This window comes from Fringilla coelebs (genome assembly GCF_963513975.1).
Source record: "Fringilla coelebs genome assembly, chromosome: 2".
Lineage (NCBI taxonomy): Eukaryota > Metazoa > Chordata > Aves > Passeriformes > Fringillidae > Fringilla > Fringilla coelebs.
In genome coordinates this window covers 72,759,843-72,831,931 of record NC_140029.1, presented here as the reverse complement: position 1 = coordinate 72,831,931, position 72,089 = coordinate 72,759,843, and the positions used below count along the sequence as shown (strand labels likewise).

Below are 72,089 nucleotides of genomic sequence, written 5' to 3'. Positions count from 1 at the left end.
TTGGCCAGGTGATACCTTGGTCTCTATCTAGAAGCTTAAAAGTCCTGTACCGAAGTCTTTATGGTGAAGGCTGGACATTGACTTCAGGGATCTCCAAAGCTGCTTTGTATGACTGTTACTCATAGAATAGTTAGAACCTTTCGAGGTCATCCAGTCCACCTCCTTCCAATGAGCAGAAACATCTTCAACTAGATCAGGTTGCTCAGACCCTTGTTCGATCTTGACCATTTTCAAAATTTCTATCCATCCCTCCTCCACAAGAAAAAAAATTAAAAAAAAACCAAAACAAACAACAAATAGAGATTACTTTCAAGGAATGTGAATTACCTTTCTCCAGTGAAGAATCTTTTAAGCTGTTAGTTTATAAAAAGTCCAGTTGTTTTGTATGCTTTGGAGATGATGGAAATGGAACTAACTACTAGACAGTCAACATTCATCCACTAGTAGATCTGAAAAGAAATGTGAGCATTTAGTGGCTAGATAACTATTCAGCTCATAAATAAGAGTTCACAGCAGTCTTTACAGTTAGGAGCTACACTATAAATATAGCTTATCTTCAAATATTTTCAACTTGCTAAAGTTACTTGAAAGCTTATCATGATAGAGTCCATTTAAAAGGAAAAGAATTAAAATTTATCTAAGATATGTGTCCCCAAATACCTCTCATAGCATTCATTTATACTGACCTTTCTAACACACTGTCTTCCCACACTCTTTGTATCTAGCTGAAAAACATTGCTGGTGTATGTAACAAGTTCCCTCAAGCTTCAGAATTACTTTTTTTAAGTGAAGCTGAAAATCAGAGAAAAAAAGTTAAAAGCAAAATTCTTACTTAAAAAAATTAATTTGAAAATGGAAGATAACAGTAATGGAATTGGAAAGATTTTTAAATGTAGCTTTTAATTTGGCAGTGACCGTTTTGTGATAAATATTTGATTTATTAAAGAAATGGTACACAGACTGTTTAAACACTAATGCGAATACAAAAGGCAGATCAAAACTGATACTCTTTTGTGAAGGAATTTTCAAATTTTTAAAATTTGATAAGTTTATTTGCTATTACTTTTCATGTAAGGCTATAGGTCTCAGTTCTGTGACAAGTTTCATATATTATACCTAATTTTAAGCATTTTGAAAAATTCTGTGGTCTGAAACAAGACTACTTCGACTGAATAAAAATAACTGTATACATAAATCTCTGAATATTGGAGACTTTCTTGCTATTAGATGAGAACTGTAGTTCAACTGCTATTTTATCTTTTAATGATAAGATCCCATGGCACTTTTGCAACAATAATAGAGGTCCTCTGAAAACATTTTAAGTAATGGAATTACATTATGTGTTTTAACAGTTATATTTTCCTCATGTTTTCACCTGAATAAGTTATCCTTCATTTTTCTTCCCCTGCAAACATTCTTCTGAAGTGCTGCTAGCCCTGATTAAAAAGAGAGACCTATAGCTGAGATCCTATCATTTTGCCCTTTAACCTGTATTTTTATATACATACAAATATATGCACATTTATATGTGTATTTTGCCTATAATATATTAATCATAGGATTTCCCAAAATCTTATTACCAGTGCTTCCTATGTAAATATAGAATTGTGTTGCTGGGACATTGCTCTATTTCAGGGGGTGTTTCTTCTCTTTTATTTCATTCTCTGAAATCAGTGTGAGCATTGCAATCAATTTTAATTATACCAATATTTCACCCTGAGTTTTATAGGAAGAGTTGGCAGTAATAACTATTAGTTAAGATTGCCTAAGACTTTCTGCCGTATAGATTCTGTACTTTAAAAAGAGAGAGGGATAGAAATTGTACATAAGGGTACAATAAAACATGTCAAGATTAGCAAAGTTAATTTTATCTGTGTTACCTGAAAAACCAGAAGGATTTATTAGGGACTCTGACTTTATATTTTTAAATGCAATGTGACTGAGACTGATATAATTTAAAATAACTATTATTATGTAGTTCAAAAAATACTATAAAGATGGCAAGGCATTACTTCACAGTATTACCAAAGAAACAATTATAGAATTATCAGGATTGTAACCTGTAAAATATTTTAAAATATGTGTTTTCTGGAAATGTTGAAGTAGAAGCAGCATCGTATATTTATTTCTTGTTTCTTTTCCCAGACCGCAGTCTAAAGCAACTATTAATAACATGTTGCACTGCTACTGTGATTTATTAAAGAAAGTTACTTTAATTATCACATCCTTAATACTACTGAAGATGGTGAAGTATATATAATTATTTCTGTGAAAAAGAAAGGAATAATAAAACTCTAAATTACTGTTTTCTGTAATATATTCCATTATTTCAAATGGTGTTTTCTTCTTTTGCTTGCAATACTATTTATGAGCCGTGATTGCACCTATTTTTGTATTAGCACCTATTTTATATAAGCAGGGGGAAGATATGATTATTTTCCATGTATGTGTTTAGTTCAGTATTATCTAACTGAATAGAATGAGTGTGTGGTAGACACACAGCTTCACTATAGAAGAGTCTGCCATCCTTTCATAAGAAAGTTGGAAGTCCTAATATGAAGTTCATTGTAGTCAGCAGAATCTTTTTCCATAGGTGTCTGCATTTGGCACTTGCAGAGCTGAAAAAAACATCTTTACTATTTGTGTGAATATTGAGGGCAGTCTTGATATATTTGCTGGTGAAGGATCCTCAGTCTGTAGCTGCATCAAAGCTGCTGTTGGATCCACTCACAAAGGCACAGTAATAATGGCACTAATAAAAATCCCTGACAAAGCTATGGATAAGGTTGACAGTCCCCATTTGGCAGTAGTCAGGCAGGAGCTGTTTTGCTGAGTACAACCAGAGAGGATTTCCAAGCCATTACATAACCTTTTTCTAGAGAAGTGAAAGGTCTTGAGGGAACTTGAAGGAGTTGGTATTCTGGAATATCTGCATTGCATGTGTCCAAGAAGGCATAAGCTATACCAAGAGCAAAAAGTTGAGATACGCAGACTGTCTCATGTTCACAAGGCTTAGGGAATCTCTTGCTCACATGGCATTTATATTGCTTATGGGTCTCATGTTCCTGCTGCTTAGGTGTAGACCCTCTGTGGCTGGTCTGGAATGGAGAGATTTAGTTGAAGTAGTCCAGAGGATCCACAGCAAATCAGCCATAACCTAATTTATGAGGAACAGAAGAGACTGGTGGGACTAAAATATGCACAAGGAGGTTTGTGTAAAAGGGCAGAGGTGTGTAAGACATGGACAAGGTTCATCCCACTAAAAAGAAATGTCTACATATAGGTGTCTGTATCTGAATTTATCACCTCATGCTCTTGTTAATGGGGTAAGTGTTCATCTTTGGAATGAGTTGTCTCATCCCAAGATAATTGTTGAATCCCAAGCAAAGAATTACCTGTATCAGTCTTTCTGAATGTAAGGGGAACAGGGATTATTTTTGTGCAGCTGTAAATGTCTACACTTTAAACTGCTTTTCTTTACTGTGTTTGGTTGCTGCAGAGATTTTTGGAAAGGAACTCTTGCAGATCTGGATATCAAACTTGCTGGGCACATATGCTGTCAGAGTTGGCAACAAATGAGATAGTCAAAGTTTGATTATGGGGTGCCACCCTGATGACAGATGAAAGCAGGGATGTGTTACTTCAAGGTGTAACTGAGAATGTTGCATGGGAGAAGTTGTGATATCCTCATTCCCTCCCTGTGTACTAACTTGCTATTAGGCTTATGAACATCTGTATTTGGGAGCACTGGAATTTTTGTCTTTTTTGTGTCTTGACTTACATGAAAAATATATATATCCTCTGTCAGTTCAAACATTACTGCTATCATTTGCTGCAGAGAGAGTTTGGAGAGAGCTCACAAAGGCAGATTATCCAGTGTTCCAGAGGATGCCTGCCTACCTCCCTGTGGTAGTTGAAGGCATTTAGGAGTGCTCAGCATACCATGCTAGATTGCCCCTGAGTTGAGGTGGGGAGGGTTCTTTTAGAAGGGAGGAGGTGACTGATGATAGCAAGTTATTTATTGTTCTTCACAGCAGCAAGAGAAACTGCCATTTTCACTCAGAGGACCTTAGGGCAGTCAGGAGCCTCCCACTCCATAAGCCCTGAGAAGCTCCAGGAAGCTGACACCAGGGAAGCACTGAGGACCAGAAGAGTCTGTGGGTAACCTGCTGGAAACCAGGAACTATCCGTGGTGTGATACCCCAAATCTACCCATAACAGTGGTCTGTCAGTGCTGGTAACATCTCAGCATCCAAAGAGCCCACTGCTGTTATCAGACCTGGATGGATGAAGTGGAAGGCAAGTTTGAGGAATAAGTATTGCATTATTATACTGAATAAATGGTAGGCAGCTGTTTTTCTTGCAGATTAAGTAGGATCTAAATTACTTAACACCCATGGAATCTCTTTTTTCTTCTTCTTTTAGTGTACTCTCCTCCTCAATCTTTTTTTATATAATCTTTGTTTTATTTTAGTAATACTGGTAAATTTAGCAGCTAGGTTTACTTGCTGATTGCCAGAAACTCAAATGCCACTGGTACTTGAGATGGTACCAGAATCCCTGCAGGGAGAGCAACAGGGGACTCTGCTGCTCTGAAAGGTCAGGGTACCTTATCAAGACCTAGGTATTACAGCATCTGTGTAGGGTCACTAGAGGTTGATTACCTTCTTTTTTTGAACCATGGAACAGATTAGGCTGGAATGACTTGTCTAAAATCTTAAAACATGGCAGTGACAGAGCTGGAAATAATCCCCAGAGGCAGGTGCTATTTGTAACATATTTTCTGCAAATATGACTTTATTTTGACAGGTTTTGGTCCAAATTTTGCAAATTTCACAAAAAATAAGATAAAAATTTCTCGTTACCAAACTTTTGGCACCCACATTTGATTTTAAGTGCAAGGATGTCTGTCAGTCTGATGCTACTACTCACCACTTTCTTACATCCACCTTACATGTAGTTTTTAAATTTTCCTAGCTATAACTCTACTGATTCTAAATTGTTGTAACTTACATTCTGAAGAAATAGGACAGATTAAGGTCCAATAAAAGCAAGTAACAATAAGATGTAAGAAAAAATGTCTAAAGCATGGTGGGGACCACTACCATTAAATTTATGCCTTATTTAGTGCACCTCATTCTAATTCCTTTGAATATAGTGATACAAGTTGAAAATCCCATATATTCCCTAAGACTGAGACAATCACTAAGATTTCAAGGTGCTTGAAGGAACTAGCAAAACTATTCCAGACTTCAGTCCAGAACTTATCTTTTGTACTTCTACTTACACTTGATGGCCTAAGACTTAATCTGCCTTATTCATCATCTTCATTCCCTACCCTTAGAAACAGCTTAGCCAGAACAAATAGTGAATGTTCTACAGAAATGGGTTTAGACATTAAAGTCATCTGTCCTGGTTTTTCCTGTGCATCCTAGAGTTGCAGTACTGACACTATACAAAACACAACTCTGTTGTCTTAGAGGTAATAAATAATACTGTGTGTTAGGCTTGTGGGTACAAAGTGAGGGTTTATACTGTCCTCTAGCAAATCAGAAAATGCTAAAATTTTTACTCACAAAAGATGTCTTGTCTCATTTCTCCATACCTGATCTTATATCAGCAGTTATGAAAGTAAAAATTACTGCTGTGGTTTTACACAAAAAGAGAAATTCTGCAAGAGCAAATTTAATGGCATTTCAACCACTTTGTAGTCCTTAGAATCTGCCACAGTTTCCTCGCCACTCAAATGATTTTAAATTATAAGTAGTTTTGCAAAGCTGTTAGCATTATTTTCTCAGCTCACCCAAAGTTTTTGCAAGACTTATTATCTATGATGAATCACATCTTTTATTCATATAGTTATAAATGCATTAAAGCTGTCAGGTATAATTTGCTGCTTTTTCTTCTTTAAATTCAGCATGGTTTCTGAAAATAAGCTAATTTAATAAGTAGGGAATCTAAGTTATAATCAAATTTATTATGTTTACCAGACTTGAATTTCAGATGGGATAACATTAAAAATGTGCTTGTCGAGGAAAGAACAGAATTGCCGGTGGGCATTGAATTAGCAACCTGAAAAATATCTAAAAATGTTATGATCAAGAGTGTTAGGATGATGAGAGGAAGAGGAGTTCTGTTTATCTGTGGCTTTTACATGTTGCAAACTGGAATGAAGGTTAGAACCCCAGAACAAAGCTTCAATTTAGGGGAAAGAGTGTTTTCTTTTTAGATTTTCCAGTGACTTAGAGTGTGCCTTTATAACATAGCCCTGCAATTCTGCCTACAAATCTCTAAATTTCTGTTAGAAAGGACATGCTGTTCGTGTGCTTGTACAAGCACTTGCCACTGTACATGACGTACCAGATGTAATCCCATGAATTCTGCATCCGCCACATTTCTGCTGAATTCTGGATGAGATTTGTGCTTGGAAGGCTTCTGGATCAAGGTTACATGTCGGAAAGTGCTGAGTGAAAGGCCTGTTCAAAACCAATCCAACAGAAACAAAAAATGAGGTCTTTTCCTTTTCTTGTAACTCGTGTTAGTCTCCTCTGAGTCTTGGTCCCCCAGTCCTCTTAACCAAGTTTGTGGCACATACTGTGTTTTATTTATTGATATATGTTAAGACAGCCTCTTATTTTGGGATTATATTAGTTGCATTTGTATTGTGGAGATTTCTAATTCCCAAAGGTGCTGCCTTTTGTCTTTGTGTATGCAGTTTAAACTAAAGCAGAGTTTTTGTTTTTCCCAAGGACTTCTACAGACTTTTAGATATTTAAAGTCTGAAATTATGTTTCTTTATGGTTTGTCATCTGTGAAAGACTGCTGGCTAAAACCAGCAAAAGAGTTAAACAAGGATAAAAAAGAAGTGTTCCAGAGAACCAATATATCATGGAGTATTCCTCTCCTGGAGGTACATTGCCACTTAAAAATCACTGGGAATAATGGTCACACAAATACAGACAATTTTAAAAAATGACTGAAATTTTGCTTAATATTGAAAAGCTTAATTAAGGAAAAGCTTGAGGTTTCAGCATTTCTAGTGACCACTCTGTGCAAAAGAGGATTTTCTCTGTGTGGATGTGGTACACCATTGGCAGGACACACAGTAAGTCAGCTGTTCATCTGCCTCTGCTGTAGTTCTAACCCTCCACAGCTGAGAATGCTCATGTCACAAGTGAGAGGAGGAGAATATTAGCCCCTGGCTAATTCAGATGTCTGTACTATGATGCAGAGCCCTTGGTGCTGAAGGTAGTTTTGACCAAGAGGTTATGGCTGGTATGAAGATACAAGGTCTGCTCTAGACTTCCATATTCTTTTAGTCTCTGTTTTACAGACATAGTTCTTTGAGGAGTGTCATAGTTTGAATATGACAAATTTAGTAAAAAAAGTTGAAGAGGATCTTATTGTTACAGAAGAAGAACTAAATGAACTTTTAGTAGAAAGGTAGGAACATGATGAAATGTCAGAATACCCACTGCAAAGTCTCTGAGTATTATTCTTAAGAGCAAAATGCTAGAATTTTGTGCTAAATGCTCAGTGATTCAGAGCTTGAGGAAAAAGTACATGAGTAAGTATTTCTTGCCTTAGTCATCAAACAGCCACATTAAAGCATGACTAAGAAGAAAGGCAAGGCAGCAGTGAAATGTGGAGATGATGAGATAGCTCCATACTGAGAGCAGAACTGGAGATGAGATCAAAGATGATTGAATTAAGTTGATTGCACCTTGCTCAAAAAGTAAAGAAGCAGGGAAGGGTAAGAACCTTTCAATAATTATAAGCAATCAGAGGGAGAAAACAAACCCCAGAAGACAAGACGTAAAAACAGCTCACATGACACGGTAATCTCATAGCTTATGCTGTCAGCAAAAAGAGATTGGATGAGTTTCTGCAGACTCAACAGTACTCGCCATGCAGAGGCAGTCAGTACTATTGAAATGCTGAAACTGATGGGAACCAGCTAGGCTGTCGTGACTGGGAACAGACGTCCTCCAAAGAGCATGAGACAGCATTCTGCAGCGTGAGAAATCCTTGCCTGTCAGTCTAAACTGCTGGTTTGTTTGGTGGACTGGGACATGTATCTTTCATGAGATAGGAATTTTGCCTTTTTCTTCATTAGTGTCTGTAGATACCCAATTTGATTCTCAGTGAAGATGGAACAGTCTTTTTTTTTGTAAATGCAGCCTAATGGATATTAATTTTTAGCAGTTACATGTATTCTAAATATCAGCATTAGGAGGAGCAAGGGCGCCTGCATTTGTGAATATATGCAAGAAGGATGTTGGGAGCTTTTCCTCTCCAGCTCAGTGTGAATTAATTGTTTTTGTAATGTTTGGGCATAACTGACCTCTAGTTGAGCTGTTTATATTCCCACTTGGAGAAACTCTGCTTAAGTTCATGCAGTTCTATACCATCAAGCAATTGAAACTTGAGCCACTTGTGTGAATCTTGCCTCAGGAGGTTTGAGGTTGCTGCTGAATATTTTTAGCCTGTGGACAGAGGTAGGATTGGCATTAGCAGCATCTCAAGGGTGGCTGAAGTCTTGAGGGTCAAAGCAGCCACAGTTAGTCCCTGAACACACAATAGCTGTGAGCTGTATGCCTGTGCTGCCCACCTAAACAGTGTAGGGGAGGAGTCAGACCATTCTGTGTTTAATGGGACAAGGAATAAAGACTGTGATCTCCATTCTTAAATGCTGTTTAAAGATGTAAAAATGATCTAATTTTACCTTCTACTCAGGAATAGCTTATCTAAGGACTACTCTTGAAAGGAATTGCTGGGAAGGCCAGTTACAGGCAGAATTTAGTATTGAGCTTTGTCTCATAGTGTATATTGCATGCTCTCATGTTGCTTGTACCAGCTTTTCTTCTCAGTTTGCTTAAGAATCATGTGAATGAAAAGGTACCATGAATTAGAAAGTACTATGCTTATTGGCCTTCTTGGCAGCTCATGTCTGTTTTCCATAATGTGGTAGGATTTCCCAATGTGGTAGGATTTCCCAAATGCTCTAGAGCAAAGACCATAGCTGTATGAAACAAGAAATCTTTAGTGATGTCTGTGTATCCTATGAAATAGGAAACCTGTAGTGGTTAGTCTGGGTTGACATAATTTTCAGAAGGGCTGAGGAAGTATGAAGTGGTATAGAGTAAATTTTCATATGAAAAAGGCGCCACATATTAATGGAAGTGTGATCTCACTAAAAAAAGATGAGGCCAGGAATTTTAAACAATGGGAGCTTATCCTCAGGCACTGAAATCCTTATCCTTACTTAGGACATAAGTAATTAAATAGTTGAAGACATTGAGGAGTCACAACAACCTCATGCAACACTGTAGACTGGGGGCAGAGTGCCTGGAAAGCTGCCTGGTGGAAAAGGACCTGGGGGTGCTGGCAAACAGCAGCTGAACATGATCCAGGGTGTGCCAGGTGGCACAGAAGGGCAGTGACATCCTGGCCTGGATCAGGCAGGGTGTGGCCAGCAGGAGCAGGGCAGTGACCGTCCCCCTGTGCCCAGCACTGCTGAGGCCACAGCTCCAATGCTGTGCTCAGCTCTGGGCCCCTCACTGCAAGAGAGACATTGAGGGGCTGGAGCGTGTCCAGGGAAGGGCAACGGAGCTGGGCAAGGGGCTGGAGCACAAGGGCTGGGAGGGGCAGCTGGGGTTTTTTCACCTGGAGAAAATGAGGCTCAGGGGCAACCTTATCCCTCTCTACAACTGCCTGAAAGGAGGCTGTAGCCAGGTCTCTCCTCCCAGGTAACAAGTCAGAGGGTGAAAGAGAATGGCCTCGAGTTGTTCCAGAGTAGATTTAGACTGGATATTAGAAAAATTTCTTCTTGGAAAGGGTTGTCAATCATTGGAATAGGCTGCCCCAGGAAGTTGTGGAGTCACCATCCCTGGAGGTATTTCAAAGTTGTTGTATATGTGGCGCTTAGGGACATGGTTTAGTGGTGGCAGACAGTGCTGGGTTAATGGTTGGATTCAATGATCTTAGGGTTCTTTTCCAATCTAAACAATTCTATGATTCAATGAAAAGATCTTAATGAACCTAATTTTCTCCTAGTATTTCCTGCAGTTCACTTACTGAACATCTTCAGAGGTTTTGGATGTAATTGGCCAAAAAGAGACACCAGTGAACTGTTCTGAGAATCTTAGCCTTTCAGTCTTAATTTGGGCTCTAATTTTTGAATATTTGCTCTCATAAATGCATAATTTAAAGTTATTTCAGTAATGGAAGTTTTTTGATTCTCTGTTCTTGAAGAGAGACCCCACTTGTAAAACATCCTCATTAAAAGGCTGACTTTTTTCGAAGCATATTATCAGTATAGTTCTTTTTTAAATGTGACATTTGTGTGTGTTATGAACGAGTGTTTGAGATCACTTAAAAAATTGCTTAAAAGGCTTACAGATTTGCTTTTACCTTTCAGAAATGTTAAGAAATTAGCTTCATTCTCACTGTTCATAGACAACTCTAATGTCTCAACTTCTGAGTAGCATTGAAGTGAAGTTTCAAAGTGAATTTGAAGTGTTTCATACACTCTGCACTAGATAGACTTTGCTTAAACCCAAGAAAAATGGAAAATATTATAATAATAATAAGCCCCAACATTTTCTCCTGTCTGAATGCCGTGCAAAGGTGCTTTAAATGACTAGACAAAAAATTGTGAAAGCAGCATATGACCTAAATTATAAATAAAATATGAGGACTAGTGGACCAAAATCTGCATGCAGGAAAAATATAGTGACAATCAAATCTACAGAGAGGACTATTCAAGAATGCTTGCTAAGCCCTCAGTCCTCACACTTTTACAGTTGAGAGTCACGTATTTTGAGCCCCTGGACTGCAAACAGCCTTTCCAGAAATTTCACTGTGTGACTCTGCAAATGTTAAGCAGTTCTTGGATCTTTGACTCATCTCCCTGTTCTTGGTGTACCTGGATTTTGCTTTCATCTGTCCTTCTATGATGACTTCCACAGCTTCCTAATTATATAAGCTATGACTGAGAATGGCCCACAAATTCTGAGTGTTTGCAGTGATGAACTAGAAAAGGATTTTTTTACCTGAGGGAATAAAATACTCAAATTTGCTTGTTTTGCATTTGTATCAATTGTTAACGCTCCAGGAATAGAGTGGTGCCATGGTAGCTCACCTAAGGTGGGAGTGTGCTCCTTTTTTTTTTTTAAGAGCGGGGTTTGCAGTGTCATCACCATCACTCCTCCACTGGAAGACACAACCAGAGAACATCTAGTCTAGAGAAGGGAGCAAGCTTACAAGCTTGGTATATCAGAGCTCTCCTTAGCAGCCCCTAGCAGGGCAGCCCAACCAGGTTCCCACATACAGAGCTGGAACACTCAGATGATGACAAAAACTCAAGGTATGAATTTCAGAAAGTTCAAGCAAATTCCTTCTGCTTGTTCATATCAAGATTTATACAAATAGCATAACATGAAGCTTGGTAAGATAATTTTCCTTCAGTTTTGCCATGTGTTTCTTCACAAGCCTGTGCCCCATTAAAAAAAGCAGGATACTTAATACTAGATATCTGCCTGATGTCTCAACATTTGCATGCTTAGTTCTGTTGGCTGCAGTGCTACTGCAGTAACAGCAAGGTAGTCACAGCCAATTTGTTCGTATCTGCAGAAGTGAGTTCTCAATGCTTAGTTGTGCGATAAAGTCAGTCTCTGAGAATCCCTGACAGTAATTATCATTCTCCTCCTCAAACCTAGAGCAATATTTAAAGCAGAGGAAGCACAGGAACCTCCTGAACAGTTTATTTCCCCATTCCCTGTCAGTGATTTCACTGCAATGCCTAGAAAAAGCAAAGTAGTTCAGGCGGCACCTATTTCTGGCGTGAAATCCTAGTTGTGGATTCCCAGTGCTGATGTGTTTTTCAGATCTTGTGATGAATTTCTAAGCTCTCTTGGAATAACAGCTTCTGGCAGGGGACTAAAATTCCTATGGTGGATTTCAGGTTTGCAAACTTTGATGAAATCTAAACAACAGGGTGGGAAAGCTGTTTTTTATCAAGAGCAGCCATGAAGGGAGAGAAGCAAATTCTTGTTAGTAGAGAGCTTTTCATCTCCTTGGCAATTTTTTTTCTGAGAAAAGTAGGGTAGGATGTGGAAATCAGTATGAATTTTGAGGAGTAGGGGCAAAGGAATGAAGACTCTTTTCTGTTCTGCTCCTCCACAGGGAGGAGATATTCCAGCTATGGATAAAGATACAGCCTGATACTCAGAAGTGTTTTGGTGACCCTCATAAAAGCAGTGCCTTGACATCCAGAGAGAGGCAGAGAGAGTCCCATTGAGGGCTGTGTAGTAGCTTAGAACCACTGTTAGTTTCTTTATCCTTCTCTGGTAAGCCTGAATTCACTTATTTTAAACCTAGAAGAGGCAACTATTACTATTAACTCCCTGTGTAACAGCAAACATGGGTTGTAGCTGTTCATGGCAAAGATCCGGAGTAGAAAAACTCCTTATCTGAAATACCTTCGGTAAACATCAGAGACATTTCCAATTCTTCACCAGCAAATAGGACACTATATAAAATAATTTTGGTAGCTCACAACAGCATATGAAAAGATTACACTGATGGCACTTTGTACAGTGGGGTCTCTTCTCTTCCCTCTTCACCTTTTGCCCAGTTTCTTTCTAAACTTAGGCTGGGCAAACAGAAATGGCTTAAACAGAAGATGGCAGTCCTCTGTGGGCAATGGCTTAAGAATCTTGCAGCTCGGTTTCCCTCAGCTACTGACTTCTTCAGAGCTTCTCCCCCTTTCCTCCCTGTACAAGAGGGAAGGGTCTCCAGTCTTGCTGTCACTAATTTCAGGCACTAAGTTCGGGAGAAACAAGCAAGATTCTAATCAGAGATACTTTTGTCTTGTCCAACCAAAAGGAAGGCATTAGTATATATCCAGGAGAGTTATTAAAGCAAATTGTTATATTCTGTTCCTTCACATTACTGAATCAGAGTGTAGTTACATACTGTTGAGTTATTGGTGAAATAGCGATAGAATGAGTAAAAAAATCACCAGGCAAAACCATGCAAAATATGTTAGTTATCAACAAAGTAATTGGATAGCATTTAAGCAAATGAAGCAGACACAGGCATGCAAAGGATTATAATAGCTGTAGCAGAGAGTGGAGGTTTCCAGGTGATTGCATTCCAAGTGACCCAACTATATTTACTACAAGCAAACAGAAGACTTTCTCATCACTGCCCTACCTCAAGGACTCATGAGAGGGGATGGTGACCCCAGAGGTATCAGTGATTCCCCAAAAATGGCAAATTATAAGTGAGAGAAGGAAAGCTTTAGAGAGGAAGAAAGCAAATTCTGTTAGATGGCTAACAAGGTATATTTTATGAAAAGGATGACTTTTAGGCCTGTTGTGGTTCAGTGGTTACAGCAGTCAGAGTAAAAATGCAATATATAGTACTGAGAATAATTTTTAAATTGAGGAGAGAGAAAAAGTATAAAATTTATTTGCAAAATAGGAAAAGTGATAAAGTCAAGCTGAAGTCTACAGGAAGAAAGTCAGTCGCTGCCAGTTTTTTAAAGTTGAGCTGCCAGGTTTTTTTACATTTGTAAAGCAAGCATTCCTAGTGATAATGTACGAACTTCGGTTAGATGGAGATAGTATGCTTAGAATAATGTAGGAAAGGACTAAGTTTTTATTGATTTGGAACCAGGATGGAAGAAGATGATGGAGATGGCGATACTGAAACATTTCTTAAACCATTAGCAGAAAAGGAGAATTCTTAGTAAACACAGGCTATACAACTTAAAGAACTGAAATTACGGTGTCTCAAAACACTCCACATGAACGCAGATGTCCTCCCTTTCCCAAACTCGGCCTCCAGCATCACTTCCACCCCACTCAGCTGTGGGCTGATGCAGAGCTGCCTCCAGGTCTCTGAGTGGCCCGTGCCCAGCACTCCCTTGTCCGCAGTGACTGCTCCCTTCTTCAGCAGCAGCGGGCACACGACGCTTGCCCAGCAGCTGGGGTGCACGGCTCCGTGCTCCCCTTTGGCTCCGCATCCGTAGCTGTGGTCACAGCTACGGGGTCACGGTCAGCCACCAGACCGGCTGAAGGGATCCGGCAAAGACGAATGATGTCTCTGACTGCCCCATTACGGTCTTGTTCGTCAGCTCTTCGTGCTGGTGGCTGGGGCCGTGGCGCCGGGTCGCTCTCCCCGCAGCTGGCCGAGCGGTGCTGGCGGCGTGCTGGACAGGCGCTCTGCTCGGGGCGCTGCTCCCGCCGCGCTGCCCAGCCCGGCTCCCGCAGCACAGCCCGGCCCCAGGGCACGGCCCCGGCCCGTCCGCCCGCGCTGCCGGAGCCGAGTGCGGGGCTGTCCCTGCGGGAGCCGGGCTCCGACAGAGCGGGCCGAGGGCTCCGGCCTGGCACGGCAGCGCTGGCCGGGGGCACGGCGGGGCCGCCCCGCTGGCTTCGCCCGCTAGAGGGCAAGAGAGCCCCGCACAAGCGCGGCTGCCCCTGCCCCGCAGCCCCCGGCCCGCCGCGCCCGGCCCCCCCTGCCCCGGCGGGGTCAGCGGCGCGGCCCCGTGGAGAGCAGCCCCGGGTGGCCGCTGCAGGCCTGGGCTCGGGGACATTCGGCATGAAATGTCCTGGGTGGCCACGGTGCCGTGGAGGGAGAGGTAATCCCTTCCATCGGGAAAGCTCTCAAGGCCCTTGGCCGTTCGAGAAAGCGGGCATAGAGCCATCGTGGAGCTGGCACGGACCTAATCCGTCGGGGGATGGCACACCGGGCTGCTGCCGCGCCTGCCGCAGCGCACATGGAGCCGTAAGTGGGGCACGCACCCAGCTCCTGCCGAGCTGGGCAGGTGACGAGGGGCACCTTCTCCCTGCCCGGCAAGGTGGCGAGGACCTGGCTGCTGACTGCCTCTCCAGTCTAGCACTGGTAAGTAGCATCCAGCTGATGGTCAAGCTATGTGCCTTGGTTGGTGTACAAAGGTCGCCTTATCTTTCAGGCAGTGAAGTATCTACGGGAAGAATATCAGCCAAAGGAAGAGCCCCCGGGATGCCCTGCAGCCTGCTTGCAAACCCCACCGAGACTGCAGCTACAACTGAGCACCGACAGTACCGGAGCATGAAGGAGGCAGAAACCTCTGATGAGGCACTTGCTTGGGCAGGGAAGGTGCACAAAGCAAAGCACTGGCAATGGCAAAGAAGTTCTCACAATGAGCAGTTCTGTGAGCCTTGCCACGCAAATTGCTTGCCATGTGGAGGCTTCTGCGGTCACCTGCACGCATGGCAACCCTGATTTCCTCCCTTTTTCTCCTTTCAATCAGGGGTACTTTGGCTCTTGAGCTGGAGGGACTTGCAACACAGTGGACAATCAATTCATTACTAAAATAAGCAGATACAAACTATGTACAAATAAACACATCACAGACATTTCAAACATATTTGGCAGCTTTCATACTTACATCACCCTATCTACCTAAAAGTATCACCAACAAGGATGTGCATTCAAAAAGACTGTGTTGGCACCTGTGTCAATGCACTTGACTTTATCCTAATAACTCCCTCCCTAGGATGATCACAAAGATCATATTCTGCCAGTATTTGTTTATGTGATTCACTGATTCCTGTACACTGCAAAATACCATAGCACCATGAAATGTCCATGTCAGATATCCCACTGTTGCTGTGTATCACATGGTGACACTGACACTGGTGTTTTCTTGGAATTTTCCATCTAAACTGCACATTTTACACTACTCTAGTGTGAAATTTTGATGAATTGGTCTTTTCCTGCTTAATTCTGGAATTTTTTTGGTCATAAATACTGCTATTTCTCTAAAGTGAGAAGGCAGATACATTCCTCCAGTTTAAATTTTCTGGATTTGTAGACATTTCTTTTATTAATCCAATTAACCTGAATCATATGGCTTTTTGTTTTGTTTTCACAAATGTTTTCTTTACTTCTAGTCAATCTAATGTTTTATAATAATGACTTTCAATCATTTTTCATTGCTGAGATCACATCAGTTTTCTTTGGAGTGTTAATTTCTGTAGCTGTATTAATAGTTTAGTGCCCTCACCAGCCATTCTGGGGAAATGCTCAATTACATTTATGTGGCAGCAGGTGGGATCCCATGCAGTCCTATCTAGACCTCTGTCATGCAGAAGTCTACATCTAATATAGGCTCCCTCCATACACGAGGAAGAATTAAGCATCTTTAAAGCATGAGTCATGTCATCCTAAAGTAGATGCCTAGAATAGGTCAGATGATTTGTGCCCTAAAATTGCTCCTAATTCTCTGTGTTAAAGAACGAGTCATTTATATCTTGATGTTTCAATTCTAGCAGCCTCAAGTGAGATGAGATTAATTAATAGCCAGGTTTGTGTCATGCTTTGAAATACCCTAAAAATTCTTATTTGTCAAGAAAGCTGAAAATAATATTACTTTTTACATTATTCTCAATTTATATATAAAAAAGAAGCTTTTAAAAGTTTTCTGCCTCAAGACATTTTAGTAAAAATGGCAAATGTCATGTGTTTCATGGGAAAGTCATAACACCTCTTTTTTTAATAACTAAGTCTTTCAGTTCTCTGTCTGCAAGGCTGGAAAATAAATGAGTTAGATACATTAAAGGTCCAGAATAAGAACCTGCTCTTGGTGAAATTATACAGTATGGGAGGAGTTAAAAAAAAAACAAAAACCAAACTGCTTTGGCAGGCTGAATTATTTTTTATATGACACTCAAAAAATTACATGTGAAAAGATCTTTTAAAACTAAACTAGGTGGGAGAGTACAGGTGAAATAGTTTTCTTTTAAAAGTGTCATAATATCTAAAACCTGACAGAAGTGTCACATTAGTGTAGTACATGTGAGAAGATCGTGTGCCAGGAACTCCTCAAGAAATGCAGGATCCTTCTGACCAGTTCTGCTCTCAGGAGTTAAAATCCTGCATAAAGCTGATGAGTAAGCTCTTGATGACTCACTGTGGCAGATGCAGTCTTTAATTCCAGGAGGGTATAAAGGAAGTGGGTGTGAATCTTGAGTAGAGGGGAGCTAGGGATGTTCCTGCCTCAGTATCTTGGGGATAAAAGTGTAGGTTTTTAATACAGCCCCAGCCATAAGCTGTGCCAAACTTCTGTAAGGGGTAAGTTTGACATTACACATCACACATAGATTTTACGTGAGGCAAGGTTGGAATACCACCTACTCACAGATGGGTATAATTTTGGGGATGTCCTGCATAATTCATGTGTGGCTTTGATACTTATGAGTAATTCAGACATCAAAGCCTCAACTTAGATAACACTTTTATAACACTAAACTTCCTATAGCAAATAACCTGTAGGCTTTCATTTAAGTCCCTTAAAAAAAAAAAAAAAAAGTCATCTATTCCAATACTTTCTTCTTTACCTTAAGATATTTTTCAAAAGGTAAGCTGGTGTGAAGTACAAGATAGAAAATACTGAAACCTGAAGTAAAGGAAAAAAAAAATCCATATAATACTCTTCACTGGGACTAGAAATGTAAATTTAAAGCACTAGAAAGGAGCTGGGAATCTCTTTCCTGAGAGCACACCAGATACCAGGCCCTTATGGTCACTCAGCAATATTGCCCTCTGCTTTGTCAGTGGCACAAGCCTCCACTTGTCCACAGTGCAATTTTTTAACAAGCAATTTTATGTTCCCTTCCAAGTTAGCCATTATGCATGGAAAAATCTCCCCATTAATAACCGTAAAGTTCCTTTTTTGTTCTCCTTCAAATCTCCTTAAAACTTCCTTCTGACACCAAACACTTGTCACCGGCTGGGCCTGTTGCTTTTTATTCTCAAGGCTGTTTTTCCCTTATCCTTCCCCCATGGGTTTGTACTATACACCTGTTGTCTTTCATCATGGGTTAAGATCATAAGCTCTTTGGGCATAGACCATCTCTCTTATTACATGTGTCTACAGTATCCGACACAATGGAACTGTGAGCCCTGAATGGGGCCTCTGGGTACTGCCATGATCCACTTGATAAAGAATGATGATTTTTGACATGGTGAGTTCAGCAGTTTTTCCCAAGTCATTCTGCAGTTGTTCATGCTGATATAACCAGTGTGTGAGAGCAGTGTCCTTAAATCCTTAAAAAAAAAAAAAAAGGATAAATGCTTCGGAACTATTTGTTAGAGAGCAAGGACTTTACTGCTTTGGTGTTGGGGTTTTTTTTTCTGTTCCTGTGTATTGAAATGCATGGGCTGACATGCAGCAACTCTTTCTTTTTGTAGGTTTGTGCAGAACTAGAACGACGTGACCCTGCTCTGAAGCTTCTGCATCCTGTCCTTCATATTGCAATAAAGACTATTAGAATACAGTAAAAGGGGGGGGTGGCTCCTGCACCACTGGCGTGAGTCAGTTCCCTAAAGGTCTGTGTGGATTCAGGACACAGCTTTTCCCTGCTGCAGTTTCCCCGCTAGACGTGGAAACTAGTCTCTCTCCCTCCTCTTGTGTTTAGTCACATTGGCAAGCGGGGGGATGCAGGAAAGCTGCACCAGTCAGAGCTGGACTGCTGGCTCTTGTGGTGGGGAAGGCAAGGAGAGCCACCCCCTCTACTGCATGCCCATCGAACAGGAGGACATGCAGAGTCGATTATTTTTGATTAACCCCCTTGCAAAATTCTCCTTTTCTAGAGTTCTCTTTCCAGGCTCCACCAATGACCTTCCCGGACCCCTCTACCTCAGCGGTGCCCATCATCATTCACACCATGCAATCTCTTCCCCCAGCCCCCAAGATATTACATTTCTCCTGCTTTTCTCCCTGCCTCTCTCTCCCCCCACACCATTCCCAAATGAGCCTGTCTTTAGGTTTTGTGCTCAATTCAAGGGTTTGCCAGAGTGTCCTCTCCCTCGTGCAAGGCTCCGCATCGTGCCCAGTCCTTGAGCTCTGCTCAAGAACGCTTTTGCAAATGCAGGAGACCTTCTGGCCCTTTGCTGATTCACACAGCTCTTTTCGAAGGGCAAAACCACAATAACACCAATTCTGGGCATCGTAAGAAGAAACAGAAACCCTCTCTCCACTCGCCGAGTCTCTCCTGACAGTTTTAAATAACTTCATTTTGGGGGGTGGGGGAGGGGTTGGGGCAAAGAGAGCAAGTATTTCGCGCTGCACCCCTATCTCCCCCATACCACCTCCTACTCGGTTCTCCCTTCCCTCCACCGCGTTCTTACAAACTGGGGCCGAGCTAGGAGCCACGGGTGGCCCGCGGGGCGTCCCGGGCGGCGGCAGGGCCCCGGCGCTCCCCGCACCGGCAGCCGCATCCCCGAAACTACCCCCGGCAGCGCAGGGGCAGAGCGGGAGGGCTGCGGACTGGCGGGGCGGGGGGCCAGAGGGGAGAAGGCAAAAACTGCGGCGTGGGCAATACCGACCCCCACCACCCGCCCCAGCTCCCGAACTTCCCGCGCCCCGCATGTTTGCTCGCCGGAGCTGAGTTCGAACCCCGCTTGGGACAGCGGCAGCCCGGTTACCTGCGGCGGAGCGGGCCGGGGCCGGGCTGCGGAGCGGTGCGGGGCGGGCTCGCCTCCGCCTCCCCTGCGGCGGGGCCGGGCCCCGGGCCGAGCTCGGGCTGGGCGGGCAGGGCGCTGCCCGCCCCGCTCCCCCCGCCAATGTCAGCGGGGACTCGGGCTATGCGGGCATCTCCCGAGGAGCCCGCTTCCCGCAGCGGGCGGGCGCGGTATATTTAGCATCGCGTCGCTTTATTCCTCCCCCAAAGTTTCGCCCACTTATTTATTTATTTGCCGGCGAGCGCCGCGCTGCCGCAGAGCAGCAAGAGCCGCTCCGCGCCGTGCCGAGCGCTGGAAGCGGCTCGGTATTGCAGCAGGTAGAGCTGAGCGCTAGGACCTCGGAGAATCCTTCCAGCAGCAATCAGGACTACCTTAAACCCAGCCCAATGCCTCTTCCTGCGCCACTCTGCGTGCTGGATGGAGATCCACAGTCAAGAGCTGCAGCTCAGTGCTGGAGTACAACATTTCACAGGGAGCCCTGCAGAAGCAACACCTGTTTCGAGCCAGCCAAGAAAGACACAAGCACTTGTATGTTTCTGCTTTGCTTGTGGATCGTCAATAATCCTAAACCAGTGGACATCTGCTGAGCCTCCTGAGAATTCTGGATAATAGATTTGGACGTCAAAAGTTTTTTTTTTCCTTTTTCTTTTTTCCATTTTTTTTTGGATTTATCTCAGCCAACAACGTGAGATTTCCCCCCTCCCCCTTTGCAGGATTCATGCTGATGTATGCAGTCTGTTATAGAGTAAAAACAGCGCATGCCTTTCTGGAGTCAGAATCCATAAATCCTGACGTAGCCTGTGCATCTTAAAAAAAAAAAATCCCTATAACGCCTAGGTATTTAAGTTGCTATGGTCATTCTTATCTTAAACCAAATGGAGAAACTACGGATTTTTTTCTTTATTACAGTTGGATGGGCTGAAGACCGTATTGCTTGCTAAGAGCTGGGGATATATGCATTTATATAGATATACACATCTATATGTTTATAAATATGTCAGTGTGTGAGTATAAAGTGGTGGTTTCTTAGACTAACTGGTTTGACCTTGAACCTGTACCAGTCAAAACAGAATATTACTTTTATTTATGCATTTAATGGATTGAAGAAAGAACATTTTCTCTGTAACTGCGCTAGGGAGGGGAGAGGAGTGGAATATACCTAATCTTATATCTCCTGGGTTTGGCACCATCATTATTGTTTATTCTCATTCTCTAAAAGCAGAATCTTCTGATGGCTCCCTTAGGTGAAGTTGGGAACTATTTCGGTGTGCAGGATGCAGTACCCTTTGGGAATGTGCCCGTTTTGCCGGTGGATAGTCCGGTTTTGTTAAGTGACCACCTGGGTCAGTCTGAGGCAGGTGGGCTACCCAGGGGGCCTGCGGTCACGGACTTGGACCATTTAAAGGGGATCCTCAGGCGGAGGCAGCTATACTGCAGGACTGGATTTCATTTAGAAATCTTCCCCAATGGTACTATCCAGGGAACCAGGCAAGACCACAGCAGATTTGGTAGGTATTCTCCTTAACCCTTTAGTGGTCATGTGATGAAATAATGGGGCAGAACTGCGGGCGGGGGGACGGTGGGGGGTGCGAGGCGGGCGGGAAGGGGGGTTTGTGTTGATGGCTTCTCCGCCAAGGGGAAAAATGAATGTGTCCGGGGGTGCAGATGTATACGAGCGGCACCACCGCGGCGGAGCAGGAGCCCTTGCCGGGTGTTCGGTAGCGATGTTTGTGTAGCCCCAAGTTCTGCTTAAGAGCAGACGCGTACTGGGAGGTGGCGGTGGCGGTGGTGGAATTTTTGCTCGGGACGTTTCTGCCGAATGATTTGATTTCGCGAGTTTAAAGGGTTTTTAATCATTAACCACCACCGAATTTAAAATTCACCGAGTTTCCTGGAGGGAGTGGCTCTCGTCCTATACGCAAATTGACGAGGGCTTTTCTTTCGTTTTCTCTGCCGATTACCTGCCCTAGTAACTGCCCGAATTGCACACCCTGTCTGGTTCGCTGCTCGGCGAGGATTTAGCGGCAGCGCACGCCGACCCGCAGCCAGGCTCTCCGCCCGCCCGAGCCCGCACCCGCAGCCGTGCGGCAGTGCCGGTGACAGGCGCCCCGGGAAAGAGGGAGCGCAGGTGGGGTCCGGAGCCAGCCGGGAATCCTGCGCCAAAACCTGCCTTTCTCGAGCTGTGTGGCGTGTCACAGCGAATTTAAAAAGAGCATTCCCTGGGTTTCCTTTCCAGGGGACACTGTTTGTGACTCAGCAGCGAGGGCTGGAGGGCTGCTGGCCCCGGCCGCTCCGGAGAGCCTGTGCACGCACACACGCACACATGCACATGCACACGCGAGTCCAGTGGGCCTGGAGCATTTCGGCTGCCAGGGAGTCTGTTAAAGGCCCGGCAGATTGAATGTATGAAAGTGACTAAAACAGCCTGGCTGAGCTGATACTTTGGGGTTTTTTTTAAGGAGGGGTGCGGAAAATATGCCAGGTTAGCTCGCCACGCTCCCAGCTGTTGGAAGGAGTTAACTTGCGAGCGAACCAACCTGACAACACTTAAATTCGGTCGTAAAAACAAAGTCCTGCGTTGATTTTTTCCCTCTCTTTGTATTTTAATGCCAGATGTTGAACGATATCTAAGCTGCATTTTATTGCTTCGTGAAGCTATTTAGATAATGCCGGTGTTGTAGGAGATGATCTCCAAAGGGCTCATAAGGGAAGCGTAGAGGGAGGGACGGGGGAGGAGAGGACTGAGGCTCTCGCATGGTCGCAGGTTCATCCTCCATCCCCCTCCATCCACTGCTCCCTGACACTCTCACGCTGCTTACAGGCTCTTCCTCCCTCCCACGCCGCCCGCCCGCGGTCTCCGGGGCTGTGAGCGGGGTGGGGGCAGCGTCGCGGCTCTCCCGGGGGCGCAACATCCACGCTTCCTGGCGAGAAAAAGTGCGGAAAGTGTTTAAGGCGTAGTGAGGGGAATGGGGCGGGGGCGCGGGGGGTGGGGGTGTGTTGCAGCTAGGCGTTTTCCTTGGCACGGGCAGGCGCCGCGCGTAGCTGCCGAGCCGCCGCCGCAGGTTCCCCTTGCCCGCTGCGGTGCGGGCGCAGGGCGGCGGGCGCGGCGCTGCGCGGGGCCGGCGGGGCAGGCGCGGAACGGGGCCGCAGCAGGTGTAGGGCGCTGCGCGCACCGGCAGCCGGGGCGGCGGGGGGCCGGCCGCCCGCGGGGCCCCGCCGCCCCCGGAGGAGGACCGCCAGCTGTTCCCTTCGCAAGGCGGCGGTGACCACATTATTCGTGGCGTCTATTTTTAAAAATGGCTTTCCAGCCGCAGTTGTAAGAAGCTGACAATTCCGAGGGGCAGTTCTTCCACCCCTTGCAGCGCCTTGGCTTTAAATAGATATATTTTTTTTGTCCTTGTCGGTTTGATCTCCCTCTTCCCCTCACCGGGACGCGCCTCGGTGGTAACTCTTTTTCCCATGCAGCGCGCCTGTGATGTCCCTGCTCGCTTCGGGGTTGGGAATACCGGGCACAGCAAACCCGTGGGACGCCTAGGGGCTCCCGGCTTCTTTGCGGGAAGGTACTTTTGTACCGGTGCCGTGACATTGCCGTTGTGTTTGCCGGAAGGTCATAGAATAGCCGATGCTATTTGAATTTTGGTGCTTTTGAAGTCTTCTGATGATACTGGGGAGGTCTGCATCCCAACTCGGGAGCTGCCCTGAGGAGAGCGGGCTCACATGGTCTCCTGCGAGCGCGTGCGGGAAACCTGCGTGCGCGTGTGTGGATGCGGAGGTGCGCGTCAGAAGGAAGTTTTTCTCCAGGAATAAGGAGGACAAAGAGAAAGCCCCGGGGGCTGCGCGTAAACTCCTCTCTGGGCTCTGCCCTGTGGGAATCCCCCTCCCCGCACACACCTCTGGAGAGACATCAGATAAGAGTAATTCTTTTGTGATGCTATGTTGGATGTGTGCCTATTGCGTACAATGAACCGAGCCATATTGTGTGTCTATACTCGCCCGGTTCTGGGAGCCCTGGCATTTCGCAATTCCTGCAGCAAGATGTCCATCTCTAAAAGAAAAGCTCCCCGGGAGAACCCGGCTGGGTCCCCCCAGTAATGTGATCTCAGGTGATCAAAGCCTTATCTCTCCTGGGTCACAAAAGAAATTTTTTTTGATGCAGTCTCCTTTAGTGTAGGGCATTGGCTAGACAGTAGAGTCATTGTAAATTCAGGAACTCTTTAACAGCGGAGAGGCGTGTCTCTGTGCGTCAGCACAAGTACTGCATGCACAGCATTAAAAAAATAGGAGCATGCAGGAAAAGGAAAAAAAAAAAAGCTTGTCAGCAGGTGACCTCCGCTCCCCGGGACCTGCTGCTACAAGGAACCGCTGCGTTCATCATCTGCGGGAGCCGCGCAGCCGCCCGCCCTCCGCCTCCCGGGCCCGCCCTGCCTGCTCCGGCGCTGGGCTGGCGGGGCGGGCTCAGCGCCGGGAGGGCGCGGGGGCGGCTCCGGCCGGGGGTCCCTGCGGCTGCCCGCCCCTCTGCTGCTGGATGCGGGTGGGCGGGCCTGCCCCCCGCCCCGCGCTGTCTCTGGGGAGAGCCAGCCGACCGGGGCGGGGCGGGGGGAAGGTGATGCATGCGGGGAAGGCTCTGGCCCCCGGGACCGGCAATCGCGGGTCAGGTTTTAGGCGGAGGGAAAGGCGCCGAGCAGGCCCGACAGTTTCCTCCGCTATTGAGCGTTGCAGAGGGGAGGGGATGGGGGGGTGGGGGGGAGGGTGGCGGGCAAGGGCGCTGTGAGAGCCTGAAACTGAAGCAGGGCCCTGCTGCCTGGGGGTGCCGTGTCTGTCTGCGCTCCCGTCTTTTAATTGGCATCATGTGGGGGAGCGGGCGGGGTGGTGACAGCTGCGACAGGCGGGACGCATCCCGGCGGAGCGCTCAGCCCCGCGTGTCTCCGCGCAGCCCCGCACCGCAGCCTCGGCCGGCGGGCGGGAGGCCGAGAGGGAGGCGCCGGGGACAGGGGGGCGCAGGGGAAGCTCCTTCCCTCGCCCCATTACTGGGCTGACCTCCCGGCGGCTTCTGAGACACGAAGGATTCCGCTTCCCTCGCCCCGCTGCTCTCCGCGGCAGCTCGGGGAGAGGACAGTCGAGGGTCCCCCTGCGCTCCCCCTGCGCTCCCCTTCCCCTGGAAGGCGTACAAAGAGGTGGCTGGCGGAGATACTTGCTCACCGTCTTCGTTGTCATAGATAGTCTGTTGCAGTGCTAAGGGAAGGCTAAACTGCTCCACTCCATTGATACAAAGAAAGCCAACGTGTAGACAGAGACAAAAATGGGCAAAGGGCAAAACAGCAATAACATAAAACTGTGCGGTTACAGAGGTGTTCATTGCCTAAAAGCTCAGGAAAATGCTTCTGTAGGCCTGCTTTTCACCAGAGCTAAGACAGATGAAAATTAAAATTTCACTTTAGTGAACAACACACCTCCTCTCACCTGTGAGCGTGTCAGGAGAGCAGGACCAGCATTTATGTCAGGCTGGTGTCCTGCACCGTTCAGCATGGTCTGAGTCGGATCATGCAGAAGAAAGTGTGTGAAGGGCTGATGTGGGCATGTAGGAAATAAATAGCTTCCCTGAAACTTTCTTCCTATCCTTGTGAAGGGTCTTTGGGCATTTTCCTCAATAAGACCAGTTCAATGCAGTGAGAAGAAATTCAGCACCCCATGTAGTGAACTATTTCCTCTCTACTTCTCTTTCCACATTTCTTAGCTATAAATAGGGCCCTAGCTTTCAAAGTTTGGAGTTGTCCTGATTTTCATTTGACACAGCCTCATTTTGAAGAGGATTATCTATTTTAATATCTAGTTCAGGTCCTGAGTACTATCTGTATATTATAGACATTATACAGTGAAAATATGCACAGAACTGTGGGACAAATGCAATCCTTTAGCTGACAAGACTCCTGTAAGACTGGATGCTTGGCCCCAGATAATCTCTTGAAGGACTTAATATGGCACATAAAAATTGCTGTGAGTAGGCTTTTGAGTATTTCAAATGAAGAAGTCTCTATTCTGATCTCAAATATGTGCATGCTCTTTGCCAAGTACCTTAAATTAATTTTCTGCACTTATGATAGGACGTGACAGTGCCTTTTTTGTTCTTTTGATGCAGTAAGCAGCATGTATCCAAATATTTGAAATGATGACAGCAATTAAAGACTACATTTGGACTGATATGAAAAATGCCAGACTCACTAACTTAGCTATAGTAGTGTCTAATACACACTTACTCTAAGATTTAAACTCAGTTAAAATTGCTTGGTAACATGTATCAAGTAATATGATATTTTGGTAAAAGCTTTAGAGAAAAAGCCTTAGTAAGAAATCTGAAAGTATTGCATGTCCAGATATAATGGGAATTTTAAAATTGTTTCAATGGATCGATTGTATCTGAGACACTACATATGCCAGACAAAAGGCGTGCTGCCACTTTATATTACTTAAATAATTACATAGTGGCAAAATACTTCCTCCCAGTATCTTTTATTTGTGCATATGTAGAGAATAATTTAAAATGACCAGGCCTTAAAAAAAGGTTATCAAAACAATAATGCTGTAGTGTTTGTAGTGCTGAATAATATATAAGGTAATGATCAATACTCCCTTACAGGGAATACTTTTCATCTTTACATTAGCTTGGCTATAAATTTTCCCTATTGGCTTCAACTTGTGCTGTGTTAGATTTCTGCAATTCATGCCTGCTATTGATTAGTACAAAACTATTTTGTGGGAGATGCCAAATTAATTGTTAAAAAAAGCCATGAAAGTGCTTTTTTATTGGCCACATGAGGCTCAACACACACTATACTGTTATTTCATTATTTCACATGCATATGATTTCCAATAAACTTTAAAAAATAGTTATACAGTGTACTTAGACATGAAAATTCACATATTATATTGAAAATGCTACTCTGTGCAGGACACACCTTATTTTGTGACTCAGAAAGTAGCATAACACAGCAGCATGCTTCTCTATGTTGCTGGATAACTTCCTGTGAGATCATTACAGTCTTAGATGAGCACTCCCAAATAGGAAGAAATTTCCATTTTTTAACACAAGATTCCTAGGCTTGTGCCAGATTTCCCCAGCAGCATCCTCATTGAAGAGGTAAGCAATTTGCAGGGAAGGCTGCCAGAAAATCCCCAACCCCTCAGAACCAGATGAGCCAATACTTGATACAGATACTTGTACTGTGCACATGGGTGCTGAACCTTGGAGATTTGCAAAAGCAGTTCTTCTCTGCAAAGTATTCTTATTTCTGAGTGAACAAACATCTGTGTAAGCTTGCTGTTATTTGCATGGGAAAACTTAATAATGTACACACTATTACACTTAGGTGTAGGATGTTTTAATGTCTGAATTTTAGATGAGTAAATGATAACACACCAGAGAGAATGGTTACTATCTAAACAGAAATGCATGACACTGGACTATACTAAGGATTTTCATTTCTCAAGCCTCTGGAAGATCATACTGTGAGTAAATCTTTCCCTGTATTTCTTATTCATTGATGTCTAAAAGGAGATCTTTTGGTTCCATGTGTAACATTGCTTTATTTCACAATTCCAATTAAAACGTATTTTTTCAGAATTTATTTTGTAAGACAAGTTCATAGGTTCCTCATTCCTGCTAATTTTGTCAATCTAAAACATTTTTTTTCTCTGAGTGTATTATCTGTTGTGCGAATTAGAATAACTGAGCTTAAGATACGTGTTTAGGAATGATGAGAAAGATTGGGAGCAATCTCTTAATTTGATATGTTAATACTGTCTGCAATGCATCATTCTAACAAAGACCCAAAGTACTTGAAGTATTGTGTATTAATTTTGTCCTCATCCTCTTCCAAAGAACTCAGAAAATGGGAAAAAAGCCTTGAAAATAGCTGCTTGACACTCAGGGATAAGTCATATCTGAGGAAAAAAAATCTTTCAATCGAAACAATACATACATTGTTTGTTTTTTCCTTCATTTCATAGGTATACTGGAATTTATCAGTATAGCAGTGGGCTTGGTCAGCATCCGAGGAGTCGACAGTGGACTTTACCTTGGAATGAATGAGAAAGGAGAACTGTATGGCTCGGTGAGTTCCTGCTAGCCTTGGGCAGTTATGGTCCTTGCATTCTGTGGGGGAAACACTTGCTAGCTCCTACAAACTCCCATTGTGTGTGTGCTGTATGAGCACTCTTTCTGCTCTGAATATCTTGCAATCTAATTCAAAACAAGACCCTGTGGGTGACATAATGAATGTGGGAGAGGGAAAAGGTGACAAAATCAGGAATGAGTAATAATGCAGATGAATGGCAATTTAGATACAAACAATAGAGACTGATGGCCAGAGCTGGTCACTGAAGACTAAAGGATGTACTATAAGATTTGTAAATGTCTCCTGTCAGTGGAAACCTAAATCCAGACAAAGTGGATTCCTTTTGTGTGTAGGCAGAGAGCTTTCTAGGAATTGACAAAATAAGGTAGAGGGGGAGGGAACGGGTGGCATATGTGGATGAGAGAATGAGAAACAAGAGTATGACAGAAGTTATAAAAAGTATAGGAATGAAGGCAAGAGGCTTGGTGGTCTTGTCCTGAAAGTTTCGCTGGTGCTCCCTGAGGGATGGCAGCAGGAGTGAGTAACGGGTGTGAGGAGGAGTAAAACTTGGTATTTCAGATGTGGGAGTTTGCCAGCCTACCTGCAGTTGATGGGTGACTGTTCTTGGCAACATGGGCTGTCTTCCAGCAGAGCAGAGAGAGAGAGTGTGTGTGTGTGTGCATGTGTCTGTCTGACGTGGCTCTACCTGGGATCATTGGAGGCATCTGATGTGCAACTGGCTTCATACCCTGGGTGGATCGTGGGCAGGTTCATCTGAAATTTGGCAGATAATTCCCCAGATGGTAGAAGGCAAGCTCTTCTAGAAGTAAAATATCAACCTCCAAAGCTTACAAGGACAAGAGAAGCAGTTGTATTTGAGGAAAAGGGTGGTAGGATTGAAGTGAAAGCGAGTATCTGAAGCAAAGTGAAGCTGTGCATTCATGGGGTTCATTAGAAGCAGAGAAGAAGGCTAGAATGATCCGTTGATGGTGTAAATATTGAAGAGAAACACTCAAAAAGAAGTTAAAGGGATAGAGAAGGGATTGGAATGTAATCGAAGACACCTGTGTTACAGGGGAGTAGCAGTAACAGGGAGAAGGGTGGGGATGGCAGTGAGAGTAGGAGAAAAAAAAAGGGATGATGGCTGTGAGTGGGCAGGTAAAAACAGAGGGGTAAGAGGGAAGTCCAGCTTCCATGTATATTATCCATGTACAAGTGTGAACAAGTGAAACTAGGAAAGTCCAGCAGAAGTATTTCCATAAGGGTGTCCAGGTTCACTGATCTCTTTCTGGCAAAATTTTGGGTGAGAGAGATGAAGAGGATTATCTTCTGAACAAAGAGAAAGCTGGGTGAGGAAGCCCAAAGATGCAGATAATGACAGTCTATGTGGGAGACAGAAAAAGAGGGGGTAAAATGAGGGGCAAGGCTGGCATGGAGGATGAGTGGACATGGGAGAAGGGAAGATGCAGAGGTGGTAAAAGCCAGTGAGCAGGAAAGGCCAAAGAAACTGAATTTAGCATAAATGTCAATATGGAGCAGGTAAAGTTTGGCAGGATGGAGAGGGAGTGAGAAAAGGAATTGATGCAATTACAGATGTAAACCAGTAGCCTGTGAGGAGCAAGTTGTTATAAGTTATAATCCTTGTGCAGCTGATGAATGTGATAAAGATTTAGCAAAGTACATGAGTACCTCAGGTTCAGTTAGGCAGCAAAAAGGCAGAACAACAACATTAATATGAATCAGTAATGTTGATAATCATCAGTAAGAGCAATCGTTTCAACATATAAACATAGTGAATCAGTTACTCTGCATTTCAGCTATTCTGAGGCAGGAAATGTGGTTTTTGATAGAGCTTAAATGCATAGACTTGGGAAAGCAAATGTTACATCACTTTCCTGTGCAATTTATGTTTTGTATTTGCAATATGTTTGGCTGTCAGAGTGAATTAGTCAAGACAATCTTTGCTGAAGAAATATGCACAAGAAATTCTTTGTAAATTAGTAAGCTCACCGCATTTATAAAATAGATGTTCCATGAACAGCAGTTCTAAAGGAGCTTGCTTTCCTAAGGAGTTGTGTCTCACAGTGCAAGGCATGGGTCTCTCTGACATTCTGTCCCCGCAGTAGCACAAATTCCCTAGCTTTTTGTCTTGTATGGAGAAAGAGACAATGTTAGCGGTCCATGCTCACCAAACTGTCAGTTTGCAGGGATTACATAGCTTACCACTCCCAATGGATGTGCAAATAATTTCTCTTCTTTACCCTGGATCTGATTAGTTGCAAAACTGATAGGAACTTAATTTTCTTGAAGACCTTTGCCTCCTAATTGAAACTGGTTGACAAGCTAAGGATAGACAAGCAGGCAAATGGATGTACAGTATAATTGGATAACCTCTTTTTTCTAAGAAATGACACTAAAAATATGCAGCCATTCATAATGGAGGGCTGGCAGTCTCTGAGGCTAGAATGCAAAGTTCAGGTTAAAATCTGATGGATGATAGGGCTTATTGTCAGCCTCCAGAGATGGGACATACTAAAGAGTGATGGTAATTGAATTACATTACTTCCAATGAAATATAACCTCTAATGGCTACTCAGTGTGATGATGCTTTAAAGCCTTGTCAACACTAGCAATCCTGGTGCCTATATTTCAGCAACTGTCAGCTCCCTTAGAAACACTGAGATAAGCAGGCCTCAGAGCAGATTTTTGTGTAGAATTGGCTGGACATTTTTAAGTGACAGTGTTTTGCTTTTGGTTTTGGTAAAAAAATGCAATTAATTGAAAATGAAGTTCTCTGATGGGAATGAATTTGCTGCTTGAACCAGAAGCAAGGCACAATCCAGTACAGAATTATCTCTCTGGCAAAGTAGAAGATCAGGCTGAAAGAGATTAGTTTTGAGACTGATGTGTGGTAGACTATAAAAAACTTAAATCAGTTTTTCACCTGCTTTAAGCAGACCAATCTCTTCAGCTGAACTGTTCTGTAGCACCAGTAAGTTGCCCTTGTGCTGCTGTGCTGTGAGGTGTATCCCTCTGTCTTGGTTTATTCCCTAAGGGCTGTGAACAGCACCAGCTTTGTCATGGAGCAGGTATGCTTAGGATGCTGTGGCTGTATTTCCTAAGATGGGAAACCCACACACAGCTGTGTAGCAGCCTAAGAAATACTTGGTCTTGTTCTTGGTCTTGTTCTACATCAGCATTGGGGATCTAAGTAGGTGTTTAGATTCACAGCTTATGAGGCATTCAGTACTTGACACTATTGGAATACATACCCTGTGTCTGACACTATCATATTTATATTCTAATTACTGCATGAAAAAATACATTAGGCATGAACCAACTCAGTGACCTAAAAGACCTCTATCCTTCTATGTTTGTATTTGAAACATTTGACACAGGAAGGTTTTTTCCCAGCATAATTGTGGTGCCACTGGAGACGGGACATGTGGCAAAGCAGAGCAGGCAGGATGGCTGATTGCTGCCAGTTTTCACGAAAGACAACAGTAAAGGCAGTTTCAGCATATCTTGATCCAGTCACATCCCTCTTGGCCTTCTCAAAGTTCTGCTTTCCTCGTAGATTAGGAGCCTGACAAGCTCTTCCCACCTCCCCACTCTCACAGGGGGCAGTTCCTGCTGCATTTTCTGGTCAGAAGAACACAGTGCCTCGCATGCTGCTTTCAGGCAGATGTGCAACATAACGTGGCTGTTCTCAAATTCCTCCTCATGTCATGGATTTAGCCAGGGGAAGCTGAAAATATGTGCACATGGTGCTGCAGAGAAAGCATAGGTAGATACCTAACAATGACTCAGAGCCTGGTTAATGACAGCAGCTTTCCCTCTTGCCTCATCTGTCCCTGCTTTCCCTTTACCTTGCCTTTCCCTGGCAGCCTGCAGCCATGACTCATCATGTTTCACAGCAGCTACTGTGCTTGTCACTGGAAAGGAGGAAAAATGCAAACTACAGATAGGACCCAAAGGGGGTCAAGACAAGACATGAAGACCTTTTTCTTCCAAGTGCCAAACAACTCTTGCCAACATGTCTGGCAAGGACATTAGCAAATGTGTCTCAGCTGTGTTCCTCAGGGCAATGCCATGGAGGGAGGGAGGTCCTTCTGATCAGTCCCACAACCTTAATGCTTTTGTAGGCTGTCCCCATAGTCATGCTGCCCTTGGGAATATTAGCAGCTGCCACCCATGTGGCAGCTGTGACGTGTCCCCACACCGTGGGGTGCCCATCATTCCCACTGCAGGCTGTCCTCTGAGGGAATTCTGTGCTACCTCGAGCACAGACCAAGCAGGAACATGGGACACCCTTGCCTCAGCTGCCCTGGCTGTCCTGAGCTTTTCTGCAGCAGAGAGCTGTGCTGCTTCTGACTGCTGGCATGCCCAGCTCACTGATCTCCCACAGACATGCACCTGCCCCATTCCTCTCCTCAGACTGGACAGAAAGAAAAAAATTTTTGGTGATGGGTGTAGTGAGGCACAGGAACGGGCTGCCAAGAGAGCCTGTAGATGTCCCATTGCTGAAAACATTCAAAGTCAGGTTGGACCGGGCTCTGAGCAACCTGATGTAGTTGAAGATGTGCATTGCAGGGGGGTTGGACTAAATGAGATTTAAAAGTCCTTTTCAACTAAAACCAGTCTGTGAAATGCTGGTGCCTCCACTGCTCCTTGTGCCCTTGGCAGGTGGCAAAAGACAGCTCAGTTTGGGTGTTCAGGAGGAATATTTGTAGTTGCAAGATCTGGAGAAGCTACCAGGAAAGCTGTGCAGGTGAGGAGAGGAAGGCAGGAGTGGAGATGGAGGAGTTGTTGAGGAAGGGGGAAAGAGTGCTTGGAAGGAGACCTCAGGAGAGCATGCAGAGAGAAGCTTCCTTTACTCACAGAGCAGCTGGGACAGAGCTGAAGAGCTCAGATCAGGAGCCAGGGAGGGAAGCTCCACACCTCTGGATTGCAGACTTACAGGGTGTGTGCTGCAAGGTGAGATGTAGGAACACTTTTAACAGGGTCATAAATTGCTGTCCTTCAAAAAGCGAACTGAAAGCTTGATCTGGGAAACTAAACCTGCCTTTTGCTCCTAAAACACTGGGGAGAGGGTGGAGGAGGAGGGAGAGAGAGAGAGTACTGTCCTTGAAGAAACATGTTTTCCCAGTAAGTGTGCAGGGAGGTGACGATATGCCTCTTTATTGTCCCAGCAGGGCTGCACCTGCAGTGTTTTATGCTTTTGTTTGGGTCTCCACAGTCCTGGAAGGGCTATGAAGCTACAAAGACTGGTGAACAGAAATTTTTCTGACAAAAAAGGGACAATTTATCATAGTTTACTGAAAATTGCTTGGTGTAAGCAAGGATTTCTTTGGCTGCATTCTAAAAATATCTTTTATGTTCCTGTGCAAATAAAGGAAGGGAATTGTTCAGCCCTTCAAATGGTAGGTCAAGGTGCACGGAAACAACATGAAGAAAAAAGCAGGTTGAAAGTGCATGTTGGTAACAGGATTTGTACCAAGTATATAATTACTACAGGTATTTAAGAACTGGATAAATAAAAAAATTGCCGTCCAGTACCATCACACTTTCCTTTTAAATACCTCTGATCTAAAATGATTCCATATGTTTCAGATTGATTTTTTAAAAATAATAATCCGGATTATCTGTTCTCAGTGTCCCGGTACCACAGTTGAGGTGAGCCTGGAAACAGAACAGTCTCAGTGCACAATTTTTAGAAGGAGAATGAAAAGCAATTTCCTTGAGTGAAGGCAGAGACTTCTAGGCTGAGAGTGGTCAAATCCCAGGAGGGATAATGGCTGCAGCACCTGGTTTAACGCCCTTCTGCTTGAGTTAGTATTATTATTTACAATAATAAAGTGGCTTCTGGTAAATGGCATAAATGGAGAGACAGAAGGTGATTCCTATGGCAGCTGGCTTATAAGGAGTGGTCAGGCTTCCTGCAGGAGCAGCTTTGCTCAGGAAAAGCTGTCACTCCCATGATCAAAAACCCGATGGTGTCTTTTACTGACGACAGCGACTTGTGTCTCCCTGGGTAAATCTGCTCTAAGCAGGATACTGCAAGAAGCAGGCCTGCAGTTAATTTGATGTGCAAACTCTGAAGAGGCCCAGTTCAAAAAGGTGATCATGGCTCTGAATGTTAAGGAAACCTGACACTTTGTCAGACATGCAGAAATCCTGTGGAAGTGGTATCTCAGCGAGGGTGAAACTGCATGTAAGGATTTAGCTCTCACAATCTTGGCAGAGGGTCTGCAGAGAATGGGAGGAGGGCAGGTTGCAGAAAAGATTGTGTCTTAGAGATGTAGAAGCATGGGCAGGAAATGGAAATTGATGCAATAAAGGTGATTTGGGCCCTGAAATGTGTACTTCAAACTTTTATAAGGTGAAAAGTTTTTAAACTATATAGCTGGAAAGGGAATAGAAGTCTTTACCAACACAGTGTATTCAGGAGGGAGTGTAAATGCAATGCAGTTTGAATGTGGATGCTAACTGGGCTAGCCCTGTTTCTGATAAAGTCCTTTGGGTGGTAACATGTGTCTGGGGAGCTCCCTGCTGTGGGATGAACAAAGGCAGCAGGGGCAGCCAATACTGCTACTGAAAGAAGTGGCTATTTTCCCTCCAACCATCCATCCCCTCCCTTTTGCTGGCACAAGTGCTTCTTTGCTGCCTGGGGAATTGAAGCACGAAACTGGAAAACAAATCTGGCCAAGCAAAAGGGCTGCAGCCACAGTGGTTCCCTCCCAGGCCACCGGAAGGTGCAGCACAAAGGTGGGAGCAAGCCCTGGGTCAGGGAGTGTTTGCTTCCCTCTGAGGCAATTTCCAGCCTCCAGTGTGTGTGTGCCTGGGGCTATCAGTCTGGCTTGGGATGTGCTTGGGACATTAGGAACATCCTTTTAAATGAAAGAGAAGAGGAAGTACATGCATCAGTACATGCATCAGATCAGTTTACTGAAGCAGGATAAGTAGTTTCAGGCAAGCATAGTATTTTATTTTTGGTAGGAATATCTTTTTCTAGAAATGAAAAATAGTGTTCATCTTCAGCGCTCTGTTAGGTACGACCTACAGAAGAGAGTGTTTGTTACAGTGGGTAGAATGATTGTTATTGGAAGACTTGTATGAGAGATGGTGAAAACTCTGAAGAGAAGACAGCAGTGGGGAGTGCTGAAAGGTATTAGATTGGAGTGAAGCTATTAGTGGAGTTTTTATGGATTGGTCCCTGGACTGATTTTATTCCCTGGTTTTATTAGGGACATTAAACATCTTGTCATAAAAAGGTAGTGGTGTGTTATTGAAATTTTTTGCAAAGCTGGAAAGTATTTTCAGCACAGGAGGCAACCTCACAGAAGGGCCTTGGTGACCTAAAGTGCCTAAAATATGAGGAGAGCTCTATCAGTGCCACTCCATACAACACTAGGAAGATCCAGTCTAAATGTAAAATGCAGTTGGTTACTGTGTTAAAGAAGATAAATTGAAACCAAAACAGGTACAGAAAGGGCATGCTGGGATGATCAGAGGGATGAAAAGACTATCAAATGATAGACTCTAAAGATCTTGACTTACTTAGCCTGCAGAATGAAAACTAAGAGTGTATGATCTTGCTCACTGAGGTGTAACACTAGGGGGAAAAAAAGTCCTTGAAATAGAGTACAAGAATGAATTGGTTTGAATGGGTCACAAGAAAGCTCAGGCTGCACAGTGAGGAAGATTCAGGCTGTGAGGAAATGGGGTTTTGAGCTGTCCAGAGGGATTTTTGCAGGGAGGTGTAGATGAGACATAAATGCTTTCTCTGCACTGTACAGTAGGAAACAGATTTGTGACTGTGGAAATTTCCTTTTTGGAGGGTATAGATCTGAGAAAATACTTGAGTTACCTCATCTACTTCAGCCTTGCAGGTAACCAATATAAGGATTTGGATGGGCAGTTTTGCTGAAAGCTGGGTGCTGTTAAATGGTGTTTCCCACAAGCACCAGCATGGGGAATGGGGCAGGAACTGCAACCCGCTCAGCAAGGTATGAAGGACTCTAGAACAAAAAGGTCTTTTGAGATGTGGGTACTGGGAGGCATAAGGAAAAATGATAGGTCAGGACACTTGACACAGGTAATACATGACAAAGCTTTGTGAGAAACTGCAACTTTTGTGGCTGTTTTTAAACTATGGCTTCAGTCTTTTTAAAATCAGAATTTCATAGACTATAACAGTCACCAAAGAGGGACACTTACTAGTAGTGTTCTGTGAGACAGATACTACAGTTTTCCCCAAGTCTATGGTCTTCCTCAGAGGACTTAACTTCAAATGCTAACTAGGTCTGAAGAGAATTTTTTCCGGGAGTAAACCCTCAGTGATCTCCTTGGTCTGCAATTCTGTATTGATCTTGGATTCTCACTACGTGCCTGGGACAGGACAGTATGAGTAACTTCTATATAAATTATGTGTGTGTATATGTGTGTGTATGTTTGTATATATATATGCATATGTTTATGTGTGTGTGTGTATATATAAAAGCGAAGTAAGATCCTACTCAAACTCTAGTTTAATGATTTGCTTTCCCCTAACTAAAGGTGTCTGAAATTTTGTGTTCTCATGAAAACAGGAGGCTAGAGGTGCTAATGTGACCTTGCAGGAAGTCCCTTCCAGAAAGGGCAGTTCTGATTCCCTGCCAGTGCTGCATGCTTATGCTTTCTTCCATGCTCCAACACTGGCACTCATCTGACCTGTCAGGAGATCAGCTGAGGGATATAAAGCCACAGGAAAATGTTCAGCTTCCTGAACTGGCTTGCTGCCTGTTCGGGCAAGCACTAGGGCTCAGTGGGAGAATTAGGTGCAGTGTGGGATGGTTGATGGGTTGAGCACCATGCTTTCAACAGCAGGGAGTTGTTAAAGTGGTATAACTGCATTGCAAACCCAAATCCTACCCAGCAAGCCAGAGTGGGACATCTTCAGATTCTTTTCTTTGCGGTTGTGTAGTTCCCTGTCGCTGCAGCCCTGAGCCTTTCTGGAGCTGGAGTGTAATGATACAGGGCTGTGAAAGGGTTCAGTGTCTTGGGTTGATCTGAGAATACTGTGTTGAAGTGACATGCTAAAAGCATCAGCAGCAGTGACACACTGAGATGTGCTTGGGGATTATTCACTGCATCAGATAAAGATCTGATACGCTCTGTTTCTGATTCAGGAGCCAGTGGTATGTGAATGTGGTACTCTCCCCCACTTTGCCATTCATCATTTTCAAAGAGAGAGTAGAAAAAGTCTGCCCTGTGGGGACTTCATTAGGGATTTTGACTAGGCTGAGATTTGCTTTGCAGTTTGAATGTGCTTAGGCTGATTTGGTGACGTGCGGCAATGTGGTTCATTCGTGTCGCATTCAAAAAGCTTGAGAAATAAAGCTTGGTATAGTGCAAATCCATATTTCCCCCTCCTATGAGGACCTTTTGTTTCTTTTTCATTCCTTTTGTACTGGCAGATATCTGATTTGAGGATAAGATTTTATATTTGTGTTCCACAGGCTGCTGCTGAGGTAAAACTTGTGTTGTAGTGTGGATGCTGCATACTTTTGAGGTCTGGCCCAGGCCGTGCGTCTTTAATCTGCTAAACTTTGCTCTTCAAGTTTAACACAATTATAGAGGCAATTGTGACTCAAGAGAAATTTTGACTTGATTCTATTATGGCTGAACTACCATTACCCTCAATGGAATCAGGATTGGACCGCTCCTGTAAAACCACCAATTAGTTTTATGGTTGTGTCAGCAGATCCAAATCAAGATAAAAGCTGTATTGTATTCATCATTTTAAAAACCTAAATCTAGACAGGATTCCTGCCTATGAAAGTCTGCAATCTGGAGGCAATCTTTTAACATATAATCTTACTTTTTCATGACAAGGGGGATTTTGTCCTGCTGATGCCTTTGTTAAGACATCATATAGTGTATAGTCTGAACTCAGAACAGGAAGGTTATTGGAGAAGACTTCAGCAAAATCTTTTTATTTATTTTAGAATATACAAATGTTGTAAAGTCTAAACAAAATAGCAGGTTTTTTCCCCCTTTTTTACTTTAAAAATCTGATTTCTTTGGAAGATCCATGTTTGCAGGTACGTGGAAGACCAACAACCTGGTCTTTTAGCTCTTCAGTCACTAGTTCTGTTGAAGTTGTTGCTCTATATCTTTCGGGTTTTTTCAGACAGAAGGACAACTTCTTTCATCAAAGCTGAAATTAACTGCATGACTGAAGTTTCACCCATTGAAAGACAGGCCCACTGGTGTGAATGTGAGGAGTAGGGGTCTTGTGAAGGAGCACAGCCTCCAGTGTTTCCCAAAGGCTTGGTCAGCCGTATCACTGACAACGTAAGTCATGGCATAGCAACACCACAGATGTACGGACTTTCTGAGAGATATTAAGGAAATACCCTTTATTCTATTCAGAAAGCAAGATACTAAAATTGTGTAACTAAATCCAAGACTTTGTGGTGGGATTGCCCCTGGGAAAAGGAAGGGGGAAATGTCCAAAAAGTTACCCCTGGAGAGACTGTTTATGAGCAGTGTTTGCCAAGGGAGGGGGCGCTGCTGTCTGAAAGGGAAGCGTGACATCTTTTCTTCAGCAGCAACTATTTGAAATGCTGGCCTTCCTTCCTGTCCAAACAAGGTGGGAAATCAAAAGGCCTAATTTTTAAACAATTTAAACTGAATAAGCAATTGAGACCTGCTAGGTAAAGATCATAGTCTGCCAGTCCTTTGCTGTTGTGCTCACCAAAGCACATAGTTTTTAAAATTTCTCTGTGAAGCTTGTTGGTTTTCAAGACCCCAGTGGATATGTGGCATTTCAGTGAGGATCTTCCCAAAATGTGACAGCTTGTGATGCTGTGTTTGTTTGATGACCCCCATCCAGAATGACAATGTGATCAGTAATGTCCTTGTCCTCTGAGCTAGTACCTAGCTGTTAGTTTTGCATAAAATTAATAGCAAAATATACAGACAGGCTTTTGTTCATCAGTCCTTGACCAAATCATCTTGCTGAAAGAATAAAACATGAATTACTTTTATAATGTACATTTATATCACTACATATGTATAATAATTATTTGGTGCCTGTGGCAAAGTGTTTCATGAAGGGTCCTGAGCATTCTGCTCTTTTTATGATGGCACCTGGTAGCTGGGAGATGAGGTGCTTCTTTAATGGTGGATAAATCCGTTTGGTGGGGTACTCACTGAATGTAGAGGCTCATGAAGATTATGTACTTTTTATCCCTCATTTTACAATGTTTTCTGCGTGTGAGCTTAGCTCACTTAAGCAGCACTTTCTGCTGAATGAGGTCTATCTGTCCTTTAAGGCTGTGTTCTGTGCTTAGAGAACTGCAGGACAAGGCAAAAAGTACTGACAAAACACTTTGTTCCATTTTAGTTGGATTTAAGGAAAGCATGTTTTATTTGCAAATCTCTGTCTGGGTAAAACCTTAACTGGTATTCAGGCTAAAGACTCTGTAGCTGTAGGGTGGCAACCCTGCTTTGACATACAGGTTGTCTTTTGATAGGAGAGAATTTGTGGAGTGGGGAGCTGGGGAAGGTCAAGTTACAGCTTTCAGTAAATCTGAGCGTGCCTGAAATGGTTCTTTTAATGTCTTAAAATATTTGTTGCCTTTTTATCATTGCAAGGCTGATCCATGTTCCATTTAAGCTGACGGGAACCCTTCTCCCATCTTCTTTAAAAATTGGCTCTGGCCCCTGTATCAGATTGCATACCACCTTGCTTTCTGATTCTTGGAAGGGTTCAGCCAAGCGTTATGAATTAGATGCTTAGATAACATTGATGGCTGCAGTTCTTTATTGTGCCAAGGGAATCTAAAATAAAATAGAGGTTAGAAAAGTGTGACTAGTAAATGACACAGTGTGGGCCCAGTCCTGCTGGTGTGGAAGGGAGGGGAATAGACCTGCTTGTTTATTTGTTTTCTAAGAGTCGACTTTGTCCTGGTCCTGTTCCGTTGTGGTGTGGAGAAGGAAGCTTGTCAGCTTCCAGAGAAAAGACACTGTGACAGCTTATGTAGCCTGAGATATGCCCCTGGAGTTTTGTCAAGACTTCCAACAGTGTCGTGAGCAGATCTTGGGTGTTTAGGTGAAAATGAGTTTTCATCTCATGCGCTTGGCTGAGCAGATATAAACCGAGCCTTTGTGAACTGGAAGCATGGCTGTTGATGGGCTGCCTATCCTCAGGCACAGTGGGGCTGCTCGTCCCATAATGATTTCATGTCCTGAGAGGGCATGCTTAAAGCTTGACAGATGCTGCAAACTTGAAATCTCAAAGGAGAGGATATCAGTAAAACCAAGAGCTGAGGAGTTGGCAGTGGCAAAAATGGATGGAGGCCTAATTGGCATCTCATCCTCCTGCAGCTCATGTCAGAAGAGCTCTGTAAACAGCCCTGGGGTAGCACAGTGCTCTGTGCCAGCCTGGTCTCTCCAGAGAAGGTTCTTGATAGTGTGGAGAGCAAGGGAGCTGGAGAAGAGTGGCAGTGGGACAAAGGGGCGAAGCACTGAAATCCCTCCTGCACTGACAGTGTCCTGGGATTTTACTGTTGGTACTGGAGCCTGCTTACTTTGTTCAGGAAGCGCTGCTTTTCGGTTGTCTGCATCAGGGTGTGGAAGTACCACAGTGTCTGCATCTATGTAGGTGTTGTGGCTTTTGGCAATCATGACCCCAAGGGGTTCAAATTCTGCTGGATCTTGGGATCTTTACAAGATTTTTGTAGGAAAGGTGCTGATCTTTAAGCACCATCATTACTTCTGCATGGCAGCAGCACAGAACAGTCACACTTGATTTTTATTTTGTAAGTGGGGATTGATGTATAATAAAAACGATACAAATTAACTAAGAGGTTTAGGGGAAGAGAGTAAGATAGATACTGGATGTACTCTGTGAGAGTACAAGGTGACCTCAGGTAGTGGGAATGCAGTTGCCTAACTGTGGTTTTGCCAGGGACACCTTGCCTGATTTCCCTCATCTTATTTAACGTGCCATGGAATATGAAATGAATATGTGGCAGCACTGGTGCCTGTCTGCTTGTCTCTCCTCTGGCCCTGAAGGCTTTCCTGCTGTCTGTCTAAAAGGCTTTTGGAGAGCTACTGCCACAAACACAAAAAACCAGTCAGCTAGTCCTCTTGGCAGACTAATTTTTTCCCCATTTTTTTTCATGTTTTGTCAAATTATCAAACAAAGCATTCTGAAAAGAGGCTGCTTGGAGAAACTCGTCAAAGAAAGCTCTGTGACGCTCACCAAGTCAGACACACAGTGTGCAGGGCTTGACTCACACTGTGGTCTAATTTGGAAAAGAAAGTGGTGCTGCTTGGACATTTGGCTTCTCACTGTGGCTGGAGGTGGTTCACCCAGCCAGAAACGAACAGGCTTAGCATGAGAGTCAGAAAATGCCACAGCAAATGCTAAGCTAGACCTTTATTTATGACAGCTCTGGATGAGTGTTAATTATTAGCTGAACATAGTGTGTTCTAGAGGCTGTTTGCATTACAGCATGGGAAGGGCCAATGGCATGTAAAATGTGTGTGTTGGTAGGCAGAACAGCAAAGCAAACTGCTTCAGAGGAGAATAGGGCTTTTCTTTGTTTCCCTTCACTATACATGCAGTTTTCAGTAATGCCATGTAGCCATAATGAGGGATTTGTATGGAATTACTCAGGAGATTATACATATAAACACGACTTTTATTAAGACAGGGTGGATTAACAAGGGGTTAGTGTGCAGCAGGTATACAGGAAGTGTTGACTACGTCAGATATATTTCTTGTTAATTTTTGTTTGGACTTCTGGATTAGGTGTTTTCTTGTCTCTACTGAATCAGTGGAGCAGTTTGCAAAAGGGAAAACTACACTGGCATAGAACAGAGTAGTTTGCTTGGCATGAAAGGTACTTGCTGTGATTTTAGGGATGATGGTCTGAAGAGGCTTTCTTTTGTCAGGTTGCAAAATAAATTGAAGTTTTAGCTCCATAGGGTTATAAGAAAAAGAAAGAGAGAAAGAAAGAAAGAAAGAAAGAAAGAAAGAAAGAAAGAAAGAAAGAAAGAAAGAAAGAAAGAAAGAAAGAAAGAAAGAAAGAGAGAAAGAGAGAAAGAAAGAAAGAAAGAAAGAAAGAAAAAGAGAAAGAAAGAGAGAAAGAGAAAGAGAGAAAGAAAGAAAGAAAGAGAGAAAGAAAGAGAGAAAGAGAAAGAGAGAAAGAAAGAAAGAAAGAGAGAAAGAAAGAGAGAAAGAGAAAGAGAGAAAGAAAGAAAGAAAGAAAGAAAGAGAGAAAGAGAAAGAGAGAAAGAAAGAAAGAAAGAGAGAAAGAAAGAGAGAAAGAGAAAGAGAGAAAGAAAGAAAGAAAGAGAGAAAGAAAGAGAGAAAGAAAGAAAGAGAAAGAGAGAAAGAAAGAAAGAAAGAGAGAAAGAAAGAGAGAAAGAAAGAAAGAGAGAAAGAAAGAGAGAAAGAGAAAGAGAGAAAGAAAGAAAGAAAGAGAGAAAGAAAGAGAGAAAGAAAGAAAGAGAAAGAGAGAAAGAAAGAAAGAGAGAAAGAAAGAAAGAGAAAGAGAGAAAGAAAGAGAGAAAGAAAGAGAGAAAGAAAGAAAGAGAAAGAGAGAAAGAAAGAGAGAAAGAAAGAAAGAGAAAGAGAGAAAGAAAGAGAGAAAGAAAGAAAGAGAAAGAAAGAAAGAGAGAAAGAAAGAAAGAAAGAGAGAAAGAAAGAAAGAGAGAAAGAAAGAAAGAGAGAAAGAAAGAGAGAAAGAAAGAGATTGATGTGTTTTATATAGGACCCTGTACTGTTCTTTCAAGTACCAAGCAGCACGAATGTCTTACATTCTTTAGAGTCATGAAACCATTCTCTGAGCAGTGTACATGTGTTTTACATGTCTCTTCTTATTTGCAATTAACTACTTCATATGGATAGCTATTTTAAAACAAGCTGGCACAATTTTAATTTTGATGCATGTAACCATGCACTTTATTACTTTAGAATCTGACTTTTAATCAATCTGCCTGGAAATAGGATAACATAATTATTTTCTTCTAGAAAGGGAAAGGGGTCCTGAGCTTGCTAACACTGACCAGCCATTCACAGTTTTCTGAATTAAATCTTTCTTGGGGTTTTGTCTTTGTGATATGTGCATCTTTGTACAATGCAATTATTTCCACATTCTGAGTTAAGTAACAGGTTAAAAAACCAAACAGGTGAAGTGTGGAAATGTAGCAAAATGAAAATCAATCCCTTTGTAGTTGAATACTCTATGAACAGCTCTCACAGAAAGCATGTGGAATGTGGTGCAACATCTGATTTATATAATTTTGAGGTCACCTCCTTATTTGGCCCTGAATTAAATGATTTGAGCAAGGCAGGCAGCCTCCCCTTTCACAGGAATGCAGGTTACTTTCCATAGCTGTTCCAGTTGGGTATGTTTGGTATTTGTGTCAGCTTTCGACAAAGATGTCCAGCAACTTTAAGTATGGTGCAAGGAAATATTTGCACAGGAAAATTGATAGAGAAGTCAGTTGCTGGAATAAAAGTATGCAAAAATTGCTGTATTGTCGGGCTAAATCTTGATCTTCAAATGTGCATAGAGGGACTTTCTAAAAGTCATAGCCAGAAGGAGAAATGTGATCAGGAAACACCATATTCTTTCCACACTGGGAGAGTTGGTTTTCCGCAAGACTTTCCCTTCCTAAGATGGTGAGACAAGAGGGTGGTGTTGGCAGGATGGACCAGCCTCACCTCTGTGTTATGCTCATTTGTGGCTGGAATAAAGACATGCATACTTAAAATGTGAACATAAGGTATTAATGTAGGGCTGTGGTGGTACATGGTTTAGAGGTGGGCTTATCAGGGGTAGCTTAATGGTTGGACTCTGGCATCTTAAAGGTCCTTTCCAGCCCAAAGGATTCTGTGATTCTGCATAAATCAACGTCTAGTGGATGTTGATTTCTGTCTCTCTTGGTACTAGATGAGACATCATTGTAAGACTCTCCAGGGCATGGGAAGAAGGATATTATGGAATTTTAGTGTCACACATTACTTACAGGATCTGATCCAAAGTCGTGAACACTGATTTACTCCAATGGTGTCTGACCAGAACCAGAATTTCTAAGTCTCCTAGAAGGAAAAGGCTTGACTGTATAAAGAAATTATTTAATTTCTTTTAAAGGGTAATTGTTAATGTCCCTACCTATCTGATCCCACATCCTGATTGCTCTGTCATGTTCATGTTGAAGTATTTGCGTCATGTTTGTACATGAATTTCTGAGAATTTTGAAGAAGGACAAAAGAGATGTAGCTGTCTTGTAAGTGAATAGAAAGTTAAAATAGGATAAGCTTGTAAAATGAAGATTGAATCTGTGAGCTTGAAATCCATTTAACTCATCCAGAGTGCAGTACAATGCAAACCCCCTGATTCAGGGTCTGCTACTTACGTGTACCACAGCACTGTCATGATCCATCAAACCTGCCAGATAAAGAGAGGCTATTTTAAAATTTCTCCTTCAGGGCACGGGGAAGTAGTTCTTGCAAAGATAGAAATTTATGATGATGCTAAAAAAAAACGCAGATGAAGTGAATAATTAATGAATTCACGACAGGACTGAAATATCTTCCTAAAATGCTGCTATTTTTAGCAGGGAGTTCTTCTGCAGTGCTTGTCATGTGATCCTATTGCCTTCTGAGAGCAGGAAAACAATTTGAATTAGTTTCTTTTTCCCCACGGACTTATATAAGTCCAGTATATAATACCCCTTAGCATCTGAATCTGCCTTAGGACAAACGCAGATGATTTTAAACCTCATGCAAAATAAAACACGAATGAAATCTATACTTAAAGATAATCTTCTCTGCAGCAGATTACCTTTTATAATAGTTTGTACTTTTGAGGCTGTGCAAGGGGAATACTGCAATGGGTGTAACTGGCAGCTGCTGCTGGTCTGGTGATGCTCAATGCGGCTGCGGTTTCAAGCTGGCAAAGGACATAGAGGCAATTCTCAATAGGAGCGTGCAGGGTATGGCCCACAGATAAGGGTTTAATGTGAGCAGGTTCTTTTGCCTACAACCAGTGTGGACTACTGCTCTGTTTAAAGAACTTTGAACTAAAAATGTCATAGTCAGAAATTACTCTAAGAAAAAGTTGTCACTTCCACAAAGGGATATGGTCACTGCCATAGTGAATTTTCAGGTGTTGAACATGTGAAACCAGGTACTGTCTGGGATTTCTACTTCCTGAGGGGTAATGAGGTACCCATTATAGGGGAAGTCAGGACCAGCTTACTTGCTGCCTTTCTTGCCTACTGGAGTTGCCACAAATTTAATTTAGAAGAACTCTCCAGATCCCAAACCTTTAGGCGTTGTGGAGGGCCTGAGGAGGGAGGGCTCTGTCTTTGCAGCTCAATACCCGGTTTGTACAGGTGCAGAGGGGTGTTGGCTTCCTTTCCCCATTTGCACAGGGCTGTTTCCCCCACATGGGATACTTCCTGGGTGCCTTCTGTAAGGTGTATAGGGCTTCTTGGACCTCTCTTGTCCCCAGCCCAGGTGGGCTGCCCTGGGAGCAGAGTGCTTGCCACACAAAGCAGCAGTGAAACTTCTGGGCTGAAGCACATTGACTTGGGAAAGGGTTTTGAGCTGAGTCTCAAGCAGCAGAGGTGGCCCCAAAGGCACCTGCAGCTTCAGGGAAGCTGCTGGCTTTGGTGATGGTACACCTTGGGAGGCTCCTTGGTAAAGTCATGGCAGGTGGTTTCTTAGGGGTGCTCGAGCTGTGGCTCCTTAGTTGTGTGCAGGCACAAGTTTATGGCTTAGGTGCCGTACGTACTTTGCTGCATCTGGGACTTGGTATCTGTTTTCCCATCTCTGTGCTCCTGCCTAAAGGATTGTTTTAAGATTTAATGTCTGTGAAACAAATGCATTGTATGGAGCTTTGTAATAATTAGAAATTGATCCTCAACTGGAAGCTGGGGGTGGTTGATGTGAGTGCTATTGAAATGAGAACTTGTTGCAAAAAATACATTGAATTATCACTATTTTTTCCTTCTGCCTGGTGAAAAGACTATTTTCAGTCTTATTTTCCCCATCTTTCCATCAACTCTCCCATGCTCACCACCTTTTTTCCCAGTAATTTTTGTGAGTCCTTCCTAAAATGAATCTGGTTATCAGGTGACTGCATTTTAAACACTCTATTAAGCAATTTTTTAAAAAGCAAATTTAAGCAATCTTAAGGATGTAGAAGGCAACACACAGACTGAAGAAGTGGATCATCTGGAAGGAGTGGGATTCTGTAGTGGCAGGGGGATCTGATGAATGGTTGATATCCTCAGTGGGTCCTGTCCTCAGTAGGAGGGGATACAAGGACAACCCTGACAATGCAAACCTGGAGGGCTTTTCCTTGCTTACTTCATCTCAGCACACAGGGTTCATGCTCCTGTTTGAAGCTCTGTTGGGTTGTGGCTTCATGATACAAATAATAAATCAAATGAAAGGTAGCAAATTGCATGTTTTTAAATTAATGAAATGCATCAAGTTCTCCATGCGTTGAAATGACATAGAGATTTTAAGACTGTAAATTTTATTACAGCCCTGCAAACTGGTTCTAATTTCCTTTATTTATATCTATTTGTTTGAATGCCTGCACTCACCATTGAAACAATTTGTTACAGAAGTCCAGTATGGTCTTGTGAGCTGCTTGGGAACTATCAGAAATAAAAAGTACCTGTTTTCATCTTTGTTGTTACGGTATTGATTTGGGCAGTGAGGCTTTGAGAGTCATTTTTGCTGCACATAGAATTATCCACCCTTCTGACTGCCTCCTGAAACACCCAGCAATACAGATCTTCATAGCTAAAACTGGGAGAATTGAAATAGCTTATTTGCAATTTACTGAGGAGATACCAGTTTCAAGCCATTAAAATAGTGATTCTTTAACAAGTAGCTTATTTTAGTGGCTGTTTCCTTACTGCTCTTTCTTTTCTTTCCACAGGAAAAATTAACCCAGGAGTGTGTATTCAGAGAGCAATTTGAAGAAAACTGGTATAACACATATTCATCAAATCTATATAAACATGTGGACACTGGAAGACGATACTACGTTGCGTTAAATAAAGATGGGACTCCGAGAGAAGGGACTAGGACTAAACGGCATCAAAAATTTACACATTTTTTACCTAGACCAGTGGACCCTGAGAAAGTACCAGAACTATATAAGGATATTTTAAGCCAAAGTTGACAAAGACAATTCCTTCACTTGAGCCCTTAAAAAGTAACCACTATAAAGGTTTCATGCGGTGGGTTCTTATTGATTAGCTGTGTCATCACATCAGCTCCACTGTTGCCAAACTTTGTCGCATGCATAATGTATGATGGAGGCTTGGATGGAACATGCTGATTTTGTTCTGCACTTAAAGGTTTGTCCTCCTGGAGGAGAGCCTATGCCCACTCGCTTGATTTAGTACGAGAGGGAGCGCGAGAGAGTGAGTGCGAGAGAGAGAGAAAGGGAGAGGATGAATGGGAGTGAGAGCGCGAGAGAGAGGAGCCGAGGGGAGGAGGAGGGTGAGGAGGAGGAGGAGGAGGAAGGCCTGATGCATGCTGGGGAATAGACACGCTTTTAAATTTTTGATCAGTTGTACTTCGTCATATATCAGCATAGCTGCCATACTTCGATTCATCAGGATTTTTGGCTGGTGGCCTGCTCAAGTGTACGCTGCATTTACAAAGGCATGGAGGGTGCAGTCTTACTTAAACAAGAGACTTTTCAGTTAATCGCTCTCTGGGTCTGACCCCACTGAGTTTAAAGCAAAGACCTCTTAGTAAAAAAAATAAAAATAAAAAGTTAAATTTATTTATAGAAATTCCAAAGGCAACATTTTATTTATTTTATATATTTATTTATTATATAGAGTTTATTTTTAATGAAATATGTACAGGCCAGATAGGCATTTTGGAAGCTTTAGGCTCTGTAAGCATTGAAATGGCAAAGGCCACTATGAACCTGTGGTAAATTCATGCAAGTAAATATAAAGGTGCATGGATTAAAAAAAAAAAAAAGCCAACAATAAAAAGGTAATAATAATAAATTCTAGTGACCCTCATGTACTAAAGGCGACAATCTCTTTTGTGCCCGTATTATTGTACAAGTATGCACACCACTCATGACACTGAGTCCTCACTCTTCTGACTGCTTGTTTCATAGCTTACCCCAGAGGATTAAAGAGAAAACTGGGTCTTCAACTTTTTTTTATGTGTCTGTAATATTTCCTCTCTGATAAAATGACTTCTTACATCATTGTAAATTTCACAGCTGTGGAAAATATAGGGGTTGGAATATATTCTACTTGTTAAAACCTATTGCAGATTATACCAAAGCTAAATGATAAATATGCTATTTTTTTCCTAAAGAGAATGCCAGAAACAACATAAGTAATACCAACAACAATTATACTAATTTTAAGATTCCACAAAGAACACATAAATATTCCAGAGGGCAAGAACCAGGTTAACAGGATCACTCTTGTAAACATGTTTATTTGTGCACTTGACTATCTACTATGAAATTATACAAGTTCCATAGGGGTCATTGTAATACCTTTTATGGAAAATTGCTTTCAGTGTGAACTGTCATAATACATGATATTAGCACCCTTCCTAAAGTAAAACTTGCAAAATGAAACTAATAAATCTCTATCAATAATGACAATGAGGGGGACAGTATTAGACTTATTTTTATTGTTTTTCCTAAAGTATGTTCAAATATTCATAAACCCTAAGTGAGGAAACAGTATATAATATTTAAGGGCATGTAGCATTTTAAGATAAGCACACAAACACATTGATTAGCAGTTACCATTTGGAAATTAACCTTCAGGAAGAGGCATTTTTTTCCCTAATATTCTGAAGAAAAGGGGAAAAAAAAAAAGAGACGAACACCATGTTAGGATCCATATGACAAATGCATTTTGTAGTTGTTCTACCCCTTAGGATTTCAATCCAGTGCCATTAAGTTGAGTGTAGCCTTCACCATTGGATATGTTGGGAGCAGGGCTGGTCCTGACACCCTGGCTGTCTGCATACGCACGGGGGCTCCTTTGGAGGAGTGGTGTAAAAGGTTGTAGCCTACTTGTAATTAAGAAATTTTTGCTCTACAGCACCCTTGTCCATCTGATTTATATGATTTGAACCTTTTTTCTGTTCTGGAATGACCTCTGTCTGGGTGTGCTGAACAAGCGTTCCCTTTCTGTGCGGAAGCAGGTAGGATGAGCCGTGTCTCACCGGCGATATCAGTGATCTCAAACACAGCATGGCGCTTTGTTGGGATTGTTCCTGGAGGATAATGGGACGTAAAAGATGTCAGTTGATTTGTAGGGTACCTGTCCAGGGACTGTTATTGCCTGGGAATTCACAGCCTTCAGCTGCAGCCCAGGCGTTCGTGTCCCAGCCTTTGGGGCTCAGATGGTTCGGCTGCTGCGCATCGGTCGGGCGCCGGATCATTGGTGTGGGAGATGCAGAGACCCTAGGAGAAGAAAAGGCACTCCTGGGCAGGACCAGGGCTCACTGCTCTGTGGTAAATGCATCAAGCCCACCACGAGGAAGGGAGGTTGCGACTCTCTGCTGTTTCGGTAAATCTGACATACACCAGGAAATTATTTGCAAAGGTTAAAATGACTCTGAGTCGGGGCCGCAATACTAGGCCACAGTTAAAGTCTTAATGTTAAATTGACTTGGATTTTTTTAGTCATAGGCTAATCATTACTACTAGTTAACATGTTTTATTTAATTTTTTTTTTTTTTGTATTTTTCTAAAGAAAGGATTAAACTCGAGAAAAATGTTACGAGTTTATGGCAGTCCTAAATAAACTGTAACCGATTTACTCAAATAACCCGTAATGGTGTGTAAATACTGGCTTTATGTAAATACAGAAACATGTAATTTAACTTAGGCATTACTGCAGGACTGGAAGGCCCAGGAGCTGGCTGTTTGCCACTCCCTGCAGGTTCACTGGGTCAAATTTGGCCTGTTTCAGGTAGCGAACAACAGATTCTGTTCAGTCCCTTGTGTAAAACCAGCTATTTCTGTTTGGTTTTGGGTGGGGGCTGGGCAAAAACCATTGTCACCTGGGGGCTGCTCAGCTCCTTTGCCAGGAAGGTGTGAAGGGGTACGGACACCCTCCTGCTCCTTCCGTGATCCTGCTAAGACAGGGCAGCGGAGAGCTGACACGGCAAAGCAGGGAGGCTCGCAGCGCCTCTCCTCCTGTGCTGTGGACAAACAGAAGTCTTCACCTTCTAGTGCTGCCCATCTGGCACCTTTCTCGAGCTCTAAAATTGACTGGAAGAAAAGTCTGAGGGAAAAAGAAAAGAACGATTGGTGTTTTTTTTACTTGGTATTCTGTAATGGTGTGTAAATACGTACAGAATTCTGTAATTTGTATAAATATATTGCTATAGAATTTTGAAAATTGGTATTATTTGCTTGATGTCCCTTCAGAGCATTTTCTTATAACTGTGTACATGTGTAATAGTGGGATAGCAAAGAGATATCCTTGCTCATCCCTAGAAAGATTGTGAGAATATTCCAGGAAGACAAAAATCATCAATATTTTCTATGCCTTTTTGCTAATTTGGAAAAAACTAGGGAGATGTCTTTTTGGCAAGAATCCTGTTAGCATTTCACCTGAAGCAGATCTGTCTGGGTGAGCAGTATGGCCCAAAAGATGATGGAGATCCAGACCAGTGTTATAATATGGGCTGGTGCTGAGCTGCCTTTGGTAATGTGTAAGGCAGCACTCCTAAATGTAGCTGGGGTGAATGAAACCTGGCAGAGCTGGGCAGTGCAGAGTAGAAAGAGAAAAATCCTAGGAAATTTGCTTTAAGTTTCTACCAATCAGTGCAGGAGCAAACTGCCTGCCAACTGGATGGAAAAAGAAAAGGGTGTCTTTTGAAAATGACAGGGTGTAAGATGAGGAGGCTGGAGATGGGACTCTGGCCTAAAAAATCAAACTCTTCTGTTGTCCCCTTGAAAATAAGATAAATGTGAGTTTAATAAATATGCAAATAGGAGGCAGTTAAAAGATGCTTCTGAGGAAGTTTCTTTGTATACAGAATATGGCAAGAGGTAAGAGAAGATGCTTCTGCATGCGAGTCCTAGCTTATGCTCTGCTCTCCCTCTTGTACCAGGTAAAGAAGTGTCTCTAAGGTTCAGCTCTGTTACTCATGATTAGAGGAGTAGAAATGGATGGGCTCTGAGCCAGATGAATACCTTTTTGTATGAACTCCTTTCCCACCTAGTAGATTCTCACAAGGTCCCTGTGAGGTACACGAGCAAACCTCGAGATGTGACCAGGCTCCTTAAAACGGCAGTTTGCTTTGCAGAAATTGAGAGGTTCCAGATTCTCTGGAATTTTGATGAAAATCTTGGAAACTCAGACTCCTACTCATTTAGCTGTGTATATGCAGGTGGCTGTATTTGTAGGCAAACTGGGGAAAGAAGTAGACAACAATGTAATCCTCAATATTTTATTCCACATGGCCCATTGTTTACTGATCTGAGAATAAAACCAGAAGGCTTCTGTTTTCCAGAATTTTATCTCTGTTCTTAAACTGTTAGAGCTCTCCATGGGTTGTTCACAAGTCAGTTCTGTCCTGCCTTTTTGTTATCTTTCACCTTTTCATAACACTACAAGGTGGTTTTCCCAACTGGCCCCCAAGTAAGTTCCAGTAGTAAAAACTCATCTCCTCTTGTCAAGAAGCTGGAACAGCCTGCCCTGGAGTTTGTTGTTGAACTCTTTGGCATTGAAGTATGCAGGTCATGGATAATTGGCACCTTAAATCTGGGTCTCAAAAGACAATTAGTGATTAGAAACAAAAAAATGCTGTTGTGAAGGTGCCTGGCCAGGTCAGATGCCAGAAGTTTGAAAGCAGAAAATATTTAATGGTGTTCTGGAAATTTTAAGTAAGAATAGCAACCAAGTTCCACCTCTAAAGTAATTTATAAAACCAGTCTTTTTGCTTTTTTCCCCTAATGGTTTTCTACCTTTAATGTCTTGTGTGTGTGTGTGTTTTTTTCTACCCAATGACAGTAAAAATGTTTTTTTTTTAATTTTTTCATTCATGATTTCTGAAGTCCAGCTGCCTTTGTATAATTTTTCAGAGTTATTCTGGTCTGAACCCTGGGGCAGGAAAATTGCCATGTGATTCTGGGTTAGGATAGAGGATCACATGCCTTGCAAAGATGCTGCTCTTGTGCTCAGAGTAGCTGTTAACAGTCCATAGGATGACCTTTTCTTACCATATCTATTACATGAAGTGCAACAACATTAATTGTACTTTAATACTTTGTATATTGTTGTTATCATGGGAGAGATCTTTCCAAATGATCCTCAAGTCATGCCAGCTTTATTAAACCCACATCTGTTGCTTGAACAAGCTCTCACAAATATCCTGCTGCAGAGAGCTGTGTATAAAATAAATTTTAGGTCTATATTGTTTAGTGATGCAAAAGGGATTTCACTTCATAGCAAAAGAAAACCCCAAAACAAACAAAAAAAAAGCCAAAAAACCCCACCAAAACCCAGCAATAATAAATTAAAAAAAAAACCCAAACCCAAAAAAAACCCCAAAAAACCCCCAAACCCAGAAACCCAACCCCCTTTTTTCTTTAGGTCGAGGGAAATTATTTTTATGTACACCACTCACAAATAGCAACTACATAGTCAAAAGAATTCTGGAATTAGACTGAACTGTCAAAATGTTTCTCACATTTCTGTTTTCTTGAGAAATCACAGGCCGTCAAATTATGGTGATATGCAAAATATGCCCTGTAGATATTTTTTTCCATGTCCAGAGGGTCTGGATTTATGTATATCTTACAGTTGGAGGCAGTCAGGGTGAAAAGAGCATTTCTGTAATGTTGGAACTCATTCATTTTATTGACAAGCTCTCCCTGCCCCCGCAGAGAGTAGCTTTAGTTAAAATTATTATTGTTATTTCTACCCTTGTTGAGAGAGTAGATGTAAACATTGAAGCAGTGTCTTGAAATACTCCCTCACAGCTGTGCTCTTGAATGCATACTTCTTTCTTTTGTATTTCTTACGTAGTATAATTTCTATTGCTTTTTAAAAACCTTGATGCTTGTTATGAATGTCCACACGCAGAAGTAGTTGCAGTCAAATTATCTATCTCTGACTTTTTTGGTTAAGCTAATTTTCTAAATCTCTAATGTTTTGGCTGGCAAGGCTGTAACTTCTCAGGCAGGACTCTCATTTTTCCTTTTCTCTTCTTTCTGCTACAATCCATCTTGGACTATAGTTAATTTCACAAACCTTCACAAAGAACCTGCATGGTAGGTCCATGTTATCTTGATTCCTAGGAAGCAGAAGACTTGCTGGTAAACAGTTCTCTGTGCATTTTCATCTTTGACATGCTGTGTGGTTTGGCTCCAGAAGAAATCAGTGCTTATATCTTCCTGTTCAGGATGGTTTGGGTCTTCATCATGCTGTGTCCCTTGTGTGACCATTAGAAGGGTGTTCAATCTATACTGTCAGTTTATTTGAATACGGTGTATCCATTCCATTGTTCTGTGCAAGCCTTTGTTTATTATCCATTAGGATCATTTAACACCTAAACTACATTGTAGACATCACCTTATTAACTTGAAATCTCTTGATCAGCCACGTTGAATTACTTATGTTGGCAACTCATTGAATTATAAGGACTTGACCTGTGTGTTAAAGACGCACAATTTGGTTGTCAATCCCTTTTGTTGTAAGACATGAACTATTCTCTGAAGAATTAAAGTCAGGTTCATGCCCCAGTTCCATTAAGGATATTTTCCTCACTGGCTCCAGTCCACCCCACTGTCCTTTGGAGGAAAGCAGTTCTTTTGGCCTTTTCAATGTGCATGCGAATCACTCCCAATAGCCTGCTGTATTATGTGCTCTCCTGTATTGGCTCTCCTCCTTCTAATAAAACCCACACCCCTCCAGTATTTTTAAGGTGTTTCTTCCTATCACCTCAGCCTTCCTAATATAATTTTGTGGTATTTGGGTATTTAGGCTGATGCTATCAATGAAATTGTAGTTGTGATTGAGTCCAGTGTAATCGCATTACCAATCAAGTCAGTTTTTACCCAGTAAAAAAATTTGGAAGAAACAGTGAAGGAAAAGAAAACTGCATGTTACCCCTAATCCCTAGTGGGTTTGAAGGAGGCAAATGTGAACTTGCTCATGCTCTGATCCCTCTCAAGATTTCCATACTCTTAACTGTCTTTCTGGGATTCTGTAATATCCCATTACTTTCCAATTGATATTATCTGTCATCTTAGCAAAAGCTTTTGTCAATGTCTGTGAAGTTGATGTACAGTGAACTCACGAATGCTCTGCTGAGGGGATGGTGTTAGGCACTGCCATAGTCACTGACATGTCCTGTTGCTTGAGATCAGCCTGCTGTCTTCCAAGTGGAATGTCCCTGCTTGTTCCAGCCTCAGTAGCAATGTGCCTGCCAGGCTGCTGCTTGGTGTGGAAAGGAAGCTGCTGTCTTTTGGTTTATTTTGCACAAGCCCTTTCCTCAGCAAGAGACTACCTTCTTCATTGCAGGATCACAGGAAGGAGGTCATGCTTGACTTCAGTAGAATTTGCACCTCTTATCTTTCCCACCTCAGCCCATATTCCATTCACCTAATTAATGTTTCTATTTTTATGGCCCCATTATCTATCTGAAAAATGCGCTGTTGGTGTATGCCTAAAGGCTGCTCTGAGTAGACTGGTGTTTTCCTTCTGTACTCTCTGTGAGTTGTTACACACAGAGGTACTCTGCTAGAAGCATGTCCTAGCCTTCCTTCTCTTTAGGACAAATAGGCCTGCTCCCTGCCTGATTAGATTAAGGAGGGATCCAAGGAGTATCCCCACTCTTCTGTAGCAGCATCATGGAAAACAAGCAAAGTTTGATCTCAATTGTCAATAACTGTCTTTGCTGTATAAATTTGGTGGCCATGACATCTTAACCACCCCAACCCCCCAAAACAAGGTGAACAACAGGATTGACAGTACATATGAACCTGTTTATTTCCACTTCCTCTCTTGTATTGCTTAAATAAACAATTAAAAATTAGCCAAGATACTCCTGAGTTGAAATTTTGAAGTCAAAGCTGTGCTACTTGTAGCCATATTTTCAGTTGTGACAGTAGGTAAGCGTTCCACGGCTCATGAAGTAGTGTGCAGCTGAGCATCCATTTCTTTCTGAATGGAAAATGTGATTTGTTCACAGAGATGTAGTCTTGGAGACCACATTCAGCTGTTAACACGGGTATGCCAGGCCTCTGATGCACAGCAGAAGTGCTTACCTCCCCACCTGCTGCAGATGCCTCTCAAACCTCCCCTCAGCTGCTGCCACCCAGCTCCAGGGTTAACTTCCATCAGGGCAAAGTGCTTACCCAGACAGGGTGAGGAACTTGTCTGCACTGCAGGGAAAGTCTGGAGTGGAGGGAGAGGCAGCAAAGAGACATGTGGAAAACAGGGCTCTTCTAAGCAGGGGGACAAGGAAGTTCCTGGGTTTGCCAGGGGAGGTTAGCACAGCCTGAAATGTAAATTTCAGGAAATTCTTCTCCCTGCTTTGCCTGCATGCTCCCCCTTTTCCCCCAAGCATGCTCTCTCACTTTCCAGCTAACTGATGCTTCTTAGCTACTTTAGAAGATCATGTGTTGCACACCTCTAATGAGCAATCCTTCTCAAGGGTCACTTCATAATGTAAGTGGTGCTAAAAGGATTCAGACCAGAGAAGAGGGTCTGTTTTGGGGCCGGGAAACTCCTTCTCCATATCTGAGGACTGAACAGCCTCACTGTTGAGATGAGTGGGTGCTGCAGAGCCTGGTCTGCTGAGGTGTGTGCTGGGTTGTGGGGCTCCCAACAAAGGTGTCTGCTGAGTAAGGGCCATGTCTGGCACCAGGAGATGTCTGTGCTCCTTCTTTGCAAAATTTCCAGTTGACCACAGGCAGCTACTTAAGATACAGCAATTTGTTCCTAACTGGTCTTTGTGTAAGTGAGTTTAATGCTAAGCCCTGGCTTGGAGGAAATCAATATCTGCATGATCAGTACAACTGATGTAGGCTTAATAGTGAGAGGAGGTAGGATAGCCCCGAAGTTTTCCTCTCTTCCACAGTTCTCCTTGTCACAGACATGAATCAGTAATTTTTATAGAGGTGTTCCTCTTGCTAAGGTCATGCTTTTTCACTGCTTTGTCTCCAATAGCCAGGTAAGATGTATTATTGGAGCTACAGCCTTCTGTAGGAATAAACAGGATGAAAACAACATTGTGAACACCATAAAGAATGAAAATAACAAGAAAAGAAGATATGTTTACTTCTAGATTGGCCTGAACCAAAAGTCAAATATCTCAAGTAGGATGACTTGGTAACCTTGGGCTTCTTCCACCACTGCTGTTGCTGGGATCTGCTGTTTGTCTCCGTGGGCAGCAGCAGGCAGGATGCCCAGTACCTGATGGGGGAATCTCCCTGCCCTTGACTCACCCCTCCTGGGATTTTGGGGGTGAGAGCTGGTACAGGAGGGATGTAGTGGCCCACTGGCTCAGAGGAGCAAGGAAAGACCAGCCCTCCCAGCCTCCATGCACTCAAAGAGTGGCACTGGTGGGCAGGACCAAAGCCATTCCAATGCTGACATCCATCCCTGACTTCTCTCTCTCAGCGAAAGGTCCCTGAATTTCAGAATGAACATCTGGTTTAAATAGGAGATTTTCTCCTAGAGGTATTATTTGACCAAAATAAATGGGAAAATTTATATCTTACTGTTCTTTTTTCAGGCAAGTCCACAGATCAATGAGATTTTTTCCTCTTTTCTGTGTATTTTATACTTCCAAGTAAAAACCAAAGACAATTGCCCATTTTTTCCCTCCTTGAGGAGGTCATTGGCTCTGGGAAGACATGGATAGGAGCGCATTACAGAGCAATTTAGGAAATTAGGCCGCACAAAGCTAATCATTGCAAGGGGACTAGAACAGTAGTATATGAGCCAGTACTTGAATTCATGTTGTAATTTTTGGACACAAAAGCCCTAACTCTTTTGCTTCTGAAGTCTCTAAATAATTGGAACAATGACTTCAACAACAACCAATAAAATGAACAGCTACTTGGTAGTGAGCAGAAGCAGAATGGTGGTGGCTCTGTCACTTGGACCCTCCTACTTCAGCTCACTAACTAGCTATTTATTTACACAGTCTTGGAATTCCATTGGCTTCTCCTTGGTTTATTTTCTGCTCCTATTTGACTCAGGTCTCATCATCCCAGTCCTTTAGTCAGCAGTAGGGTCTTCATATGCCCTTGCAGGTCATTTGTTGTGAATATCTTGGTAATTCTCTAGGTTCAACCTTCTCAATTTCATGCTTCCCTCTTGAACTGTGTGTGGTGCAAAACTGGGCACAGCATTTCCCATTTTTTACGCACTGCAGACTTGCCCCATCTCCTTTGTAAAAAATAAGGGGGGGTTCCAATGAGCAAAGTTCCTTTCATACCATGAGATGAACCCTCATCCTTTTCTTTGTCCCTGCTTTAAAGTATCGGAGCACTGTGTCCAATTATTTAAGCACATTCAAAGGAAGAGAAGATCTGCTAGAAGTGCTTGACTGACAGGACTAAATGTCTGCATTTGCTGCAGAGTGTGTTGCAGCAGAATGTGTTGCAGCAGAATGTGTTGCAGCAGAGTGTGTTGGCTCCTTCAGAAGAAAGTGACCTTCAGAAGCAAAATCCTCTCTCTGAAAGCAAAAACCCATTTAGTATGCTAATTATTCTGCAGCCAGCAGGCTTGGTTTTACTTTGTGTTCATGACAACACATATTTGAGAAGAAGTAGTTGAAAAAGGGTCCATATTTACTGTGGAAACTGGACCAGGGAAATTTTAGGGAAAATGTTCCTATTTTGTTTCACATGCCTTGGCTTTACTGGAGCTTCTGAGCTGCCAGTGTTTGGACAGACCTGTGTGAATTGCATGAAAAGGTGGCTAAAAAGCAAAATAGAGAGAAATAGGCCAAAATATAATTTCCCTTCATTGACTTTTACTGCTTTAGTGCTACAGAAACTTGCTCATTTCACTTTGCAGGCAGTGGGGAGGCAGAGTCAATAGCTTCAGCAGTGACAATCGAGCTGGGGCACCTCAGGGACACTGGAAAGGGTCCTGTGGGCTTGGAGATAGGTTTTAGCTCAACTTCTGCTTAGGGCACCCATTGCTTGCCTTTCTTTTAGCCACCAAAAAATACCTACCTAGGCTGATGATTTGATCCCAAAAGTCAAACATTACAACAGCTGCCAGGCATAACACCAGGTCTTGTCTAATGTGCCAGCTTTGATTTTCTTTGCTGCTGCAGTGAATAAGCAAAAGCAGAGCTCCTAACTCCAGGAAAGACGAGCAGCATGAGTCAGGATTCAGTTAAGCAAATTCCCTGTGGCTAGGGTAGTTGCCATTCTGTAAACTCATCTTCTTTTTCAGCTGGGACAGAAAAGAAGGCAAGTTAAGGAAGCTGTGCAGTTCTGCTGCTGTAGATACCGTATTCTTTCAGCATTTGTCACCCTTCCTGAAGAGATTTTTCTTTTCTCTATTTCCTGGTGTCCTTATTAAGACAGAGAAAGAGACACAATGGGCAGCACTGCTCCTGGCCAGGAACAGCTTTCCTGGGCAAGCTCAGGCTCTGTTTAGTTTTGTTGATTAGGTATGGCTGGGACTGCCATAATGGTCTGTCTCAGACAGCAGCGACCACCCGACCCGGCTTTAGCAAATAAAATACCACAAATACATTCTGAAAAATGTGAACATAATACCCATGAAGGACTATTAATGTGTACAGAAACTATGCAGGCTGCAAATACACCTTCGTCCTGACCTTCAACATTCCTCTTAGTTTAGTCCTGGAGGAGATGGCCAATTATGGTTTTATGATATAGATTACGGGTGAGCACCTGGTGCTGTTTGTGCCAGTCAGAGTCTTGTTGTTGGCTTCAGCAAGGTCTGAGTTTCTCTTCTTTTATATCTAAAGAGAGGGAAGCTACACAAGTTACTCTACAAGGTAGTTGAATTATAAATATGCACAAAGGTGGTTATTTCTAAGTGGTGTGTATTTTTTTGAACTTGACACACTATATCCAAAACCACCAACTGCAGATGTAAAAAAGTCCCAATGAAATACTTCTAAGGATTACAACTAGGATTACTTCTCGCTGGATTTTTTAATTTTTAAACCCTCTGAAATGAAAAAACACCATCTCAGAGGCACAGGAGTCCTCACTTGCTGTCAATGGAAGAACAGTAGCAATCAAAATCTTCAGTGAGAAAACTTCAGCTCAGCTACACATTTCAAGATGAAAGTCTTATCTGAAAAATATATTTTTGATATGTAAAATTTAGACAATATTTAAGTTGGACATTTTCAGTAAGACAAGACTGAGCTCATGGAAGGTCATGCATGCAAGTTTTGTTTTCCACACCTTTTTCTTCCATGAGGGAATTATAAGATGGGGAAACCCAAAAGGGGATTTTGGAAGTTCCTGTAAGCCACAAGAAGGTCTAAAGGACTGTCACACAACATTGAATTGCTTTGTTATTCTTGTTTTGGCAGACCAGAAAGAGAAAATGTGTATTGACTGATGTCACATTACTTTAAAACTGAAGGAAACTGGAGGTGGCATTTCCTTCCCAGACTGAGCAGGTACATAAAGGTGGAAATATCCTGAATGAGGCTGCAGTGTGATGTGTCCTACTATGAAGTGATTTCAGTTGCAAAAACGGGAGTGCAGGGAGCTGATACTTGCACGTCTGTACTGTGAGTTACACTAGGGCTCAGTGCTACAAACAGTTCATTCCTGCCAGCTCCATATGGAGTCTTGTTTCTCATATTTTCCATTTGACAGTATCTTCTTATTGTTTGTATAGATACTAAAGGTATCTTTATAGATACTAAAGGTATTTACTTAATGGGATCTTTAGGTTTTACCCCTGTTCACCTACAGCCTCCAGCTAGATGGACAAAAGGATGGACATCTGGGGACATCCCCATATGAGCAATCCTGCACCCAGGATGTGAGCTATGCTAACAACACTGAGCTATCCCCTAGAGGAAGAGCAGCACTTTTGCTCTCTTGAATCTATTCACCCCAAACTTGATTGACCTTTCCAGTGCAAATGAGTATCTGTCCCCAAACCACCAGTAAGGCTTATGCTTTCAGAAGAAGTGGCTGCAGGTCACTGTTTCTAAGAACACCACACTTGCAAATTCCTAGAACACTTCTGCTCTGTGTAAGTAAGCTGGGAACATTGTTTTGCTAGACAGGGTATGCGAATGACCACCCGGTGCCCATTTACTCAAGTCCTCTGGAATGTGAAAAGATTTGCAGCACGGGGCTGAGTACCTCTGTTTGTTAACTTAGTGGAAACCACTTGGCATAGGAACATGTTCAAATCATGATGCAGGCTTTTGAAATTCATACTGGCAGGGGATCCAGCTGAAAGGAACTGTGAAACCAAACTTGGGTTTTTCAGGTTAGTTCACTATAAAATATTCTAGAAAGTTAGTGCTGCAGGTTTTCCATTTCTGCTCTGACATAACTGATCCTGAAATTACCTGCCTTGATGTACTAAAATATTTCTAGCCCAGAAAGGGGTCATGAAATGCAGGGACACAAAATGCAGGAGATACCTAATTAATCAAAATAACTTCTCAAAACATTTGCCATGTTACATTGTGTCAAACATCAACAATTCCCTGGAATTTAGAGATGAATATTCAGAAAACTGCTGTGTTTTTTCCCCCTCCAAACCATGTGGCTTCACTGCGACCCTGCTGCTGGCAGAACCTGTCTGTGCAAATGGTCATTGAGATGGTCAGAGCTTTCATGTTCGGCTTCCTTCATGTTCATGGTAACCTGTGTTTTTGGGTTTATCTGGCATAGGGACACAAAACAGGACAATTAGGAACCTTTGTAATTACAGTTTTGTGAACTGTCAATTTTTATAAGGTTAAACTTCAGCACCAAGTGAAATATACTTTCATGTATTACCTTCCCTTTTTAAGGGCATACATTAAAAGTAGTACTACTCTCAGCTCACTTCATGCTCTCAACTCCAATTCCCAGTTTAACCCAATTTTAGCTGCCACAGCAGATACTGGAGCTGATGGTTGATCATGAGCCTCTAGTGCTCAGAGTTTCAGGGTGCAGCTTTCAAGATTTATAAAGACCTGAAGGACGAGAAAGTACGATGATGCTGGAGCAACATGACGGTAAAATCTATCAGTTCATGAACTGCTTTCATTTCATCTCTTTAAGGAAAAGGATTTGATTTTGTATTAACATAAAACTGAGATCTTCAGAGTTTCCCAATATTTGAGTTTTTGCTTTAAAATTCAAGTAATAGTGCATGAAATTCTGTAGACTTCTAGGTAATCAATAGAATTTTATGTGTGAACTTAGGTATTATGAATCACAGTGTTTGTGGAAGACGTTTTTTATAAAATGTGGCTACAAAGAACTTCTACAAATGGATTTTTTTTTAAACTAGATCTAAAAATAACTTCATACACAAGTGAATTGATTTTGCTATAATTTAAAAAGGAAAGGGAAGACCAGTGCAGCAATGGTGAGCTGGTGGTGTTGGCCAATGGAGAAACTAAAGGGTACAGAACTAGGAGTAAGAAGAATATCTGCTCCTTCCTTTTTATTGCTGTCTAACTCTTTGCCTGCATGAGACACAGAATAAAACAAGAAACCTGTAAATCTGCAGGGTGTCCTATAACAAACATTGGTTAAGACTGAAGAAGGCTCTGTGCAGTGCTGAATGAACTGAGTGGGATGATAAGGGTAAGAAAAGATGAACATTTTCTATCTTGCTTCTCTCCAGAAATGGGTTTCAGGAAAAATTTTGGGAGAGCCTTTGTGGCCAATCATATCAGAAGCTATTGCATTGTCTTGCAGACATTTTTAAGGCAGTGTTTCTAAGCAGCTGAATAAAGGAACAGAGCAACAAATTGTCTGAGAGGGCAAGGGGTAGGAGTCTCTTGGCCGCTGGTGGTGGCCACTCACAGCTGTGAGTTTAGACAACCCTGTGGACAAAAGTGGCTCAGCTGAGCAACCTCTGTGCTCTGGTGCTCTTCTTTGGACATCTTTTTGCCTATCTCCCCAGCACCCTTTCATAAATAATTACGGACAGGTAACTAATTTGAGTGTATTCTTCTGCAGGCTCAGCTCAGTATGGCGTCATACATCATTGCCTTCTTGCTTATGTGCTGAACTGTCAGTGTAAGCAGTAGGTTGTTTTTATATTTAGAAAGTAAGGCATTAGCTGAGTGGCAGTTTGTCTGGCACGTGGTTTGCTATCTTTCTTTGTCCAGTTTTGTGCAATTAAATTTTAGGAGGCAGCATTTTCCACCTTCAAAAGAACATCTTGGCAACGGTTTTTTCAATTCCCATTTGTTAGAGGTTATTATTGAAGAAAAGGTTCCTGCTCATTGTGCACAGCTTGCCTAGTACAAGCTTCTTTCATTGCCTTAAAAATGTCAGATTGACTCCAGGGGAGCTGACACAGCATCCAGCATGTTGGGCTGTACCCAGCCATGGTAATGCTGTCCCCTTTGCCATCAGTACTGAGGTGCTGAGAACTTCACCCCAGATCCAGTAAAGACAGAGAGGTGAGCGGTAAAATACAGAGAATATTTTTTACAATTGATAACCTGGGAGATACCTCATTACATCATAAAATACAGAGAATATTTTTTACAATTGATAACCTGGGAGATACCCCATTGCTTCTGGTTGATATAACCCAAGCTTAATATGAGATTGAAGTAGCTTTTTCTTTACAGATTGTCAAAACACTGGGGGCTTTAAAGAAGTTTGACATCCCAGTTGGACTGGTGGGAAGGAGCCTTCCAGGAAGCCTGTGTGGGAGAACCTGTGTGGTGGTAGCTGCCTGTATGGGACAAGGAAAGGAAACTGGAGGGGAGTTAGTAGGGAAGGGATCAGAGTCTGTGGGAGAGTGGGGAAGTTTTTGAGGGAGTGGGGCAAGACACACTTTGGGGAGGCCTCACTTTAGGGGGCCTTGGGGGATTGGATAATCGCTGGGTCAGTGAGCAAAGAAAGCATCTCCTGAGGTTTGAATCCTGCTGGGTTCAGGGCAGAAGGACCTTATGTAAAGTCTCTAAATAAATAGGACTGCAGCAAAAAATAAAAGAAATTCTTGTTTGCGTCATTTTCTTCCCAATGGAGAGAACATATAGGACACTGCAATTTGGTTACTTACTCAAGTTGCAAAAAGTGTGGGTATTAAGGAACAGTGGAGGGAAAGGGGATATTCATAGACAGCAAATTATGTAGAAATGTGGTGTGAAGCAGAAATAATTGGTGAAACTGCAGAAGAGGAAGGGGGAATTTTTTTCCAGTATCTGTTAAACATAAAGGAGCACTGAAAATTATTCCTCTATCTTTGGTATACGGAAGAGGATTGAGACCAAGCTAGGTACAGAAAAGATTTCCGTGAGGCAATTTTCAAAGTGGAGATACAATTATTGGAAGACATTTGTAAGTTTGAAACAAGACATGGTGTCCAGCCTTCAATCACAGCATGTCCATTTCCAAAATTAAATATGTGGCCTGCCACAGTGAGACCTGAGCTGTTGCCATACCTGGGAACAATGGAGCTTTTGAAAATAACTTTCTCACGTTTGTGTGGGCGCAGGTCCTGAGGATGGACACCCCAGAACAGCTCCACCCGCTGTGCTGGGCATTGTGGAGAAGGCAGCAGTGGGATCTGCACTCTGCCAGACTGGGATGGGCTTCCTCGTGCAGCAGCCGAGCACAGCAGAGCTGCAGTGCAGCACGGCGGAGAAACCCGCACCGCTCAAAGGGAGGCAAACTCAGGGAAAAATGCAACTGCGAGTAAACTGCCTGGCTGACACTCCAGATGCCTGGCACCTGTCTCCTTTTGCCCTGAGTGGGGCACTTTTGCCCACAGCGTGGGGAGTTAAAATACTGTCCTCCTGAAGTGCTGAATGTGCTGAGTGTGCTGTGGGGGATGAGATGCTGCAAGCCAGGCTGGGCTGCTAGAGCTTCCCAGAAAGGTGGTAGCTGACAGCAGGCAGCACTGCCAAATGTTTTTTCTCAGCCTTTAATAAAACTGTGAGATTCCTTTTACAGCTGTGCAGTCCTGGAGAAGCTGGAGGCTTGCATGGATTTACACGATGGCAGAGTTTGTCCCTGGGTGTATAGGAGGGGGAAACTGTTAGCATTCTTGTACAAAGAATATGACCAGAGACAGCTGGCAACCTATTTCTGGTACTCACCACTTCAGTTTCTCAGATGACATCTGAGAGCACCTACCAGCATTTAATTCTCATTAGTACATTCTCAACAATTTTTGTAGTTTGCATGATGTGTGAATTCTGAGCCCCTTTTCCTTCGCTACGCATTAGGGGGAAAAATTGTCATGGGAGACACACATCCAACTGTTTTTTCCAGCCTTGTGACTCCCACTGCTATGTGCTTTGGTTTGAACGCTCCATCACTGCTTTTAATAGAGAGTGTAAGATTACTCCACCCTCCCCTTCCTTTGTTTCTCTGCTCTAAACATAAAGAAGTGAGGAATGAGCCAAAAATGTCCCAATATACAAAGGATTTGTGTCAGCAGTCAATAAACTAAAAAATCTTGAATGCTGTGATTTAGAGCACTACAATAAGCGATGTCTGGAGTTTACCAATATAAGATCCAGGGTCAAAAATAGGAGGGAGGTGGCTCTTGTTGTCTACTTCATGCAATTTGGGCTTTAAACTGAGGTACAATTCAGCCTGCTTCAGACAGGTACCTCCAGGACATGCTTGAGGTGAGGCAGAGACACTTTCTGGAGGACAGCCTAGCTCTGGAGAAAAGGATGGAGTCAGCAGTCTCTGCCAGATTTCTGAGGATAAGGAGGGGAGGCGAGACTAGGCTAATGGAAGGCAGCTTGTCCTAGTGATGAAAGGTCATGTAATCATCCAGGGGAGGAAGAGATGGAAAGTCCCCCAGATCGAGGGGGAGGATAATATTCAGGTGGGTGGTGAACAACTGTGACATCTAAAAAGGGACTGAGTGCACAACTGGTGCATGAAGGCTACCTGGCTTTCAGAATGAATACTTTTATTCTCCTGCCTTTGCTGTTCTTTGTGAGGACTAGGTTTTCTTTGCTTCTGCTTATTTCACTTTATGCTTTTCCTTTAGGCTTTCCTTAAAGTCAGATTTAATCTTGGGAAAGAGAGAGGAAGAATTGATTTTGATTCAAATGCGGGCTTGTGAGCAAGAGAACTTCTAGAAATCTGTTAAATCCCCAGATCTAGACAGATATTTCAATTTTTTCAGCAGTTTCTTATACTGAGACTGCCTTGTGGCTGAAGTCCTCACAACTTGGGAGCAAGTAGGACAGCATCAAACACTCATTTTACCTTGAAGAGGGACCCCTGGTAGCATGACCCTTCATAAGATAAAGATAATGTGTTTCTATAAACAGTACAGTGAGTTTTTTCTCAGAGTTTGGTGAATATTTTTGGTCTCTGACTAAAGGAAGAAAGGAAATGAGCTTTTTCTTACGGCACAGAAGCAGTGGGGGAATGGTTGGTACAAAAATGGATTAAAAAAAAAAGCCACACATGGCAAGAAGAAAAGCGAGCTCCCCTTGTGTCTATCAACTTTTCCTCCTACTTCCATCCTCCAAGGTCAACCATCACTGCAACAGAGACATGGCCTACGCTGTAGGAGTGGAAGATGTTTTTGAACCTTTTTGAGCAAGAATGTGCCCTTTGCAACAGCTTCAGGTGTCCTGCTGGGTCTGCCCAGCTTTGCCACCAGCAAATCTGCCAGCACCAAATGGGTTTGGTGGCTGAGGACTTCGGAGTTGTGAGCAGGGATCCCTCCCCACTGGACAGTTGCTGCCTGGAGTGGGTGCATGTGTCTCCTCTGGCTTCCATCACGGAGATCTCAGGCTGCTGACTCAGCATCCTGTCTCACAGTCGTGCTTTCCTCACCTGCTCCGGGATCCTTCCGTGTTTGGGGAAAATTCCTGGGCTCAAAAACAGCACTGCAAAACTATTTCCACTGAGACTAAAATGGTGCTAGCTTCCTCTTGGAAGTCCTGTGTTTGGGTCTTCCTGGCATGGCTGTGGGATGAGTGATGTCAGGCGTGTTGGGATGGCCAGGCAGGATGTGGGCAGCAGCAAGGGGACCAAGGCAGGACGTTGGAAGCTGCTGCTGGTGGAGAGGCAGGACTGTGGCACCACTCCGTGCTGGCAGGAGGCAGAGAGCACCAGAGGCTCATTCTGGGTTACAGTATAGTGGGTTTTGGTCAGAGCTTTCTACACTGCAGGATAACAACTTCTCTTTCTGGTCACTACAAGAGTGGGGTGAGTGGCTTGGGAAACAGCTACGATGGGGCCAGGACAAAGCCCTCAGACACATTCCAGCAGTAGCCTTGGGAGGTATTGCTACATGACACCCGAGGCAGCCCCCTTGGAGGGCTCTGTGCACAGCTGGACACTCTGCAGAGGATCACCCCCCAACCCACTGAGTCTCAGCCCTTTGGCAGCGCCTTTGCTGGGAACTCCTGTGAGTTGCTTGGAGGGGAAAGTAGGCTCAAATTCCTCCTGCTGGAGAAGGGAACCCGAGGAAAGGCCATACATGGATGTCAGAGTTATTTGCATGACAAGGCTCTGTGATGCACCTCTGACCTGCTCACACCCATGCTGTGTTTAAGCTGCAGACTGCAGGTGACCTCTGTAGGATGTATGCTGGTTTGGATCTAAACAGCCACAGTTATTTTCGCACAATCTTCACTTTGACGTGCAAACTGAGTTCAGTTCAACCTTCTGAATGAGGGGAGAGGAGCTGGGTGCTCTCCCAGACCTTAGGGCCAAGCTTGTGGAGGAGGGTGCAGAAGATGTGCTGCTTGGACGTTTTGAAGTTATTCTGGGGGAAAATAAAAGCCAGGAAGCATACAGTAGGAGTAATCCCAAGGCAGGAGGGAGGTGAGCTGCCTAACCCCAACAGGTGCCTTCTGTCCAGCTTTCATGGAGCAGGGTGGCTGTGTGCTTGGAGCAAGAGTAATTAAGACTCTCAGGACAAGTTAGGAAAACAACCACTGGGTTTAATAACCACTGTGTGTGGGACAGTGTACCCCCACCAAAACTCCCCGTGGGGCCGTGGCAGAGGTGCCAGCCCCTGACAGATGTCTGCTTTGGTGGCAGGGACTGGTTGTTCCAATGATGCCTCAGACCTCCTCTACACTCTTGAAAGAGCCCAGTCTTTAAACCTGTGCCCTCAGGTGTGCCCCTACACTGGAACAATAACTCGCCCTCCCAGCCCAGCAGTGTTACTTTCCTGTGATTAAATTTTTCATCTTTCACACAGCAAGTAAAAATCCTGTTTTCAAACAACTCTCAGGCTTGAGTAAAACTAAAGTTTGAAAGGAAAAAGCATATAATTAGCTTAAAATTTTCGAAAGATACCAAACAATATTGCAGAACCAAACCAATCCTACCTGTTTGAACTCTGTAAACTGCTGCCCTGCCGTTCTACCTTCCATCCTGTGTCCTGCAACCTGCTCCATATCTAATCTCACTATATTGCACAAGGTGTTTTCTAACATCCAAAGTATCTTTTACTGTTCTGAATGCTCTTATCAACATCTTGGTGTAAGTAGTAAGCCTGACTAGGCAAACAAACACTTTTTCACATTAAGTTTCACTTAATAACTGACCAAAAATTCACCATCTCCAATTAATAAAATGCTGAGCTGGAACTATCTCAGGCTTTTTGAGCACACCTTCTGAATATTTGCATTTGGAAAGTACACAGTGTTTACAAGAACTCATGTTTATTTATCCAAGAACACTTCCACAGAAAAGCTTCTTTATGACTAGCTGTACATTTTCCTTCGCCAGTTTATTGACCTTTTGCAATGCATGGCTATTTGTTTGGTAAAAACGATAGCATTGATCTCAACCTGCCATGTGTAATACATCTTGGTAACTTGCCATTGAAAAAAAAAATTATTTTGGGTGCCAGAAAGCCCCCCATGTCACAGGGAAGAGCATTTTAATCCAGTGCAGCTCAGTAGTAAGCAAATATCACTATCTGATGACCCTTGCTAAGTGGCTGTAGGAAAATGGGTCTGTGCTGGCAGCTCACTTGTTAGCACATCCCCAGTGATCCTGCTAACACTTTCAAGCTCTTCTAACAGATTTTGTCCTTGGGCCAATGAGGCCATGCAGCTGGGTGCTCTGCTGCTCAGGTGGCCCTGCCAGGTGCTGCCAGTGCAGGGCTGGCTGGGACTCAGGCGACTGCTGCCTCTTCCCTGGTTAAGGGGACAGCTTTCATCCCCCTCTCTGCCGAGTCTGGCATTTCCTCAGAGCTAGGCATATTTGTCCAAGAGCACTTCCGCAGAAAAGCTCCTTTATGCTTTGCTGCACCTCTTCCCTGCCAGCATCCTGACCTTTAGCACTCACCCGCAGGTTCACCTCAAGAAGGTTCATTTCAGCAGAGCCCTCGCTGGACTGCCCAGAGGCCAGCGGGCACCGGTGTGGGATGCTCCTGTCTGCCAGGGACCACTGTGTGCAGAGCTGGCCTTCCACGAAATACATCTGGCTGTGCCAGGTGCTGCTGGTTTCCAGCTCTCCAAGTACCTGGCTAAGCAAAGCTGCGCTGCTCAGAAATGAGGGAAGGCAGGAAAGACAGAGGAAGGCACGTGGGCAGACTGAAGATGTTGACTGACCCCCTCCTCAAATTGCAGGTATAAAGAGTCTTTAATTTAATCACTTTTATGAATTGAGGTTACCTCCAAGTTTGAGTTTATTAAAGGAGGTTTCATGCAGCATTTCTTTCCTTACAGAGGAAGCTGTTTACTTGTGCAGGAAGAGATTTGAGATAAAGATCTGAATTTCTATTTTGTTATTATACAGTTTCATGTTAGAGTAGCACAGGAGCAGAAACTGCATCTGGTTTTCTGATATTCCAAGGGCCCTAAGCCCAAGCTGCAGAGCCATAACCATTGTTCCTCAGTCCAAGGAATAACTGGACCTTGCAGGTTAGAGTGGCTGGAGGAGACAGGGCTGGAAAGTGGTATTGCAGATATCTGCCTATGAAGGGCCCACTGCGCCGCTGGTGGTAGCTGCAAGTCCAAGCTGGGACCTGAGGATGGGGAATTTGTGCATGGAGGCCGTGAACACTGGGTTCACAGGGGCAATTAATCATTGGAAGGGCTTCATTTGAAGGCTTTAAATCAAGACTAGAAACCTTAAAACACTACTTGTGGTCTCCTTAGGAAGACATTGCTTTTAACCAAGGAACAATTAGGATAATCCTGTGCTGAGCTTTGTCCAGGGACTCCAGGTAGATGTCCAGTGCACTATGGCTGAGGTTGCTCTGGCAAGGTCTGGGAGTGCCATGCATTGACCTGAGATAATACCCGAGCCTGGCTTCCCCTCTCCCTCTGGCAGACTCTTGGCCTAGATGAAGGGAAAGGGCACAAAAAGAGAGGAAGCCACAGTGAGTTCTGGAAAAGCAGTGAGGAGGCAGAGGCATCTTGGGAACCTGGCTAGGCTTTATGCTGAGTCTCCTCCCTTGGTTTGTGCAGTCAGCACTTGCACCTGAGTTGCCAGGGACAGGGTTTTCTCACCTGAGAGCCTCTGGCTCTGCAGAGGAGGAACAGCCTTTGGGGATCTATGTGAGGACAGAGAACAGATGTCAATAAGCTACTGCAGGAGCCACAGGATATATATATCATCAAGCTACTGGTGGAGAAAGGTAAGAGAACCAGAGTTCTCTGTAGCCTGCTTTCCCCAAAATTTCCCCTATAGCTGATAAAATAATACCTTCATTTTCAAAAGCTCTGAGGTCTGATTTCAGTAACTGCATTTCATCTTTGGTGGGTACCAAGGCAAAACCAGCGGGCCATCAGGTAAGTGTGACTAATGTGTGCACTCTGTGTCTGCCCCTAACTACTCAAAATCTAATTTTGGTGAGCCCTGGACTTGAGCCCTCTGGGGATGTGCAGAGCCAGGGAGTAGGTGCTCATCCAACAAGGATGATCGCAACAGTCCAGTCTGAATTTAAATAATGTAAAACTTCCAAAGTGCAAAGCAACCTAAAAAGTTCACTGGGAGTTGATGGCATTCAGTGCTTCCCAGGTCTGGGCTGTCAAAGAGTGATTTTAGTAGCACATTAAGTGTGAGATGCTGGAACGTGATCAAGACCTAACACAAGGAAGTAGCTTTAATTAACAAGTTCCACATGCTATGTATGAAAAGTAACAGCCATTAAAATTTATTAGAACTAAGTTGCACATCAAAACTCCTTCAGTGTTGAGTTTGACTGCTTTAATTTAAAATGAACATTTCTACACTGAGGTGGCACAAAAGACAATTTGCTTAAGTTTGATTTTTATACTACTAAGAAGGATTTAACAGCTTAGACTATATGCTTTACTTCACACCGTATAACTGGTGAAAATTGGATTAATTATACTGCTTTCAGCAATACTACTGGCGTAAACCATTAACAATGTAGACTCACAGAGTTTTTTTTGCTTAATTTATTTTAAAAAATACATTTTTACTGTAGAATCCTAAACTAACATGTAAGCAAACATTTATATTTACATGGTGAGTTTCAGCTGGTAAAACTCATAACTAGAATAGCATTAGCCGCGTTTGGATTTTGAAATTGAAGAGAGTTTCATCAAAAGCAATCCTATCAAACCAGAAACTTGAAAACATAGTTTGGTTTGATTTTGCTGATGTTTTTGAGCTAACATGAATTATAGCATTGCTGTAATAAGAACTAGAGGGGTCAAGTCCCGCTGAACTGCATCCTCACAGTTCTGTTGTCTCCCAAGCCTCCCTAGCTTTGGCATGTCAATTTACTAGGCAGAAGATACATTTTAATGTTCTTACAGTGTCATAGTGCTCTGCTGCTACCTCTGGAGGACTGGCTAGAGACTCAGATGATGGACTGTGCTCTTTTGAAGCCCTTTTCACAAATTAGATCACAATCTGTGTTTTCATATTTTTTCAGCAGTTTTTACCTGTTGCATGAAAGCTCATTTGGAATTTGTATTTAAAAATGAAATATCCCAGAATGTAACTGTATGGAGGGAGAAAGGAATAGACAGGTCTCGAGGGGACCTCTAAGGTCACTGAATCTGGTCTCTGCTACTGCAAGTAACCGCATCGCAGGCTCCCCTTCAACAGCAATTCATAGGTCCTCAGAAAGCCTTCTCCACTATGCAGAGCCTTTGATATTGAGTGCAGGCCAACTGTTTAGCACATACATTCCTGATTAAAAGGAGAGGGAGAAAAAAAAATTAAGTCTGTGCTGATTGAAGTTAGTATTTACTGAATAGCGGAAACTGTCATTCCACCCGCTAAAATGTGATTAATCAGAGCTTGCTCTGTTGCCCAGTACAGACAAAGACAGGAACTGCTTTGCAGGCTTGTGTTGTGTAAAGATCACTAGCCACCATCCCCAGAGAGTAGCTGTGCTGCCCACACGCCTGGGGTAGGAGGTTTTGGTTCAGCCTCCTGTCTGCTGCTGCTGTAATGCCTGTCCCCCACACTCCCAAGCCACCACAAGCACCATAAATGTCATCAAACAAATAAATATTGTCATTTTTTAGGCTGGGATCCTGAAGCTTTTGATTTAGAGTTTTCAAGCTTTTTTCTACAGTCAGCAGGGCCCCATCTGCCTTGATGAAAGTGATAGCTCAAACTCCACTGTGTAAACTCTTCTCTGTGTGTCAGGAGTAAAAGCTTATCCCAAGAAGAGCAGAGAGGCCTACAGTCTTCCTGGCATACCAGGCAGCTTCCTGTGGGCAGAGTGGCTCTTGCATATGATTTTTTTCACAGTGTTTTGCATCCCCATGTCAGTATGGACTTTAAGATAAATTCTGCTTGTCTGTCCCTGTTGCTGTGTTGGTGGCCCCTGTGCAAGACACTGCATGGTGGTCACAGGAGGATGCTTTGACTGATGCCTTGTTTGCTAAAAGGAAAGCTGCCTTTCTGCGGATCCAGATCTACCTTTAGTGTATGGTCTGACAATCACTTGTTTGAATGCTGAATGTTTCATGCTTCCCTAACTCCTGCTCCTTTCCTGGGCACTCTTCCAGAGCCCGACAGCCAGGCTGCTGCGGATGCTGCCTGGCCCCTTGCTGTTCGCACAAGCAGAGGTCCCCATATTGATTTAAGGGGTTCACTGAGATCTGAGGTTCCCACCTCCAGCAAAACAAGGTATGCAGAATTAGTGTGAGCTTTGGCAATTACATTTCCTACTCTAAAATTCACGCTCTAAAGCCTCTTGTGCCCATGTCTTTCACATCCATTCAGGCCTATCAGTGCTGCCCAGCACATCCCACGCAGCCACCCCTTGGCTCTCCCCGTGCTCCCTCCCACTGCTGGTGGTCAGGCCTGCCTCTTTGCCATGCCAGCT

At 43.3% G+C, this 72,089-nt stretch overlaps 1 protein-coding gene across 2 annotated transcripts; it reads left to right on the top strand.

Annotated features, from left to right (window-relative positions):
- Positions 1-19,901: 19,901 nt before the first annotated feature.
- FGF9 (fibroblast growth factor 9) lies at positions 19,902-46,837 on the top strand (the record flags this gene model as incomplete). Of its 2 annotated transcripts, none has more annotated exons than XM_084226317.1 (4): positions 19,902-20,043; positions 20,760-21,023; positions 27,520-27,623; positions 46,592-46,837. In XM_084226317.1, 4 exons carry the CDS (start codon positions 19,902-19,904, stop codon positions 46,835-46,837), a joined length of 756 nt encoding a protein of 251 aa, XP_084082443.1. The 2 variants fall into 2 exon arrangements, with proteins under 2 accessions (XP_084082443.1, XP_084082444.1); XM_084226318.1 differs by lacking the exon at positions 19,902-20,043 and adding an exon at positions 20,498-20,519.
- Between the last annotated feature and the right edge of the window lie 25,252 nt (positions 46,838-72,089).